Source organism: Durio zibethinus, chromosome 12, assembly GCF_047325235.1.
Source record: "Durio zibethinus cultivar Kanyao isolate XHJ-2024 chromosome 12, ASM4732523v1, whole genome shotgun sequence".
Lineage (NCBI taxonomy): Eukaryota > Viridiplantae > Streptophyta > Magnoliopsida > Malvales > Malvaceae > Durio > Durio zibethinus.
Genome location: NC_143173.1, coordinates 10661958 through 10734046, shown reverse-complemented (window position 1 = coordinate 10734046; position 72089 = coordinate 10661958). Strand labels below are relative to the sequence as shown.

At 25.9% G+C, this 72089-nt stretch overlaps 1 long non-coding RNA gene and 1 pseudogene across 2 annotated transcripts; one reads left to right on the top strand and one right to left on the bottom strand.

Moving 5' to 3' along the window:
• Positions 1 to 38316: 38316 nt before the first annotated feature.
• Positions 38317 to 40018, bottom strand: LOC111296285 (uncharacterized). Its single transcript, XR_002690948.2, has 2 exons — positions 39230 to 40018; positions 38317 to 38721 (listed from the first exon to the last, which is right to left on the bottom strand). It is a non-coding gene; the product is annotated as an uncharacterized LOC111296285 (long non-coding RNA).
• A 7730-nt stretch (positions 40019 to 47748) lies between these two features.
• On the top strand, positions 47749 to 49191 carry LOC111297930 (mitochondrial import receptor subunit TOM7-1 pseudogene; annotated as a pseudogene). The gene is made up of 2 exons (XR_016325861.1): positions 47749 to 47904; positions 48709 to 49191. The product of XR_016325861.1 is annotated as a mitochondrial import receptor subunit TOM7-1 pseudogene (transcript).
• The last annotated feature ends 22898 nt before the right edge of the window (positions 49192 to 72089 follow it).

The window sequence follows — 72089 nt, the reverse complement described above, 5'->3', positions numbered from 1 at the left end:
GTGACCAATAAAAATAGTCATTCACTGAATCTTCATGTAACATGGTGAGGTTTTTCTCATTTCATCCTTTAATAATTGTCTCTTAGGCATATTCATCAAAAATATCTTCCTACCTTTCATGATACATTTCCACATTAGAATACATTATTCTTTCTTTTTTTACCCACATCCTCAACTCTGCCAATAGCATATAGCAAATCTATAAATTCTAAGGACATGTTACCAATCAATTTATCATAATAAGGGGAAAAAAAGATATTGACAAATTGGAAATTCAGCTTCCTATTAGTTAAGGGTGGTCAGACTTACGATGCAACCTTTTTTTATCTAGCAGCATATTCTTTGTAGCTCTTATTAGGACACATTTTCATGTTTTAAAAAGTTAACAAGTCAGGAGCCATCTCTAATATGTGCTAGTATTACCTCAAGAATGCCCAAGATAAATCTCTCCAAGTATGAATTTGGCTACTTTCTAAACTATAATACTAATTGGCTACTGCCCCAATCAAACTTTTTTTAAAGACATGAATATTTTTCACCATGGGCATACTGAACCATTTTGTGATAGTATTGAGCTAACTGTGTCTTAGAACATCCAGTCCATCATATTTTTCAAATGTTAAAATCTTGAATTTTGCCAGAATAACCAAGTTCTATCCAGTTCCATGCTCCCAAAAACATCATTCACTTTCACCATTTTAAGTGTTTCTTCAAATAAATCATACTTCTTTTACATTTCAACATTCACTATTGGCTTAAACATGCCACATAGTTTTTTTATGTTCAGTGAGGTCATTTAAATTTAATATGATACTAGGATCGATAGGCCATGATCCTTGGTTAACATTTACATGAATCTGGGATTGACTAGTAGATGGACCAACACAAGTGTAAGGTGTGTGGTCAGTGATTGAAAATGGATTCCTTAGGAAGCTTGAACTCGATGTGGGGGGAACCCTAAAGGATACAATAGTTTCTCTGTATTAATTTCATTTTCTGGTCCTAGTGTGCCAGCAACTCCTTTGCCTTTTAGCGAGCTAGCTAGCAATTACCTTAACTCAAACATATATGCCTTAATGTTCAATTGTATTTCCATCACTTTCTCCCTTCCTCATGTGCCTTCTCAACCTTCTTAAACTTGGCTGTATTCTCTCCTTTTATGGTTCAAGAATTAAACCAGGTATTATGTTTATGTGGAATTACTTAACTTGATTTCTTTGGCTTTGTTAGCCTTGAACCTCTATTCTTTAATCATGAATTAAAGTGCATGGTATAATATCATTATCATTATCATTATTATTATTATTATTATTATTATTATTATTATTATTATTATTATTATTATTATTATTATTATTATTTTATTAATTTATATGTATGAAATGAATGTAATGTAATGCAAATAGGGTATTGCTTTGGATCAATCTAAGCAAAAGAAACATTCATTAAACATAGAAATCCTTATACATCATCCAATCATTTGTGCATTAAGACCATTAAAACACCTAACTTAAGCATACTGCTCCTTATATTTACATAAGAAACTTAACAATCACTAACTATAATATTAAGTTAGTATAATCTCTCATTCAAGTTCTTTAGCTCATTCTACCATTTTGTTGGCTTTCTATATAGCCTTATAGATCTAAAAAGTCAGGTGCTCTATTTACTATTACCTTTCCAGGCTTTCTGTTATCCATATTTCTTGAGCCTTTACTTTCATATTACAAATATGGGCCCATTCATCATCTTTTTCTTGCCATTCAATCAAAATCTTATCTATGTAAATCTGATTCTTGACTAGCTAGATTTCTATGCTTATCAACTCCTGTTCCAAAACCTTTTTCTCATTTTGCAAATCAAAATTCCTACTTTTCTCTTCTTTTAATTTGGCCTTTAACTCTTCATTTTCCTTGTGGCATTTAGCTACCTTTGCAAAAACTCAAGAAAACTTCTCTTCACATTTACTACTTTTTGGTGAGTATAGATACCGCTTCTTTGTTTTCTTAGGCTCTATTATTCTAATATTTTACCATTTTTTTCAATTTTTTCACTTCCCTTTTATATCCTTTTAAAGGCCTAATATCCATCATCAATCTTTTATTCTTTTGATGAAGATCTTGCAAATCCCTTTTTAATACTTTTTGTTCCTTAGCCAACTTTTATAGTACATCATTTTTCATCATCAAATCGTATCATAACTAGTTGACCTAATCTATTATTGCCATCTTCTCTTTTTTTATCTTTTTTTTTAATCTCGAACTTTCATTGAACGATCTTAAAGACTAACAATATAGGCTCTGATGTAGGAATGGGCAACTAATCTGAAACATCTACTTGCAAGGGCTTAACTTCATTGGCTCTTTTCATTTTCCATGCAAGGTATCCTTTTACAACATTATCCACACATTTAATTAGGTTCATTGATTAATATGCTTCCATGCCTTAATAACCTCTCAGACATTTTTCATAAAACTGAGTGCCCCATAGTTAAACTCGAGCAAACTAAGTCCATGAGTCATAGGGATGAACTAATTAGAATCATATTACCTCTGGACCATGGAAAGGTGTATAGCTTACTGCCTCTTATTCTTATTAATGGTACCTACGGCTCATCTCCACAACTATATAATATAGCTGTGGGAAGCATCCATGATGTTTTTCAAGTTACAACCTCACTAGTCAACTTCAGAAAGAGCGTTATCTATTGTCTTTTTGTCCAATCCCTCTACCATTCCTTAGTGATAAACTCTTTGATCGAAACAAAATGAATGGAGAAAGGTCGAAATGATATCTTTTTTTTCTCCTAAATTGACTTTTGGTCCAAATATAAAGTAACTAAACACATCCTGTAAATCATTCTTTACCCTTCATTCGATAAAAGTTTAGTGATTTAATGGTCTCAGTCAAGTTGGTCGACAAAGGATTTATATGTTTATCCAATTGCTTAAAGAAGTTAACCACTTATGCTTCTATGTATCCTAGTACCTTAAAGAATATCATCAACCCATACATAAACAAGGTAAACAAATCCAATCCATGATCATCATGAAGGTATCTCCTTATATGCTCTAATAGAAAGGCTAATGGAATTGTCTCGACCCTATTTTTTTCCTTCTTGTGCTTGTATATTTCTTCAACCCCTATTTGCATGATCTTTACTAATTTTTTTCTATATCCAGTGGTCTTTTGTTCCTTCTAGTTGATCTTATTTTGACTAACAACTCTTATATGAAGGAAAGACGAGTACTCTTCAATTGTAAGGGTCAAATCTTTCTAATTGAACATAAAACACCGAAAATATGGATCCCAAAACTATATTGTAGCCCTAATTAATGACTCATCAGTCTTCATCGACATGAGCAATGCCATATCCCCATACTTCTTCGAGAAAGACTCTTTCTTCTTTACTCCCTACCATAGCCATATGGCTTCTAACTCAGCTATAATACTCTGACTCAAATCCATATGTACCAATTATGAAAATGTAAAAACATGACTAACTCTTAAGCAATCTTTTTTTTAGGTGCTTTTTTACTGGCTTTTAACTTTTAAATAATTCTTACAATAAGCTAATATAACTAATGGCTTCATAAAAGCTTCTTTTGCTAATGATTAACCCAAAACAAATATTTCTTCTTAAAATGTAACGCCTCATGATGTATGCAACAAAATTAAGGAATAAAAAAATGAAATAAATCAATAATCCAAAACAAACAAATAATAAGAACAACATAGCAACCATATAATACAACAAAATATATACAGTGTTCTAATCTTTGGTAATTTTCTAAAAAAAGATGGTATGGCTCTATCCTATGCAGGCTTCTTATGACTCATATTATGCTAGGTAGGGATTTATTCATCTAAATGTTCCTAGATTATTTCTTATATCATCATCCATTATAGACTAATAAGACACTTCAATCCTCACCCAATACAAGCTATAAACAGAAAAGGTTCAATTTTAGTGGAAGTGTTTTGCTAGAAAATACGAAGGTTATCACTTCACAAAAGTGTAGCTACTTAACTTCCTTTTAATAAGGACAAAACCCAAGTTTAAATCTTATGCATGTAAGTTAATATGCAAAAATGTGCAAAGTAGTGTATCAATCAAAACAAAATAATAAATTGCAAATAACAAAATCAAAATAGGATAATAACTATCATGCAATTTATTGATTTTTTTTAAAAAAAATTAAAATAAAGATAATTAAATTAAATATCAAATAAAACCAATTAAATTCTAAACTTTCAATAACACATGATTAAAATTTTTAGTTTGACTCTCAAAATGTCCTTAGTGGGGTCAAGAAACTATCATAACGTATTGGTCTGTAGACTCGATTACTAGACGTAATCATTTAAAATCGAAAAAAAAATGAGGAGTTGCCACCAATCTTTTTAAGGTGTAATCGGTCACCCAAAAATTTTATCTTTTTAATAAAACAATAAAACGAATTTAAAGTTTATTAAAAAGATAATTTTGATCTATGAAAACAAGATTGGGTTTGGGAGTTAGTTACATGTGAGAAAGGATTAACACGCCCGCACCGCTCATAAAAATTGGTACCAAGTAACTATATGCTATCTATAGTTTTGGATAAAAATAGTTTTTTATTTAAGATTTAATAACAAAGAATGCTATAATTAACAATAAACATCAATGATTAAAAGATATATATATATATATATGTATAATGAGTGCCAACATTGATCTAAAAGTAAATGTATGTAAATGTTTCTCTTATGTAATGATAGGATACAAATTTGGAATTGGATCCTTATATATAAAGAGGCCACTTGGACTTTCCAACTTCTAGGCAAAGTTTAGGTGTAAATATTTATATTTAAAATCTCTTTTTTATTTTTTATTCTTTATTTAATTTTATTATTTTAGATTAAGGAATTATATGAAAAATCTTAATGAAATAGAATTTTCTAAATACCCCATCGTACAGTGGCATTCGAAAGCAAATTACGTCACAAAAGGTTTTCATACAAATCCTTAAAAATTTAAGATGATTTTAGAGTTTTTGGTAGATTTAAGATTTGATGGTTTCATTTTAGGTTTTTAATTTACATATAGGATTTAGGGTTTCACTTAGGATTTAAAGTTTTATTTAGGTTTTTAGGCTTCACCTAGGGTTTAAGGTTTTACTTACAATTTCGAGTTTCACCAAGATTTAGAGTTTTAACTAAGGTTTAGGGTTTCATTTAAGATTTAAGGTTTCGTTTTAGGGTTTTAAAATCTACGAACCTATCTAAAAATCTCTAATAGACTCAGCAATTTATGTCATCATGTCGTGTTTCGTGTCAGACATGATTTTAGACATGACACAAATAATCTTAACACAAACATAACATGAATACTTAAATGACACAAATAACTTAAACACAAACATGACACAACACAATTAATACGATTATATACAAATAACATAATTAAACATGATTAATCCATTTATTTTAAAAAAATCATTTAAATTAGTATTTAAAAAAAATAATTTAAAATTTGAATATTTATAATCTATTCAAACATCAAAATAATAAGATCAGTAAAATTATTAATTTATTTTTTAAATAAAATTAAAATAATTTTTAAATTTTTTTATGTTATGAACAGTGCCATGTCTTTAGCATGTCATTACTATTTGACATAAACACGACCTGAATAATATCATGTCTTAATTACGTCGACATGATTAAGACACGAAACACGATTATACTAAACCCATACATGATTTTTTTTCATTTTTATATTGTATTATCATGTCGTATTTAAAAATTGTCACGTCTAATCTCCAACATTTAGGCAGATTATCGAAGCAAACTCATTTTTCATAATTTCTCAAAAAAAAATAAATTTTTATATTTTTATATATTTTCCTTTTTCATTGAAAATTTATTATTATTTTATTTTTTATCATTTAATAATTTCCCAACATATATAGGGAAAATTATTATTTTTTTAAAACATAATTTTTAATTCTCTCCAACATATAGGTAGGATTTTTATATTTTTATTTTATTATATTTATATTTTTTATATTTTTATTCTTTTTTATTTTTTATTTAAAAAAAAATTCTTCAACGACATAAATAACTAATCAACCATGATATTTAGAACCCTCGATAACATAAAAAGGAAATTCAAATTATCAAACCAGCATATATTAAAGAAAAAGTAAAACTTGGATTTCTTTCAACAACACAGTTGCATGAGAAACAAAACGGCACACGTGAATAAGGAATGAAGTTTCTAGCTTCCACAAACAATTCACCAAAAATTTGACAGTGCCTACAAATAATCTAGAAATGAAATATTTTCCTTCATTTAATCATGCGTTCTTTGTTCTCCAAAATGTATATGAAACAAGCTACAAGTAAAATGGAAAATGGAAAATCTAAACAAACTTCAAAAAAGAAACAAAAGCAAGAAACTTTGATGCAAAGCCAAAAAACCGAGACTTCCATTACAGAACAGAGCCATACGAAACTCTTACAAACCATTCCCCGTTTTATATGATCTTTCACTACTTAGGTTTTTTTTTTTTTTTATGGTTTTTTCGTTTCCAGTTTATAACTTATGCTCCTCTTGAGCCTTTTTATCCTTCATAAAGAATACACAAGATTCCAACTGTATGTAGAAATGCATATGGAGATAAAGTCATTCTAAACCCATAAATTATCCGAAAAAAGAAAGCAAAGAAACTACTTGTCCTTGAACTCTGGCTTCTCCTCATTGTTGCTTTTTTCTTCTTTCTGTTTGTTTCTGTTCACTGCGAGTTTTACAATTTTAAAGCTTGTTGTTTCGTTCTGCTTTTTGTTTTTCGTATCTGGTTTCTAGCGCTTCCTCTTACTTCTGCTGTTTTCTGTTCTTCATTCAATTTAGTTTTTTCTTTTCTGCTGCTATTCACGTTTCTTTTGGTAATTTGCAACCTGTGTTTCCTTTTTTGTTTCTAGTATTTTTTTTCTGCTTCTTCTCTTCTTTTTGCTACTGTTTCATGTTTCAGTTTTTTCTGCTACTTCCTTTTTGGTTCCTTTTTTCTATTGTCTCTCTTCTGGTCAGTTTTTTTTTCTTCACGCTTCAGTTTTTTCCTCTTGTTTTCTTTCTTGCTCTGCTCCCGTTTCATGAGCTAATGCCTCTCCTGCTGCTAGCGTTCTGCTGCTACGATCTTTTTTGTTTCACACAGTTTTTCTTTTCTTCCCTTGCTATTCTTTCTAGTTTCTCGCTACTGGTCTCGTTTTTTTTTCTACCAGTTTTTGCTACTACTGCTCTCGAGCTTCAGTTCTTTTTTCTGGTTGCTTGTTTCTACCTTCTCCTCTTTCTCGTTTCATCTGTTTTCTTTTGCTGTTTGATTTTTTTTTTTTTTTGTGCCCAGCTTTTCCACGTTCTTCTTCTCCCGCATACCTTCTTTTTTTTTTTTTTTGCTTCGGTTTCCTTCTGATATTCTCTTTTTTGCTTGCTTTTTTCTGCCAGTTTTGTTCAGCTTTTTTCTTCACGTTCTTCTCACCTTTCTCTCCTGCTGCTGCTTCATGCAGTTTCCTTCCACGAATGCCCCACGTTCCAAAGCTTTAAGTATTTTTCAGTTCTGCCATTTTCATGTGTTCCTCCTCTTCTTTGAGTTAGTCCGAATGGCCTTGTTTTTATGCAAAAACCCTCTCTTCTTCTTTTTTTATGGGCTCCTCTTTTCTTTATTTTATAGGCCTTTTTTTGGCTAACTTATACTTTCATTTTGGGCCATTTTCGACCAAACTTTTTATTTCTTTTATTTTATTATTATTTTTTATTATTATATTTTTTGTTAAATGGTCAACAATAGATCATTAATGAGCTTTAAGGATGGACTTTTTATCAAGTCTTTTATTGAGCTATTTTGGGTATTCATTCAAGTCTATGCAATGGCCTCATTATGGGGCTCACATTAGATCTCATCCCAGAGTATTTAAAAATGGATTATATAATGAGCTCACAAAGTGATGATCGATGTCCAATTACAAAAACAAGACCAAATTAAAGTAATAAAATATCTTAAATAAAATTAAGTATCTACAACTACCTCTTTTTGCATATTTCTGATGATTAAGAATAATGTAAAGACACAAACAAAAATTTTATCCGAATGCTACTTCCAAAGAAAAGTTTTTTTTTTTGTTAGTTTGTTGTTTTTTTGTTTTTTTGTTTTTTTTTGGTATCTAAGCTAAAAGTGATCTAGACTAAATCACAAATTGCAAAAAATAATTTTAACACACAAGTCAAAAAACAAGAATGATCGGAACTAAGTTGCGAACCAAAAAATAAAGATAACTAAGACTAAATCACAAGTCAGGAAATAAAGGACAATCGAGACTAAATTATAAGTCAGGATATAAAGTACAATGAGGACTAAACGACAAATCAAGAAAATAAGGACGGTCAAGACTGAACATCAAGTTAGAAAATAAAAGACGACCGAGACTAAACCGTAAGTCTGAAAACAAATGCTGATCGAAATGAAATCGTAAGTCTAGATATAAAAAATGACCAAGACTAAACTGCAAGTTGGAAAAATAAAGACAACCAAAACTGAATCGCACGTAAAGAAATAAAAAAGACCAAGACTAAACCTCAAGTTGGGATATAAAGGATGACCGAGACTGAACTGTAAGTTAAAAAATAAAAGATGACTAGAACTAAACCGCAAGCCTGAAAATAAAGGATGATCAAGATTGAATTGTAAATAGGGATATAAAGAATGACCAAGATTAAATCGCAAGTTAAGAAAAAAAAGATGACTTGGATGAGACTATAAATCTAGATATAAAGCACGATCAAGACTAAATTACAAGTTTAAAAAATAAGGACAACTGGAACTAAACCATAAATTAGCAAATAAAAAATAACCAAGATTGAACCGTAAGTCAAAAATATGAATACACTTGAATTTTATATGTAACAGGTTTTAGAGACTAAGATTAGCCAAGTTTCATCTGTGGAATCTAGTATGCATGCACTTCTCTATTATACGAAATATCAATTAGTAGATGAAGGGCTAATAAATAAGGTAACCAAAGATGGATTGTTTTATTTTCCAACAAATTCATGGATTAGACAAGAGAAAATTGTTAGATTTTGTTCAATAATGGAAATATCAGTTATAGAAATCCTGGCATACATGAAGTTAGCTTATATATTCATTAAAATATAAATAATATATAGTCATTCATATATAGTGTAAACTTATATTATAATTGATTTGTGTTTCATTGTAGCCTCCATTACAAACATGTGAAGGAGAGACAGATGATTGTTGCCCTATAGATTCATTGACCTAAGTCGTATATCCAATTACACAGGCTTTATATTTGATTATTTAGTTGCTTGGCATGTGCAATGGAAAGAGAGGCCCAATACTTTTTTTATGCCTTATAATCATTTGTATGTTTTAATGATATACCTTAATTGTTAATTACTTTACATTATTTTATGCGAATTTAAAAATAGTTGAAAGCCTGACTTTCAAGATTGAAGTCAATACTATTTATTTAGAGGTCATTGGGAGCTAGTTGTCATTAAATATACGAACCATACAGTTTACTTTTTCAACTCAACAAAAAGGTAACCTTAAACAATCACAAGAACTTAATGATATAATAAATAGGTACTTATCTTATGTTATGTAAAATAAGTTTTATTATGTTATAAAGTATTTATGAGTATAATATATGGTTTACCTTTTGTTGTTGTTTCAGGAGATTGACTATCCGTAATAAAAAGAAGAAAATAATGTGAGTTGCATTTTTTATATATTTGTATATTTTATTTTATTAATTGTTATAGGAATGTGAAGAGCATTTGACAACCCAACAATCATTTGCATGTTTCTCATTAATTAAGAACTCAAGAATGTAGATATTATGTCCTTCATTTTATAAAAAAAATAATAGATAATGATATTTTGAATACACCAAATAAGGTTAACTATTATTTTTAATTACAAACACATTGTTAGTATATGAAAAACAATTATGAATTGTTGTATATTGATTTCACTGTTACATTCATTCAATTATTTTCAATATGTTGAAAAAGAGCATTTCACAGAAGAGGAAATTAATAAGGTTCATCATATATGGTGTGACTATAGATCTATATTTTTATAGTGAGGACAAGGAGTCATTTCCCTTTTATGTTGATGTAAATTTTTATATTGATGTAAATTCAACATATAATTTATATAGTCCAAATTCAACCTATAATGATTGTTCAAATTTTTTCCCTTTTATTTATATCATGTCCAAATTCAACATATATTGACGTTTATATTTTATCCAAATAATGTATCATCCAAATTATGTAAATTGAATAGTTGAGAGCCTAAAAGCAATGGTTTATTATGTACTGTTAAATTTAATAAAGATGACATTTTGAAGTTACAAACGTAATCTTTGATTTAAAAAAATGACATTTTTTTTGTTAAAAAATGACATTTTTTTTTGTTAAAAAATGTTATCTTTGTTAACAAAGATGACATTTTGATGGTAAAAATGCAATCTTTGTCAGTTTATCAGATTTAAAATTAAATTATGTCAAATTTTATACTAACTTGATAAAGACGAAGTTTTTTTGTTAAAAAAATGAAGTTTTTGTCAACAAAGACGATGTTTTAAAGGTAAAAACATAATTTTGGTCAAGTTATTAGATTTAAAATTAAACTTTCTCAAATTTTATATTAACTTGACAAAGATAATAATTTTTGTTAAAAAATTAATTTTTTGTTTGACAAGATGACATTTGGATATTAAAATATAGTTTTTATCAATTACCAAATTTAAATGTGAATTGTCAAATTTTATACAACTTGACAAAAATGATGTTTTTTGGTTAACAAATATAGCCTTTATTTGAGAAAGATGATGTTTTGATGTACAAAGATGTAGTCTTTGTTAGTTTATCATAATTAACTTTGAAATTTTTCAAATTTAAATTAACTTAACAATGACGACATTTTTTATTAAAAAATATGGTCTTTATCAACAAAGACAACATTTTTATGTTTAAAATATAGTTTTTATCAAAACATTTTTTTGCTTTAATTATGTTGCACAACGTTTTTTGTCTTAATCAAAAAATGTTATTATATAAATTTAAAAAATAATTATCTAAATTAAAAAAATAATTATATAAATGAAACAAAGGTAATTATATCATTCAACATTAGAAAAAAATTTAAAACATTTCAACATCAAAAAAAATTACAATGTCCGTAATTTAAAAAAGTAATTATAGCATTTCAACATTACAAAAAAAATACAATTTCCATAATGTAAAACAGTTACATGTGTCTTAGAGGAGAAAAGTCAAATAATGGTTGATAAGCATTACATTCTTTCAATAGCTTTCATATGTAATCTTTTCAAAATTCAATTGATAGAACAAAGAAGAAATCACATTTTCTGTATCCTTCAGAATATACTCTCTAACAAATAAAATTTCATCTTGAGAGAATTATCTAATTACATGATTTCATTAAAGAAAAATATCTGCCTATCATTTCTCTCAATTTCTTTTTTGAAGAAAAACAAAATGCTCTTAATTTCTTATGCGACCTCGTAATATGTAACATGCTATTGCCTATTTGGTTCACCAATTCAACTAATCTATTAGAGCTTTTATAATATTTCTTGTCTGATAACGTTTTACTTGTAGTAGAGGTTGTGACATAGCTTGAACCTTTAACTTCATCATCCTTAATTCTCTCCTCATCATGATCAATGTCGGGCTCATTCTCATTACACCCAAAGTCAGCATTATCATCAGCATGAAATAATTTCATAACAATAGTTGCGGTTTTAGTTCTTACTCCATTTGTTTTGTCTTGTCTAAATATCTTCACAAAATCATCAAAGTGAAAGAAAAGTTTGCTTCTCAACCTTTCAACATGTTGATGAGTCTACACAAAAATTAAATTAAAGAGATTTAAGTATATATATATATAATACTTTTATAAGAAATAAACAATCAAAGATATCCTTAGATGCAGTTATACATTTATAATTATCATTCCATCCAAATCCACTTGCAATTATTTTCATATGATAAATAACATTATACTATCTCTTCAGTAACTTTATCTTTGAATAAACGTGTGGGCTTGCTTTAAATTGTAATTTGGCAATTTTAACCTCCAACATCCTTTCTAATTATTCTAGGTAGCCAACTTTGAATGTTTCATTATCAGCTTTCTATTTAGGATCATCTGTTAGAACATGTAGATATTGAAAAATGTAATTATACAAATTAAAAATGTAATTAAAAATGCAATTATATAAATTAAAAAAATAATTATCTAAATTAAAAAATAATTATATAAATGAAACAAAGGTAATTATACCATTCAACATCAGAAAAAATTTAAAATATTTCAACATCAGAAAAAATTACAATGTCCATAATTCAAAAAAGTAATTATAGCATTCAATATTACAAAGAAAATACAATATTCATAATTTAAAACAATTACATGTGTCCTGGAGAAGAAAAGTCAAATAATGGTCGATAAGTATTACATTCATTCAATGGCTGTATTTGTAATTCTTTTAAAATTCAATTGACAGATAAAAGAAGAAATCACCTTGTGTGTATCCCTCAAGATATACTCTCCAACAGATAATGTTTCATCTCTGAAAAATCCATTAAATAGCATGATTAAATTAAAAAGCGATATTCACTTTTCACTTCTCTTAACTTCTTTTTTGAAGAAAAAGAAAATACTATTGATTTCTTACGCTACCACACAATACGCAACCCAATATTGCTTATTTGCTCCACCAATTTAGCTAATCCATTGGAGATTTTATAATATTTCTTGTCCAATAACGTTCTACTTATGGTAAGGTTTGTGGTACAAGTTGAACCTTCAACTTCATAATTCTCAATTCTTTCTTCATCATGATCAAAGTCAGGTTTATTTTTGTTATACCCAAAGTTAATATCATCATCAGCATGAAATGATTCCACAACAATAGTTACAGTTTTAGCTTTTGCTACATTTGTTTTGTCTTGTCCAAATATCTTCACAAAATCATTAAAGTGAAGGAAAAATTTACTTTTCAATCCTTCAACATATTGATGAGTTTACACTATTGGCCTTGAATTGATCCTTATTTTGAAATGACAAAACATTAAAGCTAAATAAACTTGATCAAAATTTTGAAAAAGATTTATTTAGTACATGTTCTTAAGTTTTATATTTTGGCACTAAATAAATAATATGATTTTCAAAGCTTAAACAAACCTTTCTTTGTTTTCATATTTCTCAAACCAAATTTACTTTTAAAGATTATTTATTTGAGCTTAAATGAAAGTCCAATTTTTTTTTTTAAAGTGAACTTATTCATTTTGGACTTAATACAATTTTGACAATATTAGTTTTGAGAAATAGATTAACTTAAGAAAGCTATTTTGCAAGAACATAGTTTTCCAATATTGAATTTATTTTATTTTTATATATTAATTCACAAAGTTTTAATATTTTAATTTTAGATGGTTGAAAAGCTCTTTGAGTCTACTTTCTAATGGATTAAACAAAATCAAAATCCAAATTTTCTAAGAAAAGATTTTGAATTTTTACTAGACACTCTGCAGTTGTCAAAAAAACTGCACAAAGGGTAACTTTGAAAATTCACTATAATTCATACATAGTGAATTAGGTGATGACTTTATATGGATAGAAAGCCCTTTAAGTCTAGTTTCTAAATCTTCAAAGGGTTTGTAATTTAGATTTGTATAACTCAAGTTATGATCAAATTAGTGAGTATAGTACAAAACATAAAACTACCGCCTAGCATGGACCGGATCGATCCCCTTTAGAAGGGATCAATTGGTTTTCAACCAGAATGCCCCAAGACTGAATTTTAAGAAAAGGGATCGATCCCCCACATAGGGGATCAATCGGTTAGGTAATTTTTAAGTGAAAAATGATTCAAAACATGACCAATCGATCCCTTCATGGAAGGGATAGATCGGTTCTTGCCCAGAATGCTCCAACGGCTACTTTTTCATGCTTTCAACGGGCATTTCTTCACTCCAAGCTTCCCCAATGGTTAGTTCATCAATTTCTCTATAAAGGGGGCACTTCAACATACCAAGAAGATAGAGAAATCAAGAAAGCAAGAGTTAAGAAGCAATATTTTTATTCTCTCAAATAATCAAGAGTTTTCATAGCTTCAAAATCTATATCTTTGTATTTATTGTATCCAAACTATTTTTGTTGTTCATTCATCATTCTCTTGTCTATACCTTTGTGTACTTTAACTTAGCAAACACCCAACCTTTGTGAGATTCTTAGACTTTGCAAAACACTTTATTTTTCTGTTTTATGAGTTTGTAAGCTTAAGGGGGAGGATAACCCTTAAAAGTATATTGTGTTGAGTTTGTAAAGCTTAGAGAAGCTTGGTTGTAATCTTCAACACTTATAGTGGATTGAACTCCTTGGCAAGAGAGGCTAAGGGAGAGGATGTAGGTGCCTAAAGAAGGACCGAACCTTTATAAATCACGATGTTATTTTCTTTATCTTTATCTCTTATTTACTTTCAATTATTGTGTTTAATTGTTTAACAAATTTTGTACTTATTGAATATTGTTTTTGAAAACTTCATTAAAACAAATTCACTCCCTTTTGGTTTATTCCAAATCTTTGAGCTAACATACACAAAAGTTAAATTAAAGAGATTTAAGTATATATATATATATATATATAATATTTTTATAAAATAAACAATAAAAGACATCTTTAATTATACTTATACATTTGTTTTTATCGTTCCATCCAAATCCACTTACAATGGCTATCATATCACAAATAGTATTATATTGTTTCTTCAATAACCTTACCTTTAACTCAATGTATGGGTTTACCTTAAGTTGTGTTGATAATTTTGACCTCTAACATCCTTTCTAATTATTCTAGGTAACCAACTCTAAATGTTCTATTATTAGCTTTCAATTTAGGATCATCTGTTAGAACATGTAGGCATTGGACAAGTATGGTATTCTCAGCCTTTGTCCATATATGATTACCAAGCGAAGAAGTTTTTTTTTTGTTTGTACCTTTTACGTTGTTAGTGGATGACAAAATATTGATATCCTAATAATATAGTTAGACATCATGTAACAAATACATATCACATAAAAAATCAATAAAGATGAACCAATAATTAAAGAGGAAAGAAAACCAATAAACATGGTAACAAAATAAATATTATTGCAAATAACAGTCAACTATTTCGTACACTTAATAATAAATCAAATAAGAAAACAAAATAAATGTAAAAAATAAATAGTACACTCAACATATCTTACACTCAATAATGTCAGTAATCAAACAGAAAAAATTAAACAAATTATCCTTAACCATTGGATTGCAACAAATTTGTCAACATCTATTTTGCCAGCTTATCTCTAAACTTAGTTCAAACATCACTTGGTTCAATGTGCTTAATCAAATTCTAATGATCATCTTTTTTTGCTTGGCTACTACGCACTTCACTAACATCACCTTCAATAGGATCAATTAACATCTCAAACCTAATAAAATTATGGAGAAAACAACAAGTAGAAATGATTTTACATTGTGTTTTCATTGGACAAAATGATTTTTCCCTTAAAATTGCCCATTTAACTTTCAATATACCAAAACATCTCTCAATATGATTTTTTGTTTTAAAATATTTTATATTGAAGTATTCCTAAGGTATCGTAAGTTGATATCTTGACCTCCAATCATTCAATTAGTATCTTTGATCTTTATAAGGTGTCAAAAAAACCTGATTTGTGTATCTAGAATCACACAATTAGTTAAAAGCTAATTTAGTGTCACAACGTTAATATACATTTAAAATGGGTCCCATGGCATAACTAAAATCAAAATATGAAAACTAATACCTTGTAAGATCTTTAAACCATTTCTACGTATAGTGACATCCCTAAGAACTTTGTTATCTATTACAAAACCTTTCTATTCTAGTAAAACTTAAATGAATTACATGTTTGGTGTGTAAACACCAAGAACATTTATAGTAATTTCATTTTTTCTAGTCCTATACCAAGGCCTATCAATTGAGTCTACATTCACCCTTATATAAGTTTCATCTAAGGCACCCAAATAACCATAAGCGTTAAAACACTTATTAATACATTATACAAAATTTAGATTTAGTAATATTTATTCAAAGTAAGCAATGATTAATACATTACCTTGAATCATTTCTATCTATTATTTGTCAAATTCTCTGCTACCGACTCTAGTTTCTTAAATAACAGGGAATGCAATCTCAAAATACAATTTAACGTAGCATGATATTGCTTACTAATTGTCTCTCTAAATCTGGTTATTTAATGCTTCATAACCCTATTTTTTATATGATGGGCAATGATATGAAAGAAGCTAATAACCATTTTTTCTATTAGCATATGTCTAAATGCCTTTAATCATTTTTGTGTTTAGAGCAACTGACATAATTTTACAAAAACTTTTCTATCCATTCTATAATTATCTACATTATGTATATCACTTTCAAAGACCATTTTGTTTAAGTTCAATGACCTAATCTGAATCTTATCAAGAATTTTATCAACATAAGAGATTCTACATCTTTTTCATAGTTTCATAGCAACTAATATCATAGCAACAATAAGCAACAATTTACTAGCCATTTGGTTCATTTGCTAAATAAACATAGTTGCTAACTACATCTTCTTTCTTATTGACAAACGAATCATAACTGTTTACAAGAATATTTTTATTAATGTTGAAAACATATATCAAAAACACCAATGTCCATTTTGTAGATCAAGATCTAAGCCACATCCAATGAATAATAAATAGCTAAAAAACATTTGAGTAGATTAAGATTTAAGCCAAATCAAACAAATAACAAATAGTAAAAACACATATGATATATTAAAAACTGCATCTTCTTTCTTATTAATAAATGAGTCATAACTATTTATAAGAATGATTCTTATTAATGTTGAAAACATATATCGAAAACACCAATGTCCATTTAGAAGATCAAGATCTAAACCACATCCAACGAATAACAAATAGCTAGAAAATATTTAAGTAGATTAAGATTAAGCCAAATCGAATAAATAACAAATAGTAAAAACACATATGATATATTAATAACGTTTAAATCAAGATCTAACCCACATCTAGCAATACAGTAAGAAGACATTTAACATAAATAAATAATACTAAAACTCAAAAACATAAATCTGATCATATAAAATAAAGAGTAGACTGATTGAATAATGATAAAAACAAGCTAAAATCAACCAAATGAAGATGAAATCACAAAATTGGAAGGTGATCTTTTGTAAAACAGAAATGTTCCTATCTAAGGTTTGACTCAAGCTGTGGGTTTACCAAAACAGATTAACTATACCCCATTAATTAAAGAATAAAAATAGATATGTAAATTACTATGTTTCTAGAATAAAAAGCATTGTTGATACCATAACAAATTTTATTTATTTTGTTATTATTTTCTATTATCAATGATGTTTTTATGTTATATAACATGATCATTGCCAGCTAATAATTGAACAATTATTACATTTTATTAATGATTACGTTTAACAAGAAACGTTGTTCATATAAAGAAATATATTATTTATTTTGGTTTTAACTACATTTCATATATGAAAAATATTATTAGTTCCAAGTGATCAATTATTATTATTTATCAATGACTACGTTTTTATAAGAAGAAACACAATCATTAACATAGAGAAATATAAGCCAAAATTTACTTTTATCAAATACTACGTTTTTACATTAAAAAAAAAAAGAAACATAGTTCAAAACATCATAAATACTATATTTTACTGACTCTACCAACAACAACTATATTTTTATATAAAAAAAAGTTATATTTTATCAATTATTACATTTTTATACTAAAAAATGTTGTAGATATTGAAAAAAAATAAAATTTATTTTGTTATTATTTTAAACAATCAACTATGTTTTATATATTAAAAACATTGTGCTTTTGAACTATAAAAAAAAATTCAAAATCCTAAATTTGAAATAATTTACCATGTTTTTCTTTTTAAATGTTGTTTTTATTATAATTATTTTTTTAATAATATATTATAATATATGACTATGTTTCTAACATAAACAACTTTGTTTAAATTATAAATTTATTTCTAACATAAACAATTTTGTGTAAATTATAAATTTTGATTTATTAAGATTTTATTTTATACATCCGTCAACTACGTTTATAATTTAAAAACATTGTCTTTTTGAAACTTTATCAATCGAAAAGAAATATTTAAATTTATAAAATTTCAAATACACATGATCATTGTCAAGTCCCCAATCGTGTGACTAAGAATATAGTTTTGCCTAATGGTGTGGCTAGGAATGCAACTTTATGTGTCAAGTTTCAATTTATCATGCAATTATGTTAAATTTCAAGGATAAAATAGATTGTAAAAAATATTATTATTAAGATCAAAAGCAAAACAAATTTTATATTCCTCCAATAATCTTAAAAAAAAAAAAAAAACCCTCAAGAAGAGGTAGGTTTTTTATTTAAAGCTATCACCTTTTTTTTTTTTACACTATTGAGAATCTTAGAATATATTAAGAATTAAATACTATGAAACAAACTAAGTAATCAAATTACTAAAAGTAATATTTCAACCAATAATAAAACTTTCTCCTAAACCAAACCCCCCTAAAAAGATTTTGGTATCATAAAAAATTATATGGATTCAACAAGGCCTAATTGAATAACAAATGCCTTTCAATGATGCATTTAATTATTAAAACAAATATAAATTATTTGAATTTAAGTATATATATATTTCCTTATTTATGTATGAAGATATAAAAAAAAATTGAGATAACAACATTTTTAAAATTTTCATTTTAGGAGTTTTTTAAAGTAAATATCTTTATCTATACAATTTTAATTTAGTAAAAAATAAGTAAAATAATATATTTTAGTAGTTTTTTCTTTAAAAAATCCAAATTTTCTTTTTTTTTAATTGAGATCTTAATTTTTTATTTAAAAAAGTAAATGTCAAAAAAAAGTGAAGTTAATTTAATGACAAATGTCATTCAATGATGCTTTTAATTAGCCTAAAACACTATTTTAATTGGAAGACTACTTTAATATATAATTATAGTTATTTAATTAATTATTGATATTTTATTATTTTTTATAATTTTTCATAAAAATATTTATTGAAAAAATTGTATTACTTTTTGTAATTTTTTTCATAACATATTTTTAAATAAAAAATTTGCCCCATTAGGAGAATAGTATATAAAATAGATGTATCTATTTATATGTATGTATTTTTATTATATGTTTAATTGATTATTGATATTTAACTTTTTATATAATTTTTCATAGAAATATTTGTCAAAAAATATTTTTATTAATTTTTTGTAATTTTTTTATAACATATTCTTTTAAGAAAAATTTTATCAATTGAATTAAAAAAAGTATTCTCTAAATGGAGGCTTGGTTCAAAAAATTTTAGACTTCAAAAGGGAATGTGATTTCAAAGGAAAGGGATATTGAAAGGGAATATATGATTCTTAAGTTTTGTTAACTTAAAGAATGTAAGATTTTGCTATTTGGTTTAGTGGAATGTAAAATTACCTAATAAAATCTTTTACTATATTATCTTTAATGATATGTACATACCATGTGACATTCATAAACATTGTTTTCACTGAAATTAAGGAATTTTGAAAAATATTTTTTTAATATTTTCAACAAAAATAATCTTAAAATCTTAATTACTATCCTTATATTGATTGTTCCCTATGCATAGAAAATACATGAATCGATCACATTTTATATGTATTTTAGATTTTATATATAATAATATCAAGTAAAAATATTTTAATTTTATTTTAATTTTGTTATGAGTAGCAACAAGAATTACGTTTTTATCTTAAAAACATAATCTTTACTAAAATTTCATAATTTCGAAAATAAAATTTTAACATCTATTACTTTTTTGTTTTAAAAACATGATTTTTGTTACAATTTTAGAATTTCGAAAATAAGGTTTCAACAACTACACATTTTTCTTTTAAAATTCAGGTTTTTGTTAAAATTTCAGAATTTTAAAAGCATAGTTTCAACATCAACTACACTTTTATCTTAAAAGTGCAGTCTTTTTTCAACATTCACCATGTGTTTTATTTTAAAATGTGGTCTTTGTTAAAATTTTAAAATTTTGAAAATATAGTTTCAACATCCACTATATTTTTTTAATCTAAAAACGTATTTTTTTTTCGACATCCACTATGTTTTTATCTTAAAATTATAGTTTTTGTTAAAATTTTAAAATTTTAAAAATATAGTTTCAACATTCACTACATTTTTATATAAAAAAAATGTGATCTTTGTTAAAATTTCAAAATTTTAAAAATATAATTTCGACATCCACTATATTTTTATCTTTAAAACATAGTATTTATTAAAATTTTAGAACCTTGAAGATATAGTTTCAACATTCACTACATTTTTAATATTTAAAATGTAGTTTTTATCAAAATTTCATAATCTTAAAAATAAAGTTTCAACTTTCACTACATTTTTTATCTTAAAAAGTGGTTTTTGTTAAAATTTCAAATTTTCAAAAATATAATTTCAACAATTATTATGTTTTTTATTTTAAAAACGTAGTACTTATTGAAATTATAAATAAAAAAATCATATTTGCTTTATAATTTTAATAGATTAAAAAGGTTAATATAGTTTGAAAATGCAATTATGTGAGGGTAAATGAGGCAAAATTTTTTACTTTTTCTCCTAAATATAAAGAACCCTTAAGGAAAGGAGAATTTTAATTTCCCCTTACTTTTCTCTTTTTTGACACTATTAAAATCTTAAAAAATCTTAAGAATTACATTCCGTGAATTAAACCAAGAAATCAAATTACGAAAAGTAAAATTTTTATCAAGAATCTTATTTCCTCCTAAACCAAATGTCCCTTAAGAGGCTAATTACTTTTTTTAATAAAAAATTAAGAAAAATAGTCTCTTAATTAAAGAGACTAATTGGTTGACATTTGTCAAGCAATTAACCTACTTGAACTATAAGACTGCTTTAATATATTGTTATAAATTATGAATTATAGATATTATTTATGCTTTTCTTCATCACAGTCCAACTTCTGTCCCTATGTTCACTATTCTTGTTTCCCCTCATTTACATCTTTCCTACTCATTCTCCAATTTATTCATTCATTGATTTCACACTACCTGATTATTCTTTTTAGAGTTTGCTTTGTTTTGTTTTCTTTCAATTTTCAAACTTCAAATTTATTGATTAAATTTGTTAATTAAAAGGGAATAAAAAACTTTTAAATTATAATTAAAAAAATCATTCAAGCCATAACTTTTTATTGAAATTAATCAACCCTTCTAATATTTATTTGCATATAAAAAAGTCTTCATTTGGGAAAAATTAACACTAGTAATTTTTTTACCAACTAAGATAAAATTCTATGTGATATCAATAAAATATATGAAAATTTATCACATAATGCAATCAATATATGTAAAAATTAAATAAAATAAACTTTTTTCTTTTTATATTTTCTATATTTCTCTCTCTTCTCTCTCTAAAATCCCTCTAAGGGCCCAATTGACTGTAGTTTGGAGATTGATTAATTAAATTTTGTCACATGACTAAATTATGTCCATTCAAGGGTTCAATTGAGTTGAAATAAAAGATTAAAAGCTTAATTGATTGAAATAAGAAATCTAGGCCTTTGGTCCAATGAAAGACTTTTTGGAGATTGACAAACTCAGATATATCCTTGGAATGGTAGACTTGTTCATGTCTATAAGGAGGCCAATTCCTTGACCATACTTTAGATAAAATGAGGAAGGAAAAGGCATCAATATTTGAAGCTTGGCTATAAGGATTATTGTTAAGTTGTTGGGGGCTATGTCTTTGTATGGTGGGGATTTAGTTGATGATGCCAAGGGACTTTGTTTAGGTAGGATGTCCATATTGGAATGAAGCCTATTATCATCAATAAAACATAAATGTTAGTTGAGCAAAAAAATTGATTGAAATAAAATGTTAAGGACTTCAATGCTTTTTAAGTTATTAATTCAAAGGCATCTTTGACCCTTTAGTCAATTTTTTTTTGCTATATTAAAAAATATTTAAGAATAAAATCTAAAAAAATTCATGAAACCCATACACAAATTTTAAAACTATTTTATACATACAAATATTCAAAACTATATTAGTGCAAAAAATTAATATTTCTTCTTAAAATCCAAAAATTTAAAACTATTTTAATTATAGCCAAGACAAAAAAAAAAAGTTTGACCTTTCATGCATCTTTAACTATATTACCTTGACTTTTATTTAATATTTTATTATTTTAATTTTCTCTCACTTTTCCATTTTTAACACACAACTTCTCTTTCATCATCTTTCTTCATCTTACTCAATTTCTAACCTAAAATTTATCTTAAAATATATTAAATATCCTTCACAAATAAAATAATTTTTTTGTATTATAAAAAGGACATGTGTTGTTGTCGAGTGATATAGCTCACTTTTTATTAACTAACATGTTGTTATGGGTCTAAAATCATCTCATATATTATTTGTATATTATAAGATCATTTTGTAGTACTCTTATGAAAATTCTATGATCCTAAACATATTTCAATTAGCATTTTTCATACAAAACTAATATCATCCTAAGAACCTCCAAAGATGGTGGACATAGTTCATCAATAATCAATAAATGCATAAATAAAGTAAATAATTAAGACTGTATCCTATCAAACTACCTCATAGATATGAAGAATGAGGACATTAAAATTTAACCGAGAAAGATAACATTAATACACAACTATTGACAAGTTCATTACCAATTAATCACCTTATTACTTGACCTTTCAATTCATTTAATAAGCAAGCAAAATTATTCACTTATATGTTAATTCATTAAGTTTATTACAATTTAACGACCATATGGACAATCAACTTAAAAGCTAATGCCAATATAGTTATTGGAATTAATTAATTTCAAATATTTAGGATGTGTTAATGTGTTAAATTAAGATATCAAATAATTACTTTATTAATATAACACATATATATAAATGTAAATTTAAATTTAAATAAATAATGAAATATATACTTTTATATTACCACTTGTTCAGAGTAGAACCCTTTAAATTCCCTTCTAAATCTACCTCATATATCTTTAAAAACCTTGACTTTTTTAAATTTGATTCAAATTTGAAGTCAAAATTCTCAATTCTCAATTTTGTTAAACCTTTCTTCAAATAATTAAATATATATTATTATATATACCCTTGATAAAGCACTCTAAAGCCTCCAAAATGATCATGATTTTTAAAAAGAAAAAATCAAACCACCTTAACCAAATCTTGATTAAAAAAATCACCCATACTAGTTTAAGTCAGGTTGAAATTTGTTAAAAATAGATTTTTTTGTCATTCTTACTCTATTAACATTTTTTTATAAAATTTATCTAATTTAAAAAAGTGAAAACTAAAAAAAAAAGTAGAGGCAAAAAAGGAAAAAAAGAAGAAAAGAAAGTTAAATGGGATGCCACATGGACATTTTTATTTACCTATTTTTCTTACAAAATTTAATATATAAATTTTAAAAAAAACAAAAAAAAAAAACCATTAAAAATGGGGATGCTAAGTTGCCAACTCTATTGATATTTTTTTCTTACAAAATCATTTAATTTAAAAAAAAAAAGACAAATAAAAAATATTTTTTAATCAATAATATCAAATGGACCATACAAAAAAATTTTATAAAAAACTACAAAATAATTTATTGAATATGTTGAGAAGAAAAAATTAAAAAAATAAAAATAAAAAGAAAAAAGAAATGAATACGAAAAAAAAAATCAAAAAATCAAAGAGAGCAAAAGGAGCATGACACTATGTGGTCTAATATTGGGTCAAAATTTGCAAAATTAATAATATTAACTAGAATTTGACTCACACTTTGCTACTGGACTATGTTTTATTTTTTAAATTATGTTTTTAAAATGAGAGAAATAAAATTTTTATGCTGAATTTAATAGATGATAATAGATAAACAAATATAAGTGCATTTATTGTTTTAATAAAAATTATAACTCAGTTATATATAAATGTAAATTTTTATTAAATTAATATATTAAATAATATCCTTATTAATATAATACATATATATAAATTAAAAATAATTAAATATATTCTTTTATCATATCCCGCAGTGAGACAAGTAGAGTGCTCCAAACCCAATCCCAACTTGACCCAAATTGTTCAAAAAGGTAAATTTTAATCTAATTCATATTTATAAAAAAGAATTGCATTGATTAAATCACGACGAATCAAAATCTATCGAATATAAGTTATTTTGTCTGTTGATTTTTTCTTTACAAAATTTATCTAATAAATAAAATTTTAAAAAATACAAAAAAGAAGTCAAATGGGATAATACATAAATTTATTAAATTAAGGTATGACAAGTAAATTTATTAAATTAAGGTATTAAATAATTTTTTTTAATAAAATACATATATAAATATAGAATTAAATAAATAATAAAAATATATTTTTATATATATTCCATGATTGAGGAATAACACCCAAAACCTTATTTTCACTTGAGTTCAACTTAAAAAATTCTCAACCCAAATTATCTCGAACTAAAAGAAAGTATAATTGGATTGGGGTGAACTGAAACCCATCGGATATAGGATATTTTATCATATTTATCTCAATTGACTTTTTATTTCAAACTTTATCTAATATAAAAAACAAAAGTAAAAAAAATATTTAAAAAACAAAAAATGAAACAACAAATAAAAAGCAAAAGTAAAAAAAATAGAAATGAAAAAAAAGAGGGAGGTGTCACATGGACACCCAAAACAGGCCAAAACACCTTAAATCTATCTTAACCCAACCCCATTTAAAAAAAAAAATCAATCCAATCTTGATTTTGTTAAGAAATGCACCTTAAATCATTGCAAATTAAAACCAATTGAATAAGATTGTTTTATCATCCTTATCTCTTGATTTGTTACAAAATTTATTTAATAAACATAAAATGTAAAATAAAATATAAAAAAATAAAAGAATGAAGGATGGGGGTGCCACTTGGACAACCTTTCCTCCTCCTTCTCTACAAAATTAAGTATATAGATGTTAGATAGATTTCTTCAGTCCATATTTTATTTGTTTAATTTCTTGATTTTTTACCTCTTTTCTTTTTTCCTTTGCCTACATCTTTTTATATTTAATTACAAAATTGTGAGATGTAATTAGTTTTAAAATCACTCTTAATTCTATCAAATTAAATTTTAATTAAACTAAATTATAATTCAATTATGTATTAAATATGTTAAATTATTTTTAATTCAATTAGTAAAAATTTTATTCTGTTACCCATGAAGTTTTTGAAAATACACTTACCTCCATCATTTTGAAAAAATATTCTATATTCTTTATTTGAAAAAAAAAAAAAACAAATGTTAAGATTTCATTAGTCAAATTAATATTTCTTCAAAGTTTATTTTAAATACTAAAAAAACAAATGTTAAGATTTCATTAATCAAATTTTGCTTGTCAATTTGTACAATATATATATATACACACACACACATTATAAAGTAAATTACATCAACAGTCCCTAAATTTTAAGGTGAATATTATTTTGGTCTCCAAATTTAAAAAAAAAAAAAAACATATTAATCTTTATATTTTTATAGTCACAACAAAGTGATCCTTTTGTTAGGAAAAAAAACCGTTAATATAGTTGTTAAAACAATTTCATTGATAAAATTACAAAAAAAAAAGATAATAATAAAACTTTTTTTACTTATTACAGTAAGAATAATAAATATCTACTAAGAAAATGCTAGTAATTTTGATAATTATTTATAAAAATAATATTACTGTTTTACCTTTAATTTTGTTAGTAGCTTTTTGTTTGTTCAGTTTTAGAAAAGACAAAAGAAGTTTATATCTTGAAAATGAAAATTACATATTTGTCTTCAAATTTATTTGTTATTTGATTAAAACATACAATTAGACTATACATTATCATATAATACTATACTTCGTTGTAATTTATTTTACAATATTTTATCATCATAAAATATATTTTCATAAGCCAAGTCTTTTTAGTTATAAAATATTAGAATAAAATTTTCAATGAAATATAAATTTTACACTATCCCTTATTAATAGAAAATGAAATTTTTAATTATTTTTATTATAATTAGAGATTTTCATGAATCGAACCAAATCTGAATAACACTTTTAAAATTTTGTTCAAGGTCCAACTTGACATGATAAAACCATTTTATTATTAAAAAATATTTTTATATTAATATTTTATATTTTAAAATATATTTTAAAATAAAAATTAAATAAAAATATTTTTTAATAAAATAATTTGATTTGGTTGACCTTAGGCCTTAAAAATCATGTCTTCAACTCAATTTGAGTTAAGTCTTACTTGTGGATCTAATTAACAGCTCAATTTATGAGTAAGTCTAATTGCAACTTAACATTTTTTTTTTTGAAAAAATAAAAAATATTAATTGATTTAAAAATTAGTGTTACAAGAATAACAATAAAGATACATAAGAATTAATATCTCTAAAAAATAAATTAAAAAAATAAATTTTATTAAACTTTTATTTCCTTCATAATCATTATTTTTTTTAACCTCAAATTTAAAATATTATCAATCCATTATCCTACTTTATAATTTTCTTTTTTATAACGCTCAACTAACAATTTGTTAACGAAAGGCAGTTTTGTTATAACTATCAAATTACAAGGACCAATATGTTATTTTTTAAAATTTATGGACAAAAATGATATTTATCTCAAAATTTAGAGACTGTAAAAATAATTTACCCTACACAATATAAAAATTTTCCATGTGACAGCTAGTTATCCTTTTTTAGGATTTATGTTTATTATTATTATTTTTAAAATACTATCATTATTATTATTACCCATGCTATTATATACGTAGCTAACATGTGGTGAGTTATTTACCTGTCACATGGTATTTTTAGTTTATTATTTTAATTTAATAATATTATTAATTTAAAAAATTAAGAAAGTCATAAAATTAATGAAATGAACTAAAAACAGAAATAAAAATATAAACAATTATGTAAAAAACAAACCACAACAAAAAATTTTTTATAAAAACAAAAATCATCATCAAATTTAAAAAAAAAAAAAATTCTATTTTAATTTTTTAACAACTACAATTATAACAATAATAATAATAATAATAATAATAACAATAAAAAAGGGATCACATATATTATTGTAAATCTTATATTTTTTTTAACCATTGAATCAAACTTAAATCGATGATTAATTTGGATTAAAATCATATATAAATATTTCATTTTGATCGAAAATTTAACTGAAATAAAAAACAAGCTTTGACCGTAAATTGAGCTTGATTGTGAAGTTTTAGACTCAATTGAAAATTTTTATTTTTAATTTAATTTTTTGATTTTATTTTACTTTTTTCTCAAAAATATAAGTCAAAAAAGAAAAGGGAAAGTTTTAATGAAATCCGGTGAAGATGATTTTGAGAGATTTTGAGATTTAATTCAGAATCAATTAACATTAAAATTAGATCAAATCAAATCATATTCAGCATAGATTGGTTGATTGATTTTCCAGATTGAAAAGGATTAAATTCCTTTATAAACCACCTGCACACAGAAAAAGGGGGGGCCATCCATCAGCTAAATTACCAGCATGCACTAAGCCTCCACATCTGGCACCTAATCACCATCATCGTCAAAACAGAACACCGTCAAACTACCTCTGTCTCCTCTCCTATTAACACAACATCAATCAAGAAGCAATCGACACAACCCAAAGCAATCAACAGCTTCTAATCAATTTCTAGAACACCAAGCGATCCCAAGCAAAGCCAAAGAATTCTTGGTTAAAGCAGCAAGTTCCAGAATTAGTCAGTAACCCAGAAGTGTCAAATAGAAATCCCAGCAAACAGTGAGCCTTAATCAGATACTGATCAATTGCAAAACCAAGAGCACCCACATCCAGCAATCAAATCCAACCCCAACATAAACCCATCACACTATTGGCCTTCCACACATCTATAAAACTTCAAAGCCAATTTCCAAAAACGAAATAACAAAAAATCCAAACCAAGTAGAAGAATACACAGCCCAAAACCAACACCACAATCAACCATTTGACATCACCAAGTATAATCAGTAAATCCTAAACCCAGGATTAGCAAAAACCAAACCCCAATCCAGAAATAAAAAATCCCAAACTGAAACAAAAATCCCAACCCATAAAACCCAGATCCAGCAACAAATCAAAGATCCAATAATCCAGTAAATTTAAGAACAAGCAAGCAGAATCAAAAAGCTTCAACGAGCAAAAGACAGAGCCAACAACCGAAGTCCAAGCTCCCCATGCAATCATCAAGCACAATACAGAATAAAAGCAATTATACAGTAGAATAAAAGTTGCAAGAAAATTCAAACAATGTCTTTGATTTCGGCTGGTTTGAACTTATCTGCAAGGGTTGGGTTTCGAGCAAGGAACTAAACAGAAGGAAAAAGGTCGGCAAAGGCCATTGTTAGAGACCCGCGGTGGTGAAAGTAATGGAGAAACGTGGATTCTGGGAAAGCATCGAAGTTTCTGGCTGCCGTTTGTAGAGAAAAGGGGACGACGGTCTCGTTTAGTGGTTGGAATTTCAATCCGGTAAGAGGGTCGGTGGAGACGGTTATCGGATACCCGAGACGGTGACAACAGTGAAGGCGCACTGGATTCTAGAAAAAGACTGGTTAATTTTTTAGTTTGAGAGGAGCAAATTAGAGAGAAAGGAGAGAATTTAGGGTTAGGGAGAGAAATTGAAAATGCCAAAATGGAGGAAGTAGTCTGATTTTTGGGTTAAATACAAAGGAAAAACGCCGTGGTTTTGGACGTAAGCAACTCAGTTTTTTTTACCCATTTAAGACCCATGTTTTGTTTCTGAACCGACCTAAGATCCGTGTGAACCCGTCTTGGATGCGCGCACGACCCGCTGCACAACACAACCCAAGGTTTTTTCTTTTCTTTTTTCATTTTTTTCTATTTTGGTTTTTTTGATTTGATTTTTTCCTATTTTTTTATATTTTATTATATATATATACATATATATCTTCCCCTTTACTATTTTTTTATCCTTTATTATTATTTATTATTTTAAATTGAACAATACATTATTTTATGAATTTCTTGTTATTTATTTATTCAAAAAAATATAAAATAAAAAAAGTTTCTAACATAGATTCATGAATCCTATCAAACTATTGAAAGATTTTTCATAAATTTAAATTTTTTATGAATTCTATCGAACTCTTGGAGAATTTCACAAATCAATCTTTATAAAAAAATTTATTACTAATAAAATATCTTATTTTGATCCTACCAAACTATTGAAAGATTTGTATCTTAAATTAAATTTTATCAAACTATTAAAAGATTTAATACATTTTTTAAAAATAAATTTACAAGAAAATCTCACCAAATTATTGAGAGATTTGTATTAAAATAAATCTTATTAAACTATTAGAAGATTTTACTAATTATTTTTTTGAATAAAAATATATTAATGAATCCAACGATGGAGCCTCTTCAAAGTGGGGCACTAGTCTCCATTAATACTTTCAAGGTTAGAGAATTATCTTAAATTGCTACTAAACTATTGGAATAATTTTAAGATCAATTTTTAATATTAAATATTTTAGTAAATCATAAATATGGGTAAGCCTTGGATAATTTGAAATGAAAATTGTATTATTCTTTGGCTAGACGTTATGAAGGCATTATAGCATTCTTCACACATAATCGTACTCTCGAACTTTAAATCTGATTTCATAGACTAGAATATACTATTTAAATATACCTAAGTTAATCTTAGGACTCATCTTTAAATGAGATAAATTTGTCAGTGCCTAATCGTACATAAATCAAAAAGATTGGTGGTAACTCCTAAAGTCCATGTCTAGTGATAGGTCAACGGATTTATACGTTGTGATAATTTGACGACTCCACTGGTGATATCGAGAGTTAGGCCAGTAAATGATTTCTTGTTATCCAAGCCTAACGTAATAAATTTGAGAATTTTTTTCTCTTTCCTTGTTTGTATTTTATTTATTTATTCATTTTCATATATATATATATATATATCATTCATTTGCATATGTATAACATGAGCTCTACACCCGAGTTCTGTCCCTTATGAGGGAGTAAAGTACCTACGCTTTCGTGAGATTTCATATCTTCACATGGGCTAGCGAAAAACTCCCATTCAAATTTAACCATTTTCGTTTGTAGCCTATAATGGGTAAGGATTGTGATATCTTACTAATCTATAATGAACAATGATGTAAGAAACAATTTGAGAACCCTTAAACTATCAAACCATTGAACCTAGCATATAAGTAAACCCTAAGGATCTGAACTCAAATTAAAACCATGCCTTCCCTTACATTAGAAAATCTTAAATAAGATACATGATGGGACATTTATTTTGCTTGTAAACTTATATATATCTTTGTATATATTTTTTGCATACTAACTCTTTTACGTTGTTTTATTATATATATTATATTATTCTTTGTATGTATCATGTTTACTAACCCTTTCTTTTATTGTACGTACATGCATTCACATCATTAAATCCTCTTTATTGCATTCATGCATTTTTGCATTCAATCACATGCATAATTGGATGGTTTCATAAACATTACTCTAAATATGCATCGTAATTATGGTATAGCAAGATTCAATGATAACTTGACCAACCACTACCAATATAACACTTGAGCCCAAGCCAAAAGAATGAAGCAAGATAATGCAAGTCGCATTAAAAAGTTGGAGAAACCTGAAGAAGAGCTCAAAAGAGAGTGAAGAAAAATTTTGAAAGACTAAGCAAGCTGAACAAAGAAAAAACTGTAGAAAAAAGGGCTAAACCTAAAAACCATCGGTTGCAGGATGTTGTTAACCCTTTGTATCCTCCTGGTTACAACCCATATCGGGCCCAATCCATTCAAGGTACCTCACCATAATAATTCACATTTCCTACAGGGTACACTTATATAGAAAAGCCATCTGCACCAACTTAGAGGTAATTTTAAAATTTTGCTAATCCTATCTTCACTTAAAAGGCAGTAGAGTCAATCGCGATCTCTAACTTGGATGATCTCAAAGAGAATGAGAAGCTTTGAATATGGATGAAAGTTTAAAGAACTCAAGCTCCGAAAATAAGATTAATTTGCTAGAAAAGAGACTAGGAGTCATTGAAGGTATAGACTTTTATGGCTTCATAAATGCAGCTAGCCTCTGTTTAGTCCTAGATGTTGTAATGCCACCAAAGTTCAAAGTTTTAAAGTTTAAAAAAGTACAATGGTACTAAGTGTCCAATAATTTGTGTCACTATGTACTATAAAAAAATGATTACTTACACCAGTATTGAAAACTTATTAATGCATATGTTCTAAGACAACTTTATTGTCTCAACTACAATATGGTATGTTCAATTAGATCGAACTTGCATCCACTCTTGGAATGAGCTTGCTAGGACATTTATTAATTAGTAATGTCATATCATAAACTTAGCCCCTGATCATATTTCTTTATAAAGCATGAAGAAGAAAGCAACATAGTCCTTCAAAGAATATGCCCAATAATAGAAGGATATGATTGCTCAAGTTCAACTTTTTTTTATTAAAAAAAATGACAGTATTGTTCATTAACACCCTGAAAGCACCATATTATGAAAAGACGAAAGGAAACACAATAAAAAAACTTTGTTAACATGGTAATCTTAGGAGAAATTATTGAAAATACTATTAAAAGTGTTAAGCTTGAGGAAGAAAAAGCCAACAGTGCCAAAAAAAATGGGATGCCTAAGAAAGAAAAAGCTGAAACCCAAGCGATGAGTTTTGAAAGGTAACAATTTAGAAGTTATGCTCCATATCCTCCATATGCTCATCTTGCATGTAACCTAGCAACCAATAATATTGCACAAGTCCTTGACTAGCCTCACTCAATCATGAACAACATTCGTTTAAGTCCTTATCAATCAACCTTTCAAGCACTTACATATAGGTTTAATTTTGTTAATATGCCAGTTCAAAGCATTACAATCAAGCGAGTAGTCTGGGAAGATCTAGGAGCAACCAAGAGAGAACTTGTATTGATCCTATCCCTATAACCTATACTGAGTTATTTTCAAAATTGGTCCAGAATGACTTGGTATCCTCAATCTTTTTGGAACCATTGAAATCATTTTATCCCAAATGGTACAATGTTAATACCACATGTGACTACCATAATAGAAATATGGGTCACTCCATATAAACATGCCCTGCTTTTAAGCACAAGGTACAAAGTTTGATTTGAGCAGGCTCGATAAGCTTCAACAAGTCAGGGAAACTAAATGTCAATAAAGACTCCTTGCCCAATCACCCGAAGGCATGATTTTGATAAGACTAATTGAAACCACTTATCATTTTAAGATTTCTTAAGAATATGGATATCTTTTATGTACTTGAATTTTATCTTATTTTTTATCCTTTTAATAAAAATGACAAATTTGATGCATTTTCATGACATTTCCTCTTTTGTATTAATCACCATTATATAGTTTTATGTTTTCATATCTTTTCCCATATCTATTCTTTGATTCCAAATAATGAATGTTCAGACAATCATGACAATAATTTAGGATTCGATTTTAAAAATATTATGCATGATGATATGATTGATGAATTGACATTGTTGATTCATGGGAATATAAATTTGGTGAAAATTTTCACTTATTGAAAAGTAAAAGTAATGCAATACATTATCTTTGCAATGATTCATTCATAAATCTGCTCTTGATCAATAAATATTTTTCATTAAGAATATTCATGTTTGAAATGAGAAATGATCATCTTTCTATTTTTCATAAAAAAAAAAAAGTAAAATTATCCTTTGTTATCTTATTTGAGCCTTTTGAATTTTTTTTTTTGAGGAACCTTAACTAAGGATCACCTCTACACCAAGGGCAAAATTTGAGAAGCTTGTTTATCCCTAGTGATTTCAAGGGCAAAGCCTTTTTGTGCTCAATTTTTTCTCAAAAAATGATAAAAAAAAGAAAAAAAATTGATGGGACAAAATGTCAAGGTGTTCTACATGAAAAAAAATGATCATTGGTTTTGATTACCTTTCAAATATAGTTTAGGCTTAGTTTATCCATTTCTTTCATAACCATTCACCTTAGCTTACATTACTTCCCTTAAAAGTCTATTTTGATCGAATGTAAATACTCGAATTAAAAAATCATGAATTGAATTAGGGTAGGTCTGCCATTAGATTGTTTGGGATTTTAATCAAAGTGTCATTGACAAATCAAAGGGAAAAAGAAATAAAAAAAAAGATGAAAAAATGTAAAAAAAAAAAAAGGCAAAAGAAAGAAAAAAAAAAGAGAAAAAAGAAAAGCTTAAACTGAAAATCCGAAAAGGCAGTTTAAATAAAAAAAATAGAGACTCAGAAAAATAGCTTCATTTGAAGACTCCTGGAATATGGATTTTGTTCAAAGATCGAGAGTATCAATAGAATGTATTTTTAAGAAAAAAATTCTAAGTTAGAGTTCAAAATTATCTGAACAATTATTATTCTGGATGTTAATATCCCATAGCCACACTGTTTTGCTTTATCCATCTTTGATTTGTTTTTGACCAGATTTTCTTTTGATAACGAATACTCTTTTTTTTTGTTCTTTACCAAGTTCGTATCGTTTGAAGGAATTAGAGAAATGTATCATATTTTTCATGAATTAGAATGATGATAAATAAGTGAATGACAATGTCCGTAAAAGATTTCTTCATCCCTTTGAAAGAAATCTAAGATGACAGAAATGAAAAAAGCTTGAAAAGATTATTTGAAATGAGTAAATAAGGTGACCCGTTGCCGTAATGTCTAGGTTGGGAAATCTACCCATTAGACACAAAAATAATGGAATAACTACCAATCTTTTTTTAGCTAGGTGTGATTGGCCATCTATATGAATCTATCCTCTTTAAGGTTATCCTAAATAAGTTTTGATTTATATCATTAGAACTAAGGTTCGAGAGTCAATTACATACATGGATGGTATCAACACCCCTTTACGCTCAAAATTGGTATCAAAATAATTATGTGTTATCTAATTTAAACCTTATCAAAGATGGTTTTTATCATGAAAATTAATCAATTCCAATTTTTTTATTTATTTACAACATATTGTGATACAAAAATTCTATCAAGAATATCAAGCAATCATACAATCATGCAATAAATATTAAATCATACAATGCTAAAATTATCATGTAAATATATTACAAATCATATCAAATATCATGTAATAATATCATGCCTAGATTATGCTAAAATATTCATGCAAGAATGTCATGCAAATATATTAATTATCATGCAATAATAACAATAATGTAGATATATAATATCATGCAAATATATTATGATGCAATAATATAAAATACCATGCAAATATATTAATAATCATTCATGCAAATATATAATCATGAAATCAAATATAATCTCACAAATATATTATGTATAATCATGCAATTATGCACACAATAAATATAGAAACATGCAATTAAATATCAGTCAAATATAATATTAATCATGCAATAATATATAATATCATATCATGCAATAAATATAAAATCATGCAATAATAAATATATAAATAAATAAGTATGCAAATAAATATATTAATAATCACACAATCACACAAATAAATAAATTAACAATCATGCAATTAACAATATAAATCATGTAAATAAAACATGCAAGTAAATATATAAACCATGCAAATAAATATACAATTAAATATATAATCATGCAATCACACAAATAAATAAATTAATAATCATGCAATTAGACATGCAATTAAGTATATAATCATGCAAATAAAAATATATAAATCATGCAAATAAATATGTAATTAAATAGATAATCATGCAAATAAACATGCAATTAAATATATAATCATGCAAATAAATATATTAATAATCAAGCAATTAAATATATTAATAATCATGCAATCAAATTAAATATAATCATACAAATATATATATTAATAATCATACAAATATATTAATAAATCACACAAATAAATATATTAATCAAGCAAACATATATATTAGGCAAATAAATTATCATGCAAATATAATATTAGTCTTGCAAATTCATGTAAAAATAAATACCATGCAATAAATATAAAAATAAGAATAAGTAATTTAATATTATAAAAGTTATGCAAAAAAAAAAGTAAACATTAACTCAGTGGATCACGGGTTCCAACTATTTTCACCTTTTAAAAATTGATGCTTCTTACTATAAATTTTAACCTTTCTTCCATAGACTCCAACTATATCTTCTTGCAAATTTTTTGGCTTGATTGCTTTTTCCTCGTTGATTCAAAACTTTACCCAAATTTCATCTCTTTTTGATGACTTCTGTTTGATCTTGAAATCAATTGCTGTGAGGCCCCCTTTTTTTATCTTAGATTCAATGTTCTTATATAGAGATTGAATCTCTTTTGATTTGAAAGAAATTAATTCAACCAAATCTATGAATTTTCTCCATGTTTTATTCTCTATGTAATTTTTCCTTTTTCAATAGATTGAGTCCCAAGTATTTCTAAAATTATTCAACCATTAAAGTTAAAATCTAAGATAGAATCTAAGAGTTGAATTGAATATAAGATTTTCCTTGCAAAATCTCACTTTTTTCTTTTTTATTTTTACTCTTTTTTTTTATTCTACCAATTGACTTTGACTCTTTTGACTAAAAAAACAAAAATTAAACTAAAAAAATTAAAAGACAAATAAAATTTAGGGCTTAATCTTTGGGCCCAAAATTCACTTTTCCAATTAAAGCCCAATTGTATAATTAAAATTAAAATTTGAAGCCCAATGAATTTCAAAAAATCCCTAAACAAAATAAGATGTATACACTAGTGATAAACACAATGATGGATTGGTCAACATAACCTATAAGTTGTGACCTGATGGAGAAAGTAGCATGGATCGAATGATGGAATTTGTTTTGAGATCAGTAATGTTGAGAATATGAGAAAGAATATATGGGATGATGGAGTTTTGAGAATCTTGTTACCACAATTAAAATTTCATGGCATTGATTTAGTGATATTTGCATTACATATATTGTGTTTACATTGTATTTAAATCCTTGATAATTATATTTGCATTATGGCTAGGGCATGCATTTGCATCATGCGTAAAACATTTGAATCATAGTATGACATTTGCATTATTATTTAAGACATGCATTTCCATCATTTAGTGAGAATCTAGATTGTTACATTTACAACATGTAGAAGACATTTGTATTAGCATTTATTGCATACCAAATTTGACTTTGATTGTAGAGAATTTTTTACTTTTGAATTCTCAAATGAAAAAGATCTTTCATGATGAGATTTTTTTTTACAAGAAAAACTTTTCAAAAAATTTTTTAAATATAGAGCCTTTCGAATGAGAATTTTTGAAACTCTGGATATGAATCCCAAAAGGTTTTGAATGAGAATCTTTGAATTTTGACTACGAACCTTGAAATCTTTGATGTGAATTCTTGAATTTTTCAAATATAAAACTTTAAATTTTAAATGTGAATCATTAACAAAAATCTTTTGAATGTGATTTTTTAATCTTGTATGTGACTTAAAGTTTGTAGATCTCTTGCAAATTTTTGAAATTTTTATGAATCTAAATCTCTTACAAAGCTAAATTTCTTGTGAATCTAAATTCTTGTGAATCTTCTATTTTTGCGAGTCTGAAGTTTTGTTAATCTTCTATTCTTGTGAATTTGAAAACTTTTACAAAGTTTGAATCTTTGTAGATTTTGAAATCATTACATTTTTTTTTTATTTTTACGAATTTTGGAGTCTTAGAATCTTTCAATTTTTGTTATGAAACTTTACGAATCTTTGAAGTTTTGTTATGAACCTTTAAATTTTCAAATTGTGAATCTTTGAATTTCAGGTAAAAAGTTTTCAATTTTTTTGGACTTGAACAAAATGCATGAGGGGCACAATTTTCGAATTTTAAGATTCTGAAAGCCTCTATTTTAGAGGATCTTTTTCTCAAAGGCATCTGAAGACGATCTATAACACTTTCGGACATGATCTTTAAAAATTTATGAATAATTTGATCTCATATTTTGATGTAGACTCAGCCTAATCATCTTCGATCTTGATTCAGCTTAGATCATTTATTTTTTTGACCTACGATTCAATTTTAGTAACTCATCTTCGATCTCAGTTTAGCCCACATCATTTATATTTTTAACCTATGGTTCATTCTTGATCACTTATCTTAGATCTCGGATTAGCCTAGATCATTTATTTTTCTGACTTGAGATTTGATTCCTATTAATTATTTTTAACTTGAGATCAATCTAAGTTATTTTAATTTTTTGACTTGCAGCTTAATCCTAATCACCTTTTTTTATACAACTCAATCATTTATTTTCGACTTCAACTCAGTACAAGTTATTTATTTTTCTAATTTTGTGTTTAAATCAATTTCTATTTCAAAATTGTTTAACTTTTTAATAAACGAACCCATTTTATATTTTTAAAATTGATTAACCTCTATTTAAAAAAGTTCATTTCGTATTTTAAAGTCATTTAACCTTTAAATAAATGAACCCATTTCATATTTTTAAAATTGATTATCTTTTATTTAAAAAAATCCATTTTATATTTTAAAATTGTTTAACATCTAAATAAAAGAACTTATTTCATATTTTTAAATTATTTAACCTCTGTTTAAAAGGATCAATTTTTCATTTTAAAATTGTTTAATCTCTATTTAGATAAACTCATTTCTTAATTTAAATTTATTTACCTTTGTTTACAAGATCGCTAAGTTAAACCAAACATAATGATTGTCTACATTTTTGTGTAATTTCTATTTTACAAAACATACAAAATGAACAACTATAAATGCCCCATTTTATTCGAAAATTTTTTCAAAATCAAAACCAAACTTTGGCCATAAATTGAATCCGCTTGAGAAGCTTTAAGCCCAATTGAAATTTTTTATTTTTAACTTAATTTTTTGTCTAATTTTACTTTTTTCTAAAAAAAAGTTAAAAAAAGAAAAGTTTTAATGAAATCGGGTGAAGATGATTTTGAGAGATGTTTGGGATTTAATTTTATAATCAATTAACATTAAAATTAAATCAAATCAAATCACATTCAACACAAATTGGTTGATTGATTTTTCAGATTGAAAGGTATTAAATCCCTTTATAAACCACCAGCACACAAAAAATTGGAAGAGGCCATCCATCAACTAAATTACCAGCACGCACTAAGCCTCCACATCTGGCACCTAATCACCATCATCATCAAAACAGAACACCATTAAGAAGTAATCGGCACAACATAGAGTAATCAACAGCTTCCAATCAATTTCTAGAACACCAAGCAGCCTAAGCAAGGCCAAGGAATTCTTGGTTAAGGAAGATCTAGAATTAGTCAGTAACCCAGAAGTGTCAAATAGAAATCCCAGCAAACCGTGAGCCTTAATCAGATATTGATCAGCTGCAAGGACCAAGAGCAAACACAATAAGCAAAAATCAAGCAATCCAAAAGAGAACATTCTCCTGTCACCATTACCCTTTGAAGAAGCTACAAACTTGTAAATAGTTTCAACAAGCACCCACATCCAGTAATCAAATCCAACCCCAAAATAAACCCATCACACAATTGGCCTCCCACACATCTACAAAACTTCAAAGCCAATTTCCAAAAACGAAATAACAGAAAATCCAAACCAAGAAGAAGCAATACACAGCCCAAAACCAACACCACAATCGACCATTTGACATCACCAAATATAATCAGTAAATCTTAAACCCAAGATTAGCAAAAACTAAACCCCAATCTAGAAACAAAAAATCCCAAATTAAAAAAAACATCCCAACCTATAAAACTCAGATCCAGTAACAACTCAAAGATCCAATAATCCAGGAAATTCAAGAACAAGCAAGCAGAATCAAAGAGCTTTGACGAGCAAAAGATAGAGCCAACAACAGAAATCCAAGCTCACCATGCAATCATCAAGCACAATATAGAATAGAAGCAGTTATACAACAGAATAAAAGTTGCAAGAAAATTCAAACAGTGTCTTTGATTTCGGGTTTTGGTTTGAACTTGTTTGCAAAAGTTGGGTTTCGGGCAAAAAACTAAACAGAAGGACGAAGGTCGGCAGAGGCCATTACTGAAAACCTGCGGTGGTGAAAGTGACGGAAAAGCATGGATTCTTGGAAAGCATCGAAGTCTCTGGCTCCGGTTTGTAGAGAGAAGGGAACAACGGTCTCATTTGGTGGTTGAAATTTCGATCCAGTAAGAGGCTCAGCGGAGACGGTTACCGAATACCCATAACGGTGACAATGGCGAAGGCGCACTAGATTCTGGAAAAAGACTAGTTGATTTCTGGGTTTGAAAGAAGAGCATATTAGAGAGAAGAGAGAGTTTTTAGGGTTAGGGAAAGAAACTAAAAATGGGAAAATGGAGGAAGTAGTCTGATTTTTTGGTTAAATACAAAGGTAAAATGGCGTAGCATTGGATGCTAAGGAACCTAGTTCCTTTGACCCATTTAAGACCCGTGGTTTGTTTCTGAACCGATCCAGGACCCGAGTGAACTCGTCTTGGATCCGCGCATGATCCGCTTACACAATCCGACCCCTTTTTTTTTTTCACTCTATTTTTTGTTTTGATTTGATTTGATTTTTTTATTTTATTTTATTATATATATACATAAATATCTTTCCTTTTACTATTATTTTATTTTTTATTATTATTTATTATTTTAAATTGAACAATACATTATTTTATGAATTTTATTTTATTTATTTATTCAAAAAAATAAAATAAAAAAATTTTAAAAATAAATTCATGAATCTTACCAAACTACATGAATTTAAATTTTTTATAAATTCTAACAAATTACTTAAGAATCTCATAAATTAATTTTTATAAAAAAATTATTACTAATAAAATATTTTGTTTTGATTCTATCAAATTATCGAAGGATTGTATCTTAAATTTAATCTTATCAAATTATTAAAAAATTTAATATATTTTTTAAAAATAAAATTTACAAAAAAATCTCACCAAATTATTGAAAGATTTACATCAAAGTAAATATTATCAAACTATTCTTATGATTTTATTAATTATTTTTTTAAATAAAAATATATTAATAAATCTGATGACGAAGCCTTTTCATAATGGTACACTAGTCTCCATTAATATTCTTAAAGTGAGATAATTATTTTAAATCGCTACTAAACTATTGAAATAATTTTAAGATCAAATTTTAAATATTAAATATTTTACTAAATTATAAATATGGTTAAGGCTTTGATAGTTTGAAATCAAAATGATACCATCATTTGGATAGACACTGTGAGGGTATTATAATATTTCTCACGCATAATAGTACATTCGAACCTTAATTATGATTTCGTAGACTATAATTTACTAGTTAAAGATACTTAAATCAATCTTAAGACTCATTTTTAAATGAGATGAATTTTATTGGGTGACTAATCATACCTAAATAAAAAAAATAGTGATGACTTCTAAAGTTTATGTCTAACAATAGATTCACAAATCTATACGTTATGACATCATACTTTTAGTATTAACAATTTTAATTCAATGGTAAAAAAAATGTAAGTAAATACATAATAATAATATAATAATAATAATAATAATAATAATAATAATGAGAAAAGGAAGGATTGTTACTATCATATTTTTTAAAAATCATATTTTTTAGAAAGTAATCTCTTTAAAAAGAATGAAATAGAATATATACAAAGTAAAAAGAACAACATCAAAAAATAAAGAAAACAAATTTGAAAAATCCTAAACCAAAAACAAAAAAAAAAATCACACTCTTGTTATGGCACTTCAAAGCCAAAAGGACTATCATTTTTACTCGAAAAATCATAATTAAAACATGCAAAGAATATATATATATATATATATGGTAAAAAAAATAACAGAATCATCCCCGTAAAAGGGAAGCAACACCGTTAGAGACATAAAGGGTTATAAGGTTTTCTATCTCCTTAGGATTTTGGGTTTAGATATTACTAGGAGGGGTTTAACAAAATCGTAACGTGGAAGCCTAAGAAAACGACATAGGAATGCTCGGTGAAAGTTTGATGGCAATCGGTGACAAAAGATTAGGCTTTTAGGTTTTAAACTTTTGTTTGTTTCAAAATTAAAGCCACTAGGGTTGTAAAGGAGGTTAAGACGGGCATTTGGATAAATTTTGAAAAAATTATGCTACTTATGAGCGACGGTCAACGACAACACTGGTGGTTATATGCTTGAATCTAAAACAAAGAAGGGAGAGACGCTGGAATTTATAGAGTGAGGAATAATTGAAGAAATGAAAAAAAACAAGTTTTTTTTTAACATAATGACACTAAAATGATGCGTTTTGAGAAGGTGAACAAAAAAAAAAAAAAAAAGGAAAAGTAAGAGGGGCAAGACCCAATCCGTGTTGATTCGTGGGCCTATTTTATTGTTATTGGTTATTTCTTTGTTTTGGACTCACTCCAAAAGATAGAAATGTATAATTTATTTATTTATTATTATTATTATTATGTTGTAGTAATAGTGGTAATTGTTGTTGTTGTTGTTTAATTTAAAATTATTTTTATTATTATTTCAATTAAAACTTATTTTTATAAATATTAAAAAAATTTATCCCCAAATTTTAATTTGAATTAAATTTATCGAATTATTTTAAAAAGTAAAAAATAATAAAAATAAAATACTTATACAAAATAATTTAAATAAATATGATCAAATATCATAGAAATCTTGACACTTGTTAATCATAATTTAATCATAATAAAAAGAATTTTCATGTTTGATAATATATTTTAAATGATAATTTTATTTCACAGTTACATTTTTACCGTTAAAAGAATTGATAACATGAAAATTAATATGTTTTTTATAACATTAATAAACAATATATTAAGCTATACAATAAAAGATAAATATATTTTAAACATCATATAAATTACACTTGCAAATGCATTTGTTTGATGTAATTTGCAAAAAAAGTAATTTATATTAAAACATACATAAAATAATTATTGTTTAATATAATTTAATTTAAAAAAATTTTGAGGGGAGCAATATTCTAGTTTTTGTAATATTATTAATTTAAAATTATTTTAAAAAATGTGTAACTAGTAGAGATGACAAATGGATAGATTGGATTAGGTTTGGATGGAATTATTTTAGGTTGGGTCATCTTGTGTCAAACAAAAATTATATCATTTTATTTCGAATTTGTATCATCTCATATTTAAATCATCTCAAGTTTGGATCATTCTCGAATAGTCATTGACTTTCAAAGTCAAATCAAATTGGATCTTAAATGAATTGTTTGGATAAAGTTAGATTTTATCAACTGTAATTAAATAATTGGCTTAATATTCAAATAAACCCTTAGGTTTTACTAAAATAAGCAAGCAAATCCTCAATCTTTTATTGCATGAATTAAAGTTATAAACTTTTATTTCATTGTAATCATACTCATTAAATCTTAAAAATAGATGAATGATGTCCAATTGATAAAATTTTTAAAATAGCATTTTCTCAAATATTTGTTATTTTACTCATTCAAAAAATATATAAATAAGTATTTTTTACAAATTAAATCATCCAATTAAAAAAATCTAACAAAAACTTAGATATTTTATACCTCAAGGTTCTAATTACGATGGGGTTAATGTGTAATCCAATGCTCAAATTATATTACTTTTTACAATTTGGTACTTAGTGAATAAAAATTCACAAACCAAGTACTTGAATTTCAATTCTATCTAGTATATTGCTTTATTGATTAACACTGTTAGTCAAAATGTAAATTAGTCAATAAAAAATGACATGTGTCATAGAATTTTTTTAAAATTTTTTAAAAATTAAATTTTAAATAAAAAAATAAAAAATGAAAACTATTTTTTAAATTTAAGATATAAAAATATATATAAAATATCTATTTTATGACATTTTTAAAAAAAATCAAAATCTTAATTTTTCATTTTACTTGCTAACCAAAGAAGCTTCCAAAGAAAATGCTCTGGAGATCTTTGACCATTTCAATGGATAAATACAAGGAATCTGAATCAAACAGATTTTTTGGAAAATGTTTATTTTTTTAAAAAGTAGAAAATTTTTATTAGTTGGACTAGTTTATAAAAAATAATTTCTATTATTTGATTGTTTTATTAGAAATTTATTTTTTTTCAAGTAATATTGACATAACTATTATAATATTAAAAATTTTTTATAATAAAAATATATTGAAATTATTTTTATTAAAATTATTAATATTAAAAAATAACTATGTTTTAGTAATTATATTTAATATTTAAATATTATATTAACATAAAGCATTTAAAACAAAATTATTTATTATTTATATTAATATTTTAAAATATTTAAAATAGTATTAATATTATTAAAATATTTTTTATTAATATAATAATATAAAATAGTAATATTTGTTATTAAAATATTTATGCTATTAAAATAGTTATATTTTATATTGAAAATATTTATTATTAAATCATAACACAAATATTATTTATTTGTATTTATTATTTAAATAATAATATAAATACACAAATAATTAAAATATAAAAATAATATATTTTACGTGGAAAAATATTATGAAATTATTAAAAATTCATTTTATTTAAATAATATTATTATATTATTTAATATTAATTAATAAAATAATAAAAATATTATTTAATAAATTATTATTGGGTTAAATATAAAAATAACACCTTAACTGTATACTTTCTATTAGTTTGATACCTAAAGAAATAAAATTATCAATTTGATATTTTAACTTTTATTCTATTTATCACATTGGTACTTGAGACTATCGCTACTAGTTAATTTTATTAACGTGACATGAATATTTAATAAGATATTTATACGTGTAAAAAAGTCTAGTCAGTGTTATAATATCAATGACACGTTAGCATTAAAAGAAAATTTTTAAAAAATTATAAAAAAAAAAAAAAACTCAAAAATAATTTAAAAAATTAAAAATATTTTAAAAATTATAGAAAAATAAAAATATTTTAAAAAATTTTAAAAAACTCTAAAAAGTTTAATAATATTAAAAATTCTAAAAAACTTTTAAAAAATTCTAAAAAAATTAAGGAAACTTAAAAATTTTCAAACAAATCTCACAAAATTACAAAAAATTTAAGATTTTAATAAAAATTAAATTTTCTTAAAATTAAAAAAATAAAAAAAACTTAAAAATATTTAAAATAAAAAATCTAAACTTTTAAAAATATATAAAATTTAAAAAATTTATAAAAAAATTTTGAAAAATTTTATTTTTTTTAATCTTACAAATTTTATTTTTTATATATTTTTAAATTTTTTTATTTTTATTAAAATTTCAAGTTTTTTTTTTATTTTCACAAAATTTTTAAACTTTTTATAATTTTTTAAAAATTTTCTATTTTTTTGAAAAATTTTGATATTTTTCTATATAGAAAGTTTATTAAAATTTTTTAGAATTCTTAAAAAAACTTTTATAATTTTTTAAGAATTTTTTTTGAATATTTCAAAATTTTTGAAAATTTTAAAATTCTTTTTGAATTATTTTAAATTTAAAATTTTTTTTGTGAATTTTTCTTTTATGCTAACATGACTTTGATAATATGATACTTATTGAACTTTTTTTTACACGTATCAGCATTTTATTAGATGTTCATATTATATCAATAAAATTGATTAATGACATTAATCTTAAGTGTCAACATGATAATAGAATGAAAGTTAGGATATCAAACTGACAAAAAATTTATAGTTTATGAATCATTTTTATATTTAACTCATTATTATTTTTATTAAAATAAGAATTTAATACTATCTATTATTTAAATATTAAAAATATTTATTTTTAATAATATATAAAATTAAAATATCAAAATTTTTTTGGTACATAAGAGACCATAGTCTAAAAATAAGAAAAAAAGGTTACAGATATTGAGATTCAAATTTTAAACTTATTAGATGTCCTATTTTAAGTGTAATTATATGAACTAATTAAATTAAGTTTGAAGTTAAAAAATTAAAATATTTTTAATGTTAATATTTTAATATTTTAATTAAAATTTTTTATTAAATTAATAATATTTCATGTATGATCAAATCAAGCATAAGCTTAGAATATCATGTTCAAGCCTTACTTGAGTAGAAGTATAAAAATATTAGAAGGGTTTTAATATTAATATTTTAATTTTTTAAACAAAATTAAATAAAAATATTTTAATAATATAATATTATTTAAGGTTAAATTAAATTAAGTCTGAATTTAAAAAATTCATATTTAATGCCCAATATAAATAGAATTATACTCACGAGTTTAGTAAGTAGTCTTAATTATAAATAATTTTTTTAAAAAATTATCTTTTCTTTTAAAAAAGATAAAAATTATTTTTAAAAATAATTTCATTTTTTATTAACTAATAAATCAATTTTCATTTATCAATAAATATTTTTATCAAACAAACACAAAAAAGTAATAAAATCATTTTATCTTTTTTTTTTTTAAACAAATAGAAGCCAAAGTACACTTTATTATCCATTATCTCTCGATCTTGCTTCTCTTTTTATGGAGGTGATGTTGAATTTCACAAAATTGAACAAAAACAAGAATAAAAGTGCAAAATTGAAACCAATAAAAAAAACAAAAAAATTTGTAAGTAAAAAACAGAAGAGACAAAGGATTTACGAGCAACAAGCTGGAGAGCAGGAGTAAAAGTTGAGCATATGGCTTTTTCAGGTGCCATGTCGGGGGTGTTGTAAGAGATTTTGAAGCCGCTGAGTTGAGAAGTAACAAAACCCAGAAGTTGTGAAGATGGCCTTGTCTTTAGAGGCTCTCATTTGGGGAGCAGAACTGAAGTACTTGCGGTCGGAACAATTCTTGCCGGCTCAGGGACAGATCGATCTAATTTTTTTATTTTATTATTCGACTCAATTTTAAAAAATAAAGGTTAAAGATATGAAAAACCCTTAAACTATAATTAAAAAAATTATTTAAATTTTTATTATAATTAATTAATCACTATAATATTTATTTATATTTAATTAAATTTTTATTTGAATGAAAAATTAACATCATTAAATTTTTTAATTAAAATAAAATTTCATATTTCATCAATAAAATAAATTAAAATTTATCAAGTTATACAATTAATATATGTGAAAATAAAATAAAATATTTTATTTTTTTCTATATTCTCTCTCTCATTTTCTTTCTAAATTTTTTTTAAAGGTTAAATTGATTGTAATTGAGGATTGTTTGATTTAATTTTTTTCATGAGATTAGGTTTCGTTTAATTAAAGGTTTAATTAACTTAAAATAAAAAATTAAGAGCTCGATTAATTGTAATAAAATATTATAAGAGCTTAAATAATTTTATTAAATTATAATTTAAAATTTTTTTTTATCCTTTCACCAAAAATAAAAGCTAATATAATTTGTAGTTACGTGTTTAGAATCGACTTGTTTTAGGCAACATTAGCTTAAGTTAAAAATTAATGAAGTAAAATGTTAGATGAAATTAAAGTTTGAGTATTTGATTGTAAATTTTTTTATTAGATACTAAATTATAAAAAAAATGATATAATTTAAATGTTAAATTTCATATTAACCCATTACAATAAAATATAAATTTATAATTTTAATTTCATGCCATAAAAGATTATAAACTTATTTACATATCTTAGTAAAGTTAGATGGTTTATGTGTGTATTATTCCTTAAATTATTCAAAGTTCCATTTTTATCAATTTGTAGCATATTTTTAATTTTGATTTTTGACATCATAAAATTTTTTATTTAAAATATATAATTATAAGAAACTTTTATTCAAGATATATAATTTTATACATTGAATTTAATTAAAATAGTATAAAATTTTATTTTTTCTAATTTTTTCTGATGCTCATAATTAAGAAAAATAATCACCAAAAATTAATAAAAATAGGTAAAAAACATCTTAAAAGATAACTTAAAGTTATTTTTATAGATGAAGTAAAGTTATTAAATGTTAATAAATTGTTGATTTGTATTATTATTTTAATTAAATTAATATTTTTAAAAATAAATTTATATTTAATTTAAATTTAAAATAATTTAAGTTTGAAACAATTTAAGTTTAAATCATTTTGAATTTAAATTATTTTAAAATTAAATTATTTCAACTTTGAATCATACTTTAAATTTAAGTTATTTTTTAATACGAATTATTTTAAATTCAAATTATTAATTTTTTTTTATTAAATTGAGCTTGAGCGAATTGAACGAAATTTGGGTAACTTAACAGCTCTGGTAGGAATTGTTATTCTAATGTATTTATAATATTTTAATATTTAACACGGATCAGAATTGATAACTCACACACACGTGTGTGTATATATATATATATATATATGTAATAATAATTTTTAACAATTAATTTTAAAGTGATTTGTAAATTTTCGGGGATAATAAAGTAATAACGCAAACAAACCCTAGTAAATTCTCTTTCATCCTTTTCAAAAACATTATTCTTTTGAGCCACTCCTTCATGCACGACAGTTTCTTCTTTCCGTTTTCCTCTCTCGCTCACGACTCTTGGAGATTTAACACAATCTTCTTTGTGCGGTAGAGGTAAGCTTCGAACACGTCTTTTGCCGTTGGTTCTAGTGATTAGGATATTCCAATTTCTAATATAATCTGAGATTAGTTAGCTCATATCCTTTTTCTAACTTGCAATAAGGCCATTCTGCTTCTAAGTGTCGTCTCTTTGGAAATTAATTTTGTTTTATTTTAGATGAAATTAGTCATGAAAAAAAGTTGCAAATAACAAACTAGGAATCTGGTAAAGTCATTTTGTACGAGATATGTTTGGTTAGTTACATTTTTTGTTTTGGTTTTATCGGATTTTGACAATGTGCTTGATCTGAAACTTATCGTTTAATGTTCCCTTTCCGGATTCTGAATATTTTGAATATCGGATGTTGCATGTTGATCTAAAACTTATTGTTTAATGTTACTTTTTCAGGTTTTTATGGTAAAACTTTTTTGTTGTTAATCGTGAGTGAACTTCAATTTTATTTGTTAGGTTTCAATTTCAATTTTATACTTAATAATATGAGTATTTAACGCTTCTGGGTATTTAATAGCAAGATAAAATATTACCTGTGTATATATCTGGTTTGGTATCTTGATGAATAATAATGTTTGGGTACGGCTACCTCAAAAATACTAAGAAAGTGTGTGCTGAATTTGGCATAATTTATTTAAAACTAGTCTGTTTAGAATTGATGGAGAACAACCTTACAAGAAGTATCGAATAATTGTCTTTCTTGTTTGTCAAAGTTCTACATAATATTTGCTATTTTTGCAGCATTTGTATAAGAAAATTTCCTAAAATGATTGCTTTTTTTTTTTTTTTTTTCAATAATGTAATAGATTTTTCCTAACAAATCTGAGAAGAGTCGAGGAAAAATAAACCATAGTTCTGCAATGGCATCTCGAGTTTCACTAAAGAGCAGAGGCAAAGAAGGGAAGGGATCTAAAGGTTCGGATGAGAAATCAACTGCACAGTGCTTGAAAGAGTGGAGCACATGGACCATGAAGAAGGCCAAAGTGATAACTCATTATGGCTTCATTCCTCTGGTGATCATCATTGGCATGAACTCTGACCCCAAGCCCCAACTTTATCAGTTTCTAAGCCCTGTCTGATTCGGTTACTTCTTCTGTAACACCAGATCTTTGTTTCGCACTTTATGTAATGGGGTGGTCCCTATTTGTCGAAACTACATGGTATTATGTTTAGAGGATTTGTGTTTTATATGATGTTAGACTTTGTTTTGTTTATATAAGCCTATGGATTAATAATTATGAATGGTACATTTTTTGAAAATTGAATCTTATTTTTATCATTGGGATTTAGATAGAGTTATTCAATTTGATTTCTTCATTTGAAATCCTCAATGTTTGGTTTTACTTATGTTCAGATTCATGACTTTATGTGTGCAAACATGCATATAACTTAACTAATAAAAGCTTATGATGAAATGGCATTTTCTTTTGGTGTTTGCAATTTTAGGGATAAGTTTCTTTTATGCTTCTATGTACTGCCATATAATAGTCAAATCATTCCATTTGGTCACATAATTTTCGTATGTGGCACTATTTATTATAATTTTTCTTTAAAGTAAATTCTTTAGCAGAACAACTGGTTTCAGGAATGATTTACATTTTCATGTCACTGACATTCATTTTGTATGCTGAGAAAAAGTACCTGAATGATAGACTGGTTTTCTTATCTTTATTTATTTATTTTTTTCATCTTTCTGTTATGAGATGCATACTACCTTGAGGTGGTAAGTTAGTGAGCTATATTTAGCCCTGGTAGAGGATTGGATTATTTCCTGCACTGTGGCCTTTTTTTTTGGTTAAGCTACAAAATATGTTCAATTTCACTTCCTTTTATATGTTATTACTGTTTTGTATTTTACAACCTACTTTAGTTGGCTGAAAATTTGAATTTGATGCTGCAGAAGGTTAGAGGCCGGGTGAGGGACTTTGTTAGTTAAGTCTTAGTAAAATTTCAGGATTCAAACTTCTGTTTCGGATTATGAGTTACCCATGTGTCTTTTTTATTATTTGTCTACCAATCGAATAACTTGGTTCCTTTAATGGAAGTGGAGGTGTTGTAACAACAGGGTTGACCTGATCAGAGTTCATACTCCAAGTTTATATTGTTTTCGCAAGCCCTGCTATTTCCCCAATTTGAGCTGTTGGAGTATGAGGTAATTGTATCATTTTATGTCTGTTAGCTTAGTTATATACCTGCCTAATGTTTTGGATTTTTTTGTATGATCATGTTGAAAATGTGGCTTTTGGAAGTGCTGAAACTGGTATATGCTATCTTATTTCTGAAATTTGCATCTCATTGCCTAACTCTTAACACATCAAGTTTAATAATGTTTGTTTCATTTAGTCATTTTCTTATGCTCTAAAATATAGTGTAGCTGCCATATTATCTCTGTGAGTCTAATATTGTGTTTTTATCTATGATTTTGGTTTTTGTTCACAGAAAACGTTAGGGAAAGTGGAATTTCAACTTTAGACCATGACTCTCCATTTTAGGGAAGCATATCACCTATAATCATTGCATTATAATTAACCAGTCATAATTTAGAATTATGTGGGATCCATCTAAATTTTATATGTAGCTCACATTTGTAAATGAATTTTTAAATAATTTTTTAATTGTAATTGGATAATTTTAAAGTTGTAGTAAAAAGAATTATAGATAAAATGTCCCCTCCATCTTAGAGTAACAAGGAGTGGCGAATCTCAGAATTTTTTTTTTTTTTTGGTTATTCATTTATAATATTTATTAAAAACTATCAGTGGATTTTCTAATTCTGTCAACGAAAAATGTGTTTACAAGAAATTTTTTAGGTGTCCAATGGAAAATTTTTCTTAAAAATTTGTTGTTTTTCAATTTTTAGGAGTATTAATGGATACCTATTTTAAAAGGTGGATTTGCCCTTGGTAATGAGCATTGGCCAAGTTTGATTATTATTTCTAAGATGTTAAAGATGCATTAACGAAACCATAAACTTTAAACGAATGTACTTGTGTAACGTGGTCCATCCAATATTTACTACTTAGATTCATAATCTTTTTTATTTTTTTGTTTTTCCACTAAATGGAATTCTTCTCTTGGTAGTTTTCCTTGGCTTATCTCCTTGGATTCTTTCTCGTTCATCAGGAATTGGGCTCTAGTTTTTTTGGCCTTTCACAATATTGTTTTATTTTTATCACGAATTGTTTGTAAGGTAATCTTGGGCAGCTCCTATGTATTTCTTAGTGTGATGCTTGTTTATAATATTTTTGTTTTGTGATTAGAGCTGTAAATGAATCTAATCGACTTTTTTCCTCATTCAAGTTTAGATCAGTTCGATTAATAATAAATGAGCTTATAAACAAATGATCCCTTACCAAATTGTACTACTTCTTATTGAACTTGGTTCGACTAATTTTTGACTAATTTTAACGAGAAAACCCGCTCAAGATTTAAGTCCCAATAAATAGACTCAATGTTGACTACAGTTCGAAATTGCGAACTCCATAGCCAACTAAACAAATATTAAGCTGAGGGTGGGAATTTATAGTTTTATCCATCTTTTGTTTTGGTTCTTAAACGATGTGGGATTCATTTGAGTATGATAAGACACACAGCTGAGGAAAAGGATGTGTATTTATATGCTTTGGCCATCTTTTGTTTTGGTTATTAAGCGATGCAGGACTCAAAATCTGCATAAAAGAAAGAAGACGAGAATTTATAGACTTCAACTATCCCTTGTTTTGGTTGTTAAGCGATGTGGGATTCATTGTACATGCACATATTTGTGGTAGAGAAAGAGGATGGAAATTTATGAACTTTACCTATTCTTGGTTTTGGTTCTTATGCCATTGTGGATTGCTAAAAATAGATTTAATTTCTTTCGAATTTCATTCAAAGTTATTATCTAATTTTTAAGGATATAAAATGTTATTTAGTAATAATATTTTAAAAAAGTTAAAAATTATTTTGATTTATGTCATAATTTTTAATGATATAAATTTTACATGATAATTTATAGATTGATAAAAGATATTAAATTTAAAAATAATCAACTTTTAAAGTTTTAAACAAATTATAATTAAATTTATTCATGAACATTAAACGAGTTTATTCATGAACCGAACAAATCTTTATTTATGTTCGGTTTATTTAATAAATGAATATAAGAGTATTGTTCAAAATTGTTTGTTAAATTTCATAAATAAACATAAACAAATAGAAATTAAATATATTCATGAACAAATTGATGAAAATTTTGTTCGTTTACCCTCTTACTTGTGATGCTTTTGTGATGCTTGGATATAATTGTAGGTGAAGTGATATTTCATTTTTATTCCAAAATTTTAAAACAAATTTTTTTATGTGATTTTTTAACAATATTTAAATCATCCATTCTATTAATCTTTATTGAAATTTGACAAAATTTATCAGCATGGAGTCATATTGTTTATGTGGGAAAAAAGTGAATTCCTTTAACTTTTTGATTTAAAATTTATGTTGTATGGAAATTAACGTGGCATCATATGGTATATTTCGCTAATTTTCCAACAATGATTGACGAAATGGTAGATGAAATTGACGAATTTAAAATACTGTGGATAAAAAAATATGAATTTTAAAAATTGAATGACATAGCTCAAGGATGCGTATATGTTATTTCAATTGAAATTTTATGTTTTGGTAAAATAAAAAGAGAAAATAGCATATGTAATCTCTAAATTTTAAGTTAAATTTTATTTTGGTTTTTAAATTTTAAAAAATTTTAATTGATTCCTTAATTATTTGAATGTGTACTAATGTAATTTTTTCATATACTAGATCGTATAAATTAATAGAAAATTTTATGTAGCATAATAAATAACCTTTAAAAATTTAAATATGTGAAATTTTAAGGTTGATTTAAATATATGTAATTAAAAAATTTGAAATTAAAAACAAACCCTAAATCAAACTTTGTTTATAACTAGTCTCTTTTCCCTTCCTTCTTTTTGATCTCTATTTCTTCCAACAATCAAGAGATGGCCAGTCACTTGAAGGGTAGCATATGGTCCTTCCATTACCTACACCGAAAGCTGGAGTACAATAGTAGCTCCACCTTAGTTGGATGAATTGCAGGGGATTATTTTTGAAACTTTAAGACTAATCCAACCCTTCACCAGTCAAGATTCTAATGACCTCTCTCCTTCATCTTCTCCTTTGTTCCCTCTAAAATTAAGAAGAAGAAAACAAAAGGAAATCGAGAGAAAAGAAATTAATAAAATTATTTTCATTTGTTTCAAATCTGGGTGATGATTTAATGGTAAGCCTTTTAGTTCCTATTTTGTAATGTCTTGTGTCCGAATTTTATAAGCTTTTCATATTACCCATACAAATGGAGTTTTTTGTTATATATGATTATAGGAAACTTGGGTAATTTATTTTTGTTTTTATATTAAAAAAATTGAATCTTGTGAAGAATTTGGTTTTATCTTAATTTACAATTCTTTTTATTAATACATGTGTTGAGTTAGTTTATATGTATTCAACTTATTAGTGAGAAATGAATCCTTGTTGTGTTAATTTAATTGTCCTTAATTGTGTTATGTTTTGTTTTAGGGTTTCTTTTGTTTTTAATTCCATGTTTTTTACTTACACAATTTTAAAATTCCATGTATTTAAAATTTTAAAGATTACATGTCATGCCAAGTGGAATTTTTCATTAATTTAGATAGTGTAGCAGATGAAGGAATTACATTAGTATACATTTGGATAACTGAGGATTCGATTAGAATTTTTTAAAGTTTAAGAACTAAAATAGAATTTGATCTAAAATTTAAAGATCACATATGCTATTTATTCAAATAAATATGACAAGATTTGGTTAAAATAAAAAGTGACAAGATGTAGGGTATCAAAAGGGTATTCAATGGTATTCAATCTATTTAAATTGAATTATAGTATCTTATAACCATGTAGGGTAATGGTACAGAGCTTGGTGTATTCAATATTTGAATTTGATTCTCAAAAATTAAAATTTTAATATTTATTTTATTATTTATATTATATTTAATGTATATATTATGATTGACAAATCATTTATTTAAATTTATAAATTATCTAAATATCAAATGTATTTTTAAATTTATTAATTTAATTTGGATTGATGAGATATTAAAAATAGTTAATTTTTATTTTTTTATTAAATTTTAATCAAATTAGGTTTTGTTATGGTAATCGTAACATTTTTAACAAATGGGTTGTTTGGTCGTTTTCGTTTTCGTTTTCTATTTTTGTTTTTAGTTTTTTTTTTTTAAATTGAAAACAAAAATGTGTTTGGTAGGTTATTTTTATTTTTTATTTTTGAAAACTAAAAACAACATTTTAGAAAGTTCTGAAAATTGCTGAAAATAGAAAAATGGTATTTTTAAAATTTTGGAAACATTTTTGATACTATTATCATACAGGCACTATTCATCTACTCGGCTACAGTACCTCTACAGTATTGTTATAGCTCAAAATTTTTGCTTTTGTCGAACATCTTTCCCCTTACAATTTAAAAGCTTTAGCCATTTTCTCTTATATATTTTCGTTTTCACATATTTACAACAAAAAATTCTTTCTAAACATATTTTTTAAATTCAATAAATTAAAAATAAAACGAATATAAAACAAAACCAACATTTTGAAAACATAAAATATAAAACAAATAACAATATCAAATGACCCCTAAATAACGTATTTGAATTTTACTTAGATTTTAATAGGTATCATTAGACATCTTAAAGTAAGATATGTTTGGATAAGATAAAGATATTGTATTTGATAATCAAATTTGGGTACGGATACTTCAAAATTAGCATCAATCATATTTGTGGATTGTTGACATTCTTTTAAAGTTTTGAAAAATGACAATTCACTTCCTTTGGTTGTTTTTGGAATTGTGAATTATAGACCAAATTTAAAATATTTGTCCAACTCATCCGAACCAAAACTTAATTCAACTCGATTTGACTATAAAAAATCAACAACTTAGACCTGCTTAACTGAAATTAATCAATCTAAACTCGAATTGATCTAAACCTAAAATAACTCAACTTTAAAATTATTCAGACCCTAAATCCAAACCAAAATGACTCAAAAATTAACCCGAAATAATCAGAAACTAAATTAAGTGTAATTCTATTCAAATACATTAATTTAATAAAATAATAAATATAACATAAATAAAATAATAACTACAACACAAATGAAAACTTATTAAAATCATTGAAAATATCAAATTAATATATATTTTTAATATAAAAATAAATTATATATATATTATGTTACTTATAAAGTTTCTTGTAATTTATAATATGATTTAAAATAACTTATATACTTTAATTATCATGGTTATACATGTTAATGTATCATTTAGAATAAATGATATACTCTCTTATAATTATATATGGGTGTCAACTATCATGTGATTTAGAACAAAGTATATAAAACAAGTCATTAATTTGTATATATACATTATCTTTATGTTATAATTACAGTATTAATTTTTAATCATTTAATTTAGAATAAATTATATAATAACTTACAATTATACTAAAATCCAAAATAATAAATTATTAAATAATGGGCTTATATTAAATGATTATTTATATTGCAGTTACATTATTAATATAAAAATAATTGAATATTAAATGTGTATAGTAATTAAATATTTAAAATAATTTTTACATAATTATATTAAATATATGTAACTGGGTATTATAGTTAAAAGTTTAAAATAGTCTTTATATATTTATATTAAATTAAAATTAATATAAAAAATTATTAAATGTGTCAAATGTGACAAATATGTTTTGCGTGTCTTATACATGTAATTATATGGCACGATTTAATTAAATTCATTTTTTTTTGTATTTTCACATGCCAAAATTTGTGTTGACACGGTTAAACACAGAACACACCTTTTAAAAACCCATAAGGCTTTTTTTTGTCTTTTTGGTATCAATAATTGCATCGTTTTTAAATTTGTCAAATCTAAAAAAAGTCACATTTTTTCATTTATATAAAAATTAACTTTAATTTAAAACATCAAACTACAAAATTATATTTATTTTTAAAATATTATATTTTTATATTTTTATCTTTTTAACAAAATCATAATAAAATCTAACTCAAACTCAATCAAATAATCAATTTGAATTTAATCTAATTTGATTTTAAAAATCAATAAATTGAATTCGAAATGACCCAAACCCAAATAGCTTAAGTGTCAAACTTGAAATACTCGAACTGAAATAACTTGTACCTAAATTGGCCAAAATAAAAAAGTGACTCAAGCCTGAAATGCCTGAACCTAAAAAATTCAAAATTAAAGTGACCCAACCCAAAATTAACCTGATTTTCTTAAGATCCTAAATGATCAAAACTAAATTGATTTGACCCAAATCCAGATGCACTTGTCCAATTGATAGGTCTAGTTATTTCCATTACTTTTCCAAAATTTTGTCATTGATTGCACTAGAATTTTAGTAGTTTTATGCTTATTTTGAGTATTTTTTTTATATTTTAGCTTATTCTTTAGGATTTTTGGCAAAAATACTCCTAAATGCATTTTTTCCATGTATAGGTTAAAATTGAGAAAATGAAGAGTTTTGGTCAATTTTGATACAATTTGGAGGATTTTTGGTGCAAATTATGAAAATGGCCAAAATTAGTGTCATTGAGTTACATTGATCAATGGGGGAGTTTTCTTGATATTTTTTTTTATAATTTTTTGAGCTTATTTCTAGAATTTTTTTAGTCATTTTAATGATAAATTTGTTCATTAAATAACTTGAAAATTTTTTTTTGTAGCCAAATGAAGAGGGAAGTTGCAAAAATATGCATTAAAGAAGATGGCGCATTAGTGGCATGGATTGTAATTTTCATTTGCATGAGGATTGGGCATCACATTTTGGCATTCAAAGGAAGACTTCAAAAGGTGATGACATGGCATATTGGAAAGCTTTCATTGGCTATAACTTGGACATTTTGGAAGTGGCAAAACACATGAGGAAGGCTTGCAATTAAGGAAAAATAAAGAAGCCTATAAACAGCCATGCACCAAGTGAGGAAGCAAGGAGGAAACAAGTCTCTAGAAGCTTACTTCATTGTAGATATTTTGGAGAGATTTTTTAAGGTTTTATTCATCACTCACTTGCCTATAAATGGGAGTAGAGCTAGCCATTTTAGAAAGACTTTAGCTTAGGATTTTATTTTTCTTGTTCTTTAATTTTTGTACTTTCTTTTACTGCATTTTACTTTCTTTGCAAACAAATAGCCATTATCTTCATGTTTCTTTATTGATCTTGATTGCATTTTACATTTCCTCAGGTATTTTTCAGTGTTGTTTATGATTTTGGTAATGAAATTCATAAATTTTATTGATTTCCAGCTCAAATATTCAAGTTTTCTTGCTGATCTCAAATTTGTTTCTGTATTTTTGCACTTGACCTAGTTGCAATGTTTTAATCAGAACTCAATCATTTCGTACTTGTTTTTACTCTGATTTTTTTTACAATATTTTAACTCGTTAAGCTTCAACATAGTAAAAAAATAAGCATCAAATTCATTTCCAGTCAATACAATTAATTCTCATAATTTGAGGTTGAAATCCTAGAGGTAGTGAAGATTATGTGTGCAATTCAAGTTGGAGCTTAGTTCTTTTATCCTCTAGGTGATTTGTTTGCTTTATTTCACTCTAAATTCTTAGTTTTACTTGTTGATTCTTGCTTGATCCAGTTTATTTCTTTACGTTTGATTGCTGTTTGGATCATATTTGTAGTGCGTGTTTTATTTTCTATATTTTTTAGTGTTGTTTAGTTTGCTAGCTAGTTGAGCTATTTTTTCTTTATTTTGTTATGAATTTTTTATTAAAATCTATAGAAAACGTGTTGTTGAATCTTACTTTAGTTAAGTTTAAGTTCATTTTCCTCTTGTGATTTGTTTAAATTCTGTTTTAGAACAGTTTCTATTTAGAGAAATTTTAGTTCCTTCATGTAATTTTTCTTTAGTTTTTGATCTTCTCTTTAATAACTCATCTTGTTCTTTAGTTGAACTTTAAATTTTTAGCTCATGTTTAGTTCGGTTTGCATTAATTAGATCTAAAATAGTTGCTTTAAAATTGAATACCATATTTTTCATGAAGTGCAGTTCTAACTTGATTTCATTAGATCTTGCATTTGTTATTTAGTTTTTAGTCTTCAATTTGAAATCTCATGATGTTCATTGAGTGTTCTTCCAATTTAAAGGTTGCATCCATTTAGTTTTACATGATTTAGTTCCATTCCATGAAGACATTTGAATTTCCAAATTTTGGCATTAGCTTTCAGTTTGCACTTTTCATGTTAACTCTTGCATTTTTTTATTATTTGAATTTTGAACTTGTCTTTACTATAGTCCTTTACTTGATTTTACAATTTTTGAGCTTTAGTTCATTACATTTTGCCATTTAGATTTCGTATTATGTTGCAAGTTATGGTTTAGATTGGTTAGTTGAGAATTTTAGTTTTGTAGTGTTATTTGTATCTTGCATTTCTATCACTTCAATTTTACTTCAACTTTGTTTTTACTTTGATTTAGTTACTATATTTTTCATTTTATAGCATGCATTTACTTTTTGCTCTTGTTCATTTTCTTATTTACTTAGCTTTATATTTTTTACGCTTTAGACACTTTCATTTTCATAGTTAGTTTGTATGTTTATTTGTTGATTTGAGCTAACTATAGAAGGTTAGGGTGATAATAGGTACTTAGTCTAAGAAAATTCTTTACTTAATTTTTATGGGATGATATCGTGACCAAAATGTCACTATTATTACTTGTACGGCTTATATACTTGCAATTTAATTGAATCAAGTTTTTGGTGCCATTGTCAAGATTAGGAGTAAAGAGTCTTAGGCTAATATCATGCTTCACTATGCTTTTTTATAGATTGGTTCACCCTTAGTGTACTTTTGTTAGGTTAGTTACTAACTTGCCTTGTTTTTGTTTCCTTAGGTTGTACACTACTAGCTTTCTTTGCGTTAGTTTTTGTTTAAGATTTATTTTTTTATTTTTTTATTTTTTACATATTGGATTCCAATACTTTTAAGGTAACCAAGCACCATGTGGACAATGTTAGATTTTATTATTTTAATAACTACCTAGGATCGTTTATTATTTTAATAACTACCTAGGATCGTGGCCTAGTGAGGAAGATAACACTAAAGTAGGTCAACCCTAAAAGATTTGACTAAAAAATTTGACTTTATAAAAAATCTAGTAAAAATCATTTAAGCTAAGAGTGATTCGATGCCTAGTGTAGTCAATAACTTTTCAAGCCAACGTGACAATAGTAAAGTGCATGGTGGAGTTTACCATGGTGATAGATGTCCATTGGATCAACATTTCCAATCTTACATAAATACCTCCACAACTCACACTTGGAAGGGACCATGGGGATATTAGTCTAAGATATTCCTTTAGTTTACCATCGTAGTACACCTCGACTTATCCTACCAAGCATTCACTTCCATAATACCCTCTACCACCCCAATATTCTTCACCATCATTGCAAGTTCCTCCAGTGCCATATTATGTATCACCATAACAACATTTTTTTTTATCACAACACCATTCATCTTCATACCACTTTTCATCCACACCATATTCATCACCACCTCCTATACAAGAAAAGAAACCATCTCTTGAGGAGATGCTTACTAAATTACTCCAAAGTCAAGAAAAATTCTAGCAAGACTAAGAGGCATTCATAAGGATTATTGGGCAACGAGGTCATAATGTGCATACCTTAATTACTTACCCTTAAGATTTCATGTCTAGTACTATAGAGTCAACACCTTGTTGGGAGGAAAAGAAGGAGCATACATTAGGAAATCATTTGAAGAGAGAAGATTTGAGATAGTTTGATGATGATGAAGAGCCCATTGTGGTGGAAGTACCACATTTTGTTAAAGTTGTAGAGGAAGAGATAGTGGAGGTAGATGACATATTTATGGCTAGAAAAGTTGATGACAATGGACCAATTACAGGAGTTGAGACGGAAGATAGCATTCAAGAAAAAGTTGAGCTTGATATTCTAATAATGCCATTTCTCAAGTTTCTTGAATATCATATACCTTATTATATAAAAAAGCATGAAGTTGGTATATATGTTGATAAGGTAAGCTTATTAGATAGATCACTTAAGCCCTTAGACAAATTCTTTATTTAATTTAGTATTAAGCTCAAAGATGAGAAGGAAATCATTAGCAAAGAACTTACTTGTCTAGTAGTTTTTCCATTCTATGTTCTTATACTTGAAGTTTTAGGCACCTCAATCTTAAAGCTTCCTCAAGATAGACCATTTATGGAAGAAAAAATGAATGATATGAATTTTAGAGATGATGGTTCAATTCTTTACCTTGAGTTGCATAAAGGTCTTAGCATTGGTCTTGATCAAGGAGGATTTAAACCTCATAGTATACCCACGCATTTTCCATTGTCCTTTGAACATTTATTGTATGATGATTTGAAAATGCATGTGGTTGAAAACTTACTTTTTGACATTATTGATGAGCCTAGTAAAAAGAATGAAAATGAAATAAAAGAAATTTTCAAAGAAATGTCAAAAGTTGATAATGTATAAGGTTTGGATGATGATAGCACAAAGTGATTCTCTAGTGGCTTAGAAATTTTCCCAACCTCTACTTCTTAACTTGATACCTTTGACTTCTCATCCTTTATGCTCACTTGACTTATACCATTCATGGAGAAATTTTTCATGTTAGAGCCTAAACCCTATATTCTCTATGGTGGTACGTTATTTATTGGTACTAAAGCATATAACCACTTATATTAGTCCATATTGCAATATATTTAGATTATTCACAAAGGTGGGATACAAATATACTTGTGTGCACCATATTCACTTAAAGCTTATGATTACACATTGGTGCAAAAGAAAAGAATGAAATGGGTAGATTTAGGCACTAATAGTGGTGTGATTCTCTAACACATGTCAAAGTCAAGCTTTTGACTTTAAATAAAGCGCTTCTTGGAAGGCAACCTAAGATTTACATTTCATGTTATGTTCATTTGGTTCTTTTGTTGTTTTAACATTTTACTTATCTTTTCTTTGTATATATTGATGTAGTTTCTTTGTGTAGTTTTTCTTTTTTTATTTTGTAGGTTGAATAGGAGCTTAAAGAGGATGCACTAGTTCGGCCAAAGCTAGATGAAAAATTTGGCCACTATGCTTCCATGATGATTAGGGAGTTTCTTGTTCCTCTATTTTATGCTTTATTGTTTAAGTTTGGGAGTATAGGAAAATTGTTAAAAATTTGAAAATTTTTTTCAAAATTTCCTTGAGTTTTGCTTTGAAATTGAGCTTAACATATGGTCGTTTGAATCATTAGTATGCTTTCTTTGATCAGTTCTTCATGAAGCCAATGATAAGTAAAAATTGAGAACAAATATAGTTTAGATTGAATATTATGTGAAATATGAGATGATGCATAGGTTTAGTGACTTCTTGTGTATGAGTTTTCATTTATGAGTTAATATTTTGACCCTTGAATTGTATTTTTATCTAATTATTGATTATGCGAGCATGAGATTTTTTTCATTGGTCTTTGAACTTGTGTTACATGTTCTAAAATTTGTTTTGATCATCTCTCGAGGTGAAATCCTAGAGAACACATGATTAAAAAAATGATATTGGCCATCTTTGGATCATTTGAGCATTTTGAGCCAACCTTGATATAATACTTACATAACCACCCCATTTGAGCCTTATGATGCATTTTTTTTTGTTTTGAAACCACATTACAAGCCCATAGCCTTGATTTGCTTATTTCTTATCTTTTTGGTCCCTTACCTTATATGTATTAGGACATTCATGCACTATTTGTGAGCTATGCATTATTAGGGAGGAATGGTAGAGTTTGGAAAAAGAATGAAAAAATAAAAAAAAAAGAAAAAAAGAACAAGAAAAAATCAAGGTAACTTGTAAAAAAAAAATTGAAAGGAAAAAAAAAACAAAAACAAAAACAAACAAAGTGGAGAAAAAGCAAAGAAAAGAAGAAAAAAAAGAAAAATTTGCAAAATCAAAGTTTGAGGGGGGGGATGATTCTTTAGTCAAGCTTACCTCTATTTGGAAGCTCAATTATGGATGATCTTAAAAAAGTAATGCATTGTTAGGGTACTTGAGCTTAAATGACTTTTATCATATTTTAACCCTTACCTTACATTACAAGTTTATGAAAGTCTTAAATGATCCTTGGTTATGTGTTCATCTACATTAGTAGAGAGAGATACGATAAGCAAACTTATGAAACTTGAGCACACTTTATTGATCTTTGTTATTGAAGTTTCATGTTTTACATAACATCACTAGATTTCATGCAAAGATGTGTAAGAAGTATTACTTGCTTGTGGAACCATAGTTATGAATGACTTTATTTTAGGTGAATTCTTGTATCTTAGCACATGTTCATGATTTTGCTTTAGTTATATCCATTGTTCAATCCATGAGACATTCATGTTGAATGAGGCATTGAGAGTATATAATGGTTTTTGCTCAATCTTGTTTTGCTTGAAGACAAGTAAAAGCTTAAGTTTGGGGGTTTGGTTGCACTAGAACTTTGGTATTTTCACGCTTATTTTGAGTGTAATTTTTCTTATATTTTGGCTTATTCCTTGAGATTTTTGACCAAAATACTCCTAAATGCATTTTTTTTCATGTGTAGGTTAAAATGGAGAAAATGAGGAGTTTTGGTCAATTTTGATACAATTTGGAGGATTTTTTGTGTAAATTGTGAAAATGACCTAAACTAGTGTCATTGAGTTACATTAATAAATGAAAGAGTTTTCTGGATTTTTTTTTATAATTTTTTAAGCTTATTTCTAGAAATTTTCTAGTGACTTTAATGATAAATTTGTTCATTAAATAGCTTGATTTTTTTTTTTGTAACCAAATGAAGAGGGAAGTTGCAAAAATATGCATTAAAGAAGATGGTGCACTAGTGGCATGGAATGCAACTTTTATTTGTATGAGAATTGGGCATCACATTTTGGCATTCAAAGGAAGACTTCAAAAGGTGATGACATGGGATATTGGAGAGCTTTCATTGGCTATAACTTGGATATTTTGGAAGTGGTAAAACACATGATGAAGGCATGCAATTGAGGAAGAACAAGAAGCCTACAAATAGCCATGCACCAAGTGAGGAAGCAATGAGGAAACGAGTCTCTAGAAGCTCACCACATTGTAGATATTTTGGAGAGATTTTTTAGGGCTTTATTTACCACTCACCTGCTATAAATAGGAATGGATCCAGCCATTTTAGAAAGACTTTAGCTTAGGTTTTTATTTTTCTTGTTCTTTAATTTTTGTACTTTTTTTTACTGTATTTTACTTTTTTTGCAACCAAATAACCATTATCTTCATGTTTTCCTATTGATTTCGATTGCACTTTTACATTTCTTCAAGTATTTTTTAGTGTTCTTTATGATTTTGGTAATGAAATTCATAAATTTTATTGATTTCTAGCTCAAATATTCAAGTTTTCTTATTGATTTCAAATTTGTTTTTGCAATTTTGCACTTGACCTAGTTGCAATATTTTAATCAGAACTCAATCATTTCGTACTCATTTTTACTCCAATTTGTTTTTTCATAATTTTAACTCATTAGCTTCAACATAGTAAAAAATCAGCATCAAATTCATTTCCAATCAATACAGTTAATTCTCATAAATTAAGGTTGGAATCTTGGAGGCAATGAAGATCATGTGTGCAATTCAAATTGGAGCTTGGTTCTTCTATCTTCTAGGTAATTTGTTTGCTTTCTATTCACTCTAAATTCTTAGTTTTACTTGTTTACTTGTTGATTCTTGCTTGATCTAGTTTATTTCTTTACATTTGATTGCTGTTTGGATCACATTTGTAGTGCATGCTTTGTTTTCTGTGATTTTTAGTGTTGTTTAGTTTGCTAGCTGGTTAAGCTATTTTTTCTTTTGCTATGAAGTTTTTTATTAAAATCTATAGAAAACTTGTTGTTGAATCTTACTTTAGTTAAGTGTAAGTTCGTGTTCTTTAGAAATTTCTAAATCTGCATTTTCCTCTTGTGATTTGTTTAAATTCTGCTTTAGAATAGTTTCTGTTTAGAGAAATTTTAGTTCCTTCATGCAAGTTTTCTTTAGTTTTTGATCTTATCTTTAATGTCTCATCTTGTTCTTTACTTGAATTTTAGATTTTCAACTTATGTTTAGTTCAATTTGCATTAATTAGATCTAAAACAATAGCTTTAAAATTCAATACTAGATTTTTCATGAAGTATAGTTCTAGCTTGATTTCATTAGATCCTGCATTTGTTCTTTAGTTTTTAGTCTTCAATTTGAAATCTCATGATGTTCATTAAGTGTTCTTCCAATTTACAGCTTGTATCCATTAAGTTTTTCATGGTTTAGTTTTAGCTTCCATCAATATAATTGAATTTCCATATTTTGGCATTAGCTTTCAGTTTGCACTTTTCATTTTAAATCTAGCATTTTTTTTATTATTTAACTTTCATACTTGCATTTACTATAGTCCTTTACTTGATTTTGAAATTTTTTAGCTTTAGTTCATTACCTTATTGCCATTTAGATTCCATATTATGTTGTAAGTTACGGTTTAGTCTAGATTATTCAAGAAATTTTCATTTTGCAATGTTATTTGTCTTTTGTATTTTTATCACTTCAATTTTACTTTAACTTTGTTTTTACTTTGATTTAGCTAGCATGCATTTACTTTTTGTTTTTTTTTTTCTCATTTACTTTAGCTTTATATTTTTGATTATTTATACACTTTTATTTTTGTAGTTAGTTTGTATGTTTATTTGGTCATTTGAGCCAATTATAAAATGGTATGGTGATAACAAGTACTTAGTCTAAAAAATTCTTTACCTAATCTTAGTGGGATGATATCTTGATCGAAAGGTCACTATTATTACTTATACGGCTTGTGCACTTGTAGATTTATCCAATCAATCATTTAGTGTACTTTTTCATTTCTCTTTCTCTTACCTTATAACTAGAGCTTTGAAACTTTCTCTCTTTCCCTTCTCCTCTTTAGAAAACACAAATTATGCTTGATAAATTATATGTAAAGCTGCCAAAATTTGCTCGAACTCAAAAATATCTATCCCACTTATTCAAACCCAAATTTGATTGTCTTTATTTGATAAAAAATCAATAATGAAAACTTATCTAACTCGAGCCGATATTAATTTGAAATTGATTAGAATTTAATTGATTCTATCTCAAAATGATTTGAACTCAAATTAAATCAAACTTGATATGACCCAAACTTGAATGATCTAAATTACTTATTCAAAATGACCCAAAATTGAGTATAATTTTATTTTCTAAAAATATTAATGTAAATAAAAAAATAACATAAATTATTAATTTATTAAAATTTCATAACTTTAAATAATTATTTGAACCGGAATGATCCGAAAAACTTATCCAAAATGATCCAAAATTAAATTGAACATAATTTTACTTTCTAAAAATATTAGTCAAATTAAAAATAATAAATTTAAAATAAATTATTAATTTATTAAAATTCAATATCTTTAAATTATCTTTTAAATCTCTTTTATTTACCACTCTTTATTTGAATTATGTTTAAAAAATTAAAAGAATGATTTGTATTGTTACAATTAAAATCAATTTTTATATTTATATTTAATTAATAAAAATCCATTCCTTATTCTTTTTAATCTAACAATATAATAAAGAAAATGATTATAAACATAAATAATAATTTTAAAAAATTTATAGCTTAAAAAGTTAAAAATATAGCAATAAAGCTAATTATAACACCTATTTTTAACATTTTAAACTTTATATATTTAACATAACACCATATAATAACTTTTACTTATTTGTCACATGAATTAATTAGTTTTTTTTTAAAGAAAGCAAAATTAATTTACTTAATGGAAGATAATTACATGAGATCATCCAATTAAAATGAAAAAATTATCCACCTATATATAATCTATAAACACCTAATCTATAACATTTAGGTCATATTTGATACACAAAATTATGATAGGATAAGATAAGATGATATTATGAATAGGAATAGATTAGATGATATCATCTTATTTTGTATTTGATGTATACAAGGATTAGAATAGAATAATTTATCTATTTGTCAAAATTATCCTTATTCAAAATTTATGTAATTTAAATTATTGATATAATTTTTAAGAGTATAATTGGACATATAAGTTTAATCTTATGGATTAAAAAAATTTTCTCCACTTGGGAAGGATTGAATAATCCTATGCCAAGAGGATATTAATTTTCGTTGTAATTCCTATCCCTTTATTTTTGATACAAAACAAACATAATATAGAATGATTTTTATCCTATCCTATAAACAATCCTATGCATCAAACACAACCTTAAGATGTTATAAAAGTTACATAGAATCAAACTGATATATATGACATAACTCATAAGCAAATAACCTTAAAAAATAAAAGAAATTAGTACCACCAAAGCTAGAGTTTTCAAAAGATCTATTTATCAAACATATTGTGAGCACAAGTAAAGATAACCCAATATTTAACCACGGATGAGGATTTAGCCTATTAAGCAATGCCATAACAATTGATTAAAAAATAATAATAATTGTATATAAACTATCAATGCAAATTAATGAATCAATATACCTTAGATGAATTATGAGTCCTGACAGGGATTGCTAATATATTTTTGACACATCATTAATTTTAAAGCTAATTAAAACTTGATTGAAAGCCACATATCTATACTTTCTATATTCAAAGAATCTTTAAGGGATTAAGGAAGTGACATTTGTACTAACATTTGAGTCTTTTGAGTTTTTGAAGTGGATTATGCATTTGATTGTGGGGTTTTTGGTTAGTTTTTGCATACAAAAACTCTAGAATAATTGGTTCATTTGTTGGCTATGAGTTTGTAGTAGGGTTTTTTTTTGCTGGGTTTCAAGTTAAGTCTTTTTAGATTAAACTTTAATATTAGAAGCTAAATGTGCCAAATAGAAAAGATATTTGGGATCTAACAGTATTGAGAAGATCTTTATGAAAAGTGACGAAAGTATCTTAAATTTATTTTTGTTAGGATATGTTTATTATTAAATATGAAATACCAAAATATTTAAAATATAATAAAGACTATATTAAAAAAATGAAAGATATATTTTCTATTTGGCACACCAAGCTTTCAACTTTAAAGCCAAATAAAAAATATAATAAAGTCATACAGACAATATAATAAAGCCTAAACTAAAAAAGTGAAAAAAATATAATAAAGTCAAATAAAAAAATAAAACCTAAATGAAAAAAGTGAAAAAAAAGTATAGTAAAGCCTAAATTAATAAAGTGAAAAAATATGATTTTTAATTTTATAAGTTAAACATGATGAAATAATAATTATTTAAAAAAGTATTTCTTAAAAAGGATTTTTTTTAGAAAGTTAAAGGTTTCATTTTTTTTAAAAATTTTCTCAAACAAAAATAATTATAGATTCTCAATAAAAGTGTTGAGAGAATGCAAAATTTATTTTTGTTTGGATATATTTATTATTAAATATAAAATACTAAAATATTAAAAATATAATAATGCCTAAACAATCATAAGTACATAAAAACAATGAAAAATTTTTAATAAAGAATAATTGAGTTGTATGAAGTGGGGTCGAAATCGATTTCTAATATAACATAAACTGAAAGTTAACTTAAACACTTGTTGGTTGTAAAGAATATGGTTAGAATTTGTAAACTTAAAAGAGGTTGTTGTGGACCTATGGTATGTGCTAGTAAACTTTGAAAGTCATGATGGAAAATTTTTAAAGGAAAGAAAAAAATGATTTTTTGATTTCTATATGGCTTTGAACTGACACATGGTTATTTTGGTTATATCATTTGTCTTTTTTATCAACACATAGTTACATGAGGAAGGAAAAAATTTGAATAAAATAATCTCATTCTTTTTATTTCTCACTTTATTTTTCTTTTGATTGCTTTCTATTCTTTTTGTCAATTCTCTTTGTAAAAAAATTGAACTTTTATTTCTTTGGTTACAGCTATCCAGGGACGAATCTAGGTTTACACTTAGTGGGGGCAAAAATATATATAATACTGAATATGTATAAATAAACTAAAATGCATAAAAAACTACTTTACTATACATAAAAACAACATATTACAATTGTTCTCTTCTAGTTTTCATATTTTGAAGGCATTGTAAAACCTTTTCATTATCAATATTACAAAATATACCTTTTTCTATATACCAAACAACCATTCATCTAAGAATCTCCTATTTGGTTGTGCAAGTGGTTTTTCACAATCTTTATAGCAGAAAAAGCTCTTTTAACTAATGTAGTAGAAGTTAGTAATATTAAAGTTAATTTCACAAGTAAGTATACCAATGGATACACAAAATGTTTCTTTATCTCAACAAGTTTCATAGAAAGGTCATTGATACTTTTCAAGCTTGTAAACTCATCACGAGATCTTAATCAACAATGCAATTTTCAAGTTGATTGTCAAGAACTAGTAGCTTCACATTAAAAAATTCAATTGGATAAAATTGAGCAATACGAATCAACTTTTTTTTATCAAAAGCTGAAAAAGAATTACAAAGATTTAAAGAAGTCATATAAAGAAATAACTCCATATTCACCTCATTAAAATGATTATTGAGCTCTTGAAATTGCATATCAATTACTAGGTAAAATAACTAAACCTGATAATAATATAAATTTGTCATTGTTTGAGCATTGTGTTGGGGTTTTCCATGAGTTACAAATGTATCATCCATATTTGGGATGCCAATATTGTCTTTTTCACAAAATAAAAAAACATCATTGTGTAAAGATTTCCATCCATCATCTATCATCATTTGTAGTCATTACTTTGCTGCTGTTACAAATGCCATTACATTCACAATATCTTGATCTTGCCTTTGTAATGCCAGGGACAATTCATTTGTAATCCCTAAGATATTTTTTATCAAATGCAAGTAGAAAACAAAGTCAAAAGATTGAGTTGAATCTAATAAAGCAAAAGCTTCACCTTTTTGCTCTGAGTTGTTACCATCTTCCATAACAATTTCAAGCACATCAATAATAGAACTAAACGTAAGGATCAAATTTATAAAAGTCTCATAATGTGAACCCCATCGTGTATCTCCAACTTGTTAAAAACTTATTTCTTGATTTAAACCCCTTATTGTAGAAAGTTTATTGACTTGTAATGCCTCAACAACTTTATCAAGTTGTTTTTCTTGAAGAACATCAATTCGTTTACATGAAGCCCCAACAATATTCACTACATTTGTCACAATGTTAAAAAGTAATGCAATTTGAACATGATTCTTTGCCACAGTTACAAATGTCAATTAAAGTTGATGAGTAAAACAATAAACTTAACAAACAGATGCATTATCTTTCATGATTAAAGTCTTTAAATCTATTGAATTCACTTGCATGTTGCTTGCTCCATCATAACCTTGCCCACAAATCCTTGACATACTCAAATTATGCAAAGAGAATAATGCTTCAATAGTTGTTTTAAGTGACAAAGTGGTTGTATCATTAACATGTATTATACCTAGAAAACATTCAATAACATGCCTTTTAGAATCCACATAACGTAAAGCAATAGCAGTTGGTTCTTTGATTGAAACATCATGAGATTCATCAAGTAAAATGGAAATAATCCATCTCCAATATCTTTCATGATAGTATTGGTAGTCTCAATTGTTATGGCATGAACAAAATCTTTTTTGAATATCATGTGCTATCACTTTTGAATTTCTCAATGCATTCTCTAAGACAACACCATTGATGGTTTCATTATGATTGGCAAGAAATCTAAGAAGCTTATGAAAATTTCCTTGATTGTGAGAATTCTAAATTTCATGTCTACCATGAAATGCCAAACCTTGACATAAAAGAAAGCAAATACAATCAAGTGTCACGGTTAAGCGAACTTGATAATCTTTTTGTGCTTGATCAGATTGTTTTGCAAAAGTAAATTAAATATGTTGCTTTTGATTTAGCAAATCTTGACAACACTTCTAAGCTTTGTTATGAGCACTATTAAGATCTCCAACATGAATATCAAATCTTTCTTTTTTTTTTTCCAATATGTGAATCCATCTAAAATAAAATGATCACCACCTACTTACTTTTCAATATATGTTCTATAAAGATAACAACACAAACAAAAAGTAATATTCTTCTCTATACTATATTCCAGCCAATTAGTAGAATCTTTGAACCATGTAGGAATAAAGCAAAGTAATGCCTTTCCAATTATTCTTTTGGGAAAATTATGTTTATAAGGTTGACATGGACCTTTTTGCAAATAAGATCTTTAAACCTTATCTCTATCATTAGCATTATAGTTCAAAATTTGTTTTCATAACCTGAGATTCAAAGGAAGATCATCTAAGTTTAATTCAACATGAACTTGCTTTATCCAATGTTGTGTGCCACTAGTATTGGTTCTAAATGATTCTTAACAAATTGGCTTTCTTTTAATAAGATATTTCTCCATAACTAATTAAATTAAATAGTTTAGTTTATGTAATTTATAAAAAATAAGAAGACATATTCAAAATACAATTATGCATGGTAGCGAAGATCAACCAACTCTATATTTGAAATATATGAGTAGAAATGCAATTCACATATTGTAAACATACTGGCATGTAAGAAATTGGATAGAACTTCTAACTAGTTTTATAATCTCCATATAAAAATTAATCTTTGCCAAACTTAAAGTTAATTTAACTAAATAAGTAATAAATAAAAAATATAAAAAATATAAAACATAAAAAACTCAAACATGATAAAAAATGCATGCTATCAATAACATAATTAAATTATTTCATCAATATAACAAATTTTAAATAGTAAATAAACACTCTATCACATTGACTTATTGACTAATTATAAAAATATATAAAAAAATCACTTACTTGAATATTTTGTTGGAAGAAGAAGATAATTATCTTGTAATTTGTTTCTTTAGTTTAGTGACTTTTTTTCCCCCTCTTTTAATTTTTTTAGTTTCTTTCTCTAGTTCTCCTTGTAAAAATTGGTTTTGCTTTCTTGGTTTGAAATGGTAAAACTTATAAGTAGGGAAGAAAGAGGAAAATCGATGGTGTTTTTTCAATCAATTCACTTGCTTTTTTTTATATAATAACTTTAAAATATTTTTTATTCAAATATCCATCACTTCTAATTGATACAACTTTTGAATTTTTACATCTATCATATATTTTATTTTTATTTTTAGTGGGGGCATTATAAAAGAAATAAAATTTTTTAGCATTTTTATAATATATTTTTAAAGGGTATAAAAATCTTAGTGCCTTCACTGTGCTTTCGTCCCTACAACTATCTTATACCATCGGTAGCCCATTCTCTCTCTCTCTCTCTCTCTCTCTCTCTCTTTATCTTTCAATTCTCTTTTTATTTGCTCTGTTTTCTTTTCTAAAATTTTGTAGCTCTTTTATTCAACTAGAAAGGTTCTTTCTGACCATCAAGAGGTTGGATCAAGCAACCAAATTTGATGCGTTTATGGATCTTCTTATCCTTTTCTTTTTCAATTATTTTGTTAAAAGTTTGAAATTTTAATATGGGTTTTGATTCTTTAATGTGAATGCAGCTTTTGGTTGTATGTATCTAAAAAAGAATTTTATGATTTTATCTAATTACCTTTTTTTTTTTTTTTAAATTTTGGTTGCAGTGATGATTATGCAATTAGATTTGAGGTAACTTTTCATGATTATGTTTGTTCTTTTATTTATGGTTCTTATTAGTTGTTTTGTTTTAATTTTTTTGGTTGTTATTTTATTAATGTTATTATTGATTATATTTCCTTGAAAGCTAAATTTATTGAAAGAGATAGAATATTGAATGAGAAAATGAGGAAAATGAGGTATGATTTCACTATTTCAATTATTGTTATTGAAAGAGATAGAATAATGAGAATTATTGTTATTTTTTGGATTTTTTGTATCACTAAAAATCATATTTAGTTTTTGATCTTTAGTGAAGAAAATTTTTTTCATTCCATAAACTAAAGAAGCTAACTCCACATTCATGTTTATGCAAATTAATCGCCTGAACTCTTCCATTCGATCATTAGATCAG